This window comes from Macrotis lagotis, chromosome 3, assembly GCF_037893015.1.
Source record: "Macrotis lagotis isolate mMagLag1 chromosome 3, bilby.v1.9.chrom.fasta, whole genome shotgun sequence".
Taxonomy (NCBI): Eukaryota; Metazoa; Chordata; class Mammalia; order Peramelemorphia; family Peramelidae; genus Macrotis; species Macrotis lagotis.
Genome location: NC_133660.1, coordinates 304,417,104 through 304,489,192, shown reverse-complemented (window position 1 = coordinate 304,489,192; position 72,089 = coordinate 304,417,104). Strand labels below are relative to the sequence as shown.

At 33.0% G+C, this 72,089-nt stretch overlaps 2 protein-coding genes across 2 annotated transcripts; both read left to right on the top strand.

The window, feature by feature from the left end:
• Nucleotides 1-11,633: 11,633 nt before the first annotated feature.
• On the top strand, nt 11,634-12,581 carry LOC141519683 (olfactory receptor class A-like protein 1). The gene has a single exon (XM_074231852.1). The coding sequence runs from the start codon at nt 11,634-11,636 to the stop codon at nt 12,579-12,581; it is 948 nt and encodes a 315-aa protein (XP_074087953.1).
• Nucleotides 12,582-44,309: 31,728 nt separating this feature from the next.
• Nucleotides 44,310-45,224, top strand: LOC141519682 (vomeronasal type-1 receptor 1-like). Its single transcript, XM_074231851.1, has one exon. It carries the CDS (start codon nt 44,310-44,312, stop codon nt 45,222-45,224), a length of 915 nt encoding a protein of 304 aa, XP_074087952.1.
• Nucleotides 45,225-72,089: the final 26,865 nt, after the last annotated feature.

The following is a 72,089-nucleotide window of genomic DNA, read 5'->3' as shown; positions in this document are numbered from 1 at the left end:
TCAAATTAAATTACTTACTTACTGCCATACCAATAAAACTACCAAACAACTCTTTTACTGAGCTAGAAAAAAATAGTAACAAAATTCATCTGGAGTAACAACAGGTAAAGAATATCAAGGGACGTGATTGAAAAAAAAATGCAAAGGAAGGTAGCCTAGTCCCATCAGATGTAAAACTACATTATAAAAGTGACTGTCATGAAAAATAGAATAATGGATCAATGGATTAGGGTAGGTTCAAAAAAGAAACAGAAGTAAATGTTAAAGTAATCTATTGTTTGACAAACCCAAAGACATTAAGTTCTTGGATTAGAACTCACTATTTGAAAAAAAAATTGGGAAATCTAGAAAAAAATAGTATGGTAAAAACTAGGCATAGATTCATATCTCACACCCTATTCCAAAATATGGGTACAGGATTTACACATAAAGAGTGATATCATAGAACAATTAACAGATCAAGAAATACTTTATTTGTCATATTTATGGAAAGGGGAGAAATTTCTGACCAAACAAGGAATAGAGTACATTATACATTCCAAAATGGATGAGTTTGATTATATTAAATAAAAGTTTTTCACTAATAAAACCAATGCTGCCAAGATTAGAAAGAAAACAGAATGCTACAAAATAATTTTCACAGCTAGTGGTTCTTCTAACACTCTCATTTCTTTTTGTTTGTTTTTCAAGACAATGTGTTAAGTGACTCACCCAAGGTCACACAGCTAGAAAATTATTAAATGTCTGAGGTCAGCTTTGCACTCAGGTCTTCCTGACTTCAGGGCTAGTACTTTATCCATTGTGCCACCTATCCACCCCTCTCATTTCTAAAATATATAAAGAATTGAATCAAATTTATAGTTATTTTCATTCCCCACTTGTTAAAGGGTGCAAGTATATGAACAGGTAGTTTTCAAATGAAGAATTAAAAGCTATATAAAATAATATAAAAATTCTCCAAACAATCACTGATTAGAGATTGACTAAGATAATAAAAATGAAAAAATAATATTGGAGAGGTTGATGGAGTATTGGGTCATTAATTTACTTTTGGTGGAGTTGTGAACTAATCCAACCATTCTGGAAAGCAATATGGAATTATGCTCAAAGAGAAAAAAATCATACCCTTTGACCCAGCAATAACAATAGAACTATACCTTGAAGAAAATGAGAAAAGTCCCACATGTTCCAAAATATTTTTCGTGGCTCTTTTTTTGGAGTGGCAAAGGATTGGAAATTGAGGTGATGTCCATCAATTGGTGAATGGTTGAACAAGTTATCGTATATGAATATTATAACATACTATTGCTGCATAAGAAACCATGAATGGTCCCACCAGAGAAGCATGGAAGGAATTTCAAGAACTTAAACTGAGTGAAGGGAGCAGAAGCAAGAGAACATTGTACACATTAACAACAAAATTGTGAGTTGAGCTACTTTGATGATTACAGCTCCTCTTAACTGAAGCTAACTTTCCTTTTTGTTTTTATTATTTTTTTCCCATTACATGTAAACATAGTTGTTCCCTCCCCCCATGGTAGCAAACAATCTGGTAAAAGTTGTACTTGTGCAATTGTGTTTAATTTATTTCCATATTATGTATACTATGAAAGAAGAATTAGAAATAATGAGAAAAAAAGCCATGAGAAAGAAAGAAAATGCATAAATAATTTTTAAAAATGAACATGTATGATTTTTTCTGCATTCAGACTCTATAGTTTTTTTTTCCCCTCTGAATCTGGATGCATTTTTCATAATAGGTCTCTCAGGATTGTCCTTGATCACTAAACAACTGAGAGGAAAGTTGATCATGTAACAATGTTGCTGTTAATGTACAATGTTTTCTTAGTTCTGTTCACTTCACTCAGCATCAGTTCCCACAAGTCTTTCCATACTATTCTATAGTCTGGTCAATTATCATTTCTTATAGAATAATAGTATTCCATCCCAGTCAGATGCAATAGCTTGTTCAGTCATTGTTCAAATGATAGGCATCCCCTCAATTTCCAGTACTTAACTACTAGAAAAAGAGTTGCTGTAAATAGTTTGAACATGAGTCTTTTCTTGATTTTTAAGATCTCTTTGGGATATAGACCTAGTAATGGTACTGCTGAATCAAAGGATATGGATAGTTTTATTGCCCTGTGGGCATAGTTCCAAATTGCTCTCCAGAAGGGTTGGATCAGTTCACAATTCTATCAAGAATGTGCTAGTGTTCCAGTTTTCTCATATTTTCTTTTTCTGCTCTGGTTACTAAAACTGAATTTTTTTTAGGTTTTTTGCAAGGCAGTGGGGTTAAGTGGCTTGCCCAAGGCCACACAGCTAGGTAATTATTAAGTGTCTGAGACCGGATTTGAACCCAGGTACTCCTGACTCCAAGGCCGGTACTCTATCCACTATACCACCTAGCCACCCCCTAAAACTGAAATTTTTAAGAGTGTTGAATAACAGTGGTAATAATGGTCATCCTTGTTTATTTAGAATTATGCATATGTGGCTATATACACAATCAGATACATATACCCTCACACACATAAATACATATATACATGCATATCATTATTAGGGCAATTAGAAGCACTCTACATAGCAAGTAGAGGTATGAGTTGAATGTAATGACATAATTATATAAAAAATTGAAATATCACAAAGAATGTATTAGGAGAAGGGGAAAGGGACATCTTAGAAAGGGATGAATTATCTGACATTAAAGAGACTTAAAAGATGTTACAGTGGATGGGAAAATGAGTGAAGTTGGGAGGAGAGTACATGAATATTACTCTCAGCCAAATTGACTCTAGAGGAAAGAAAAGTTCTTCATCAAAGAGGGAATGGTATGCACACTCATTTGGGTACAGAAATCTTTTTTACTATAAAATAAATTAGGAAGGGAATGGGACTAGATAAGGTGTGGGGGTAGTACTATTAGAAAAGAATACAGTGTGGGGGAATGGACAGAAAGGAGAGAAAGAGTAAGATAAAAAGGGGGAAATAGGATGGAATAATACATAGTTGGTAATCATATAATGAATACAAAAACATGTTCCAATGAGTTTCTCTGATAAAGACTTCATTTCTCAAACATATAGAAAACAGAGTCAAATTTATATAAATAAGACTTATTAAAAAGTGATCAATGGTGAAAGAATATGGAAAGGCAGTTTTCAAATAAAATGATCAATGCTATTAAAGCAGGAGAATTCTGGGCACAAAAATCTTGTGTCCCTTTTGTATCTGAAACATAGCTTGTGTGTTTTTTTTTTTATACTGTTGAAATGTTCTTGATTCTGTATTGACTTTTGTGGATCCCATTTAGCAGTAAACTTTATTTCTTTAATCCTAAACCACTTTGGATTTAACAATAGAAGGCCAGGTGTGTGGTCTGAGTCATACCCTGGGGGCAGATGCAGGAAAAAAACACTATTCATACTCAGTATTCAGTAGATGCCACACATTTACTTTAAATACTACCTTACACCAGGTGTGAACTGAATCCCGCCCTTGGAAAACACAAAATACAGGTTTTTAGCTACTCCTTAGAAGCTGCCCCCATTCTTCCAATACAGAAGTATATTTAAAGAAGATCCAGCCCTCTAGTCCTCTTCCAACTTGACTCTACCAGGCAGCTGCAAAGCCCCTCCTCCTACCCACATTCCTTTCCCCCTTTCTTTTGCTACAGTGGATCCATGTGACCCCAGTTCCATGCTGCTGGACCCAAGTGATACCAGTTGCATGAGATTGGATCCTATCTTCTTATGAACTCACTGACTTTAACCTAACTTGTACCTCACTACCTTCTGAGATACTCACCTTCTTTCCCAGTTTGAAAGTATTTCTCTTTTGCTTAACTTTATTGCCTTCTTAGAAACTCATCTTCTTTACTTTTTTAAAGAACCGAAACAATATTCCCAAGTGACTATTCTCCCTCATTAGGGATCAATAGCTTCCTGTCTTCACTTTAGCCTTTCTTTCCCTCAGCTTTTGCCAATCAACCTGCTCTTTAATTCTCTCTTTTCCTTTAGCTCAAAGCAATACTGAAACTCATTATCTTGTTGTTTCTTCAAAGAACCTAGTGTGAACTTTTTTTAGTAGCTTGTGACATTTTTGTAATGACTTTTAAACTTTCTGTGTTACCTGTGAATTAAAGTCTAAGTCTTTCTTATCTCCCTGAGTCAGGCCTCTTGAATTTCCCCACCCCAGTTGCTACCAAAATCCTATATAAAGTGTTAAAGTTTAATATTTTTAATTCTATATTTCTAACCAAAAATTGTTTTATCACTCTCTAATCAAGGTTTGTAAATCTGAATGTTAGCCTCTGTCCTCCACAAGATCTGTATCTCTCTAGTTATAAATCTGAAGGCAGGCTCTTTTAGTGTGAAGTAGTGTTTCCTGTATAATTGCACCTGCAAGGTTGGTTTTCACATTTGTGTGAACAATCAGAATAAAGACCATTCTGGGAAGGCAGGAAACTACTATGATTATTTAGATAAGAGACTGAATAAACTCTTATAATTATGACTTTGTGGAAAGGGAGAAATCCCAGTGCTTTAGATGTCTATATTATGTCTGACAACAAAATAAAATATCAAGTCAGAGAGGAGTCAGTCATCCTATTGTTAATTCGATCTTTGTCAGTTCTGACATAAAACAGATGAATTAGAGAATCATAAAGTAATCAATGACATCTTTATGCACAAATGTGTATCTGATTGGTTGGCTGTCAAAATTTTATGATCCTTCATTAAATTTCTACGAAAATTGTTTATTCATTAAGCTCTGGGTTGGTATCTGGAATGATGCCATCCACTCATGGGTTCTGGTAAGATCCCAGAGAATAAAACTTCACTTTTTTTAGGCTTTTTTGCAAGGCAAATGTGGTTAAATGGCTTGCCCAAGGCCTCACAGCTAGCTAATTATTAAGTGTCTGAGACCAGATTTGAACTTAGGTACTCCTGACTCCAGGGCTGGTGCTTCATCCACTATGCCACCTAGCCACCCCAAAACTTCACTTTAAAAGCTATCTTTTGTTATTTCATTTTTAGCCAAAGAAAGTTAAGATTAACAAGTCAAATAAAAATGTTTTGAATTACTATCAATGATGGCTGCTAAGTGGCGCAGTGGATAGAGCCCCAACCCTAGAGTCAGGAATACCTGAGTTCATATCTGACTCAGATAGTTAATATTTATCTGACTGTGTGACCTGTGTGACTTAAGTCACTTAACCCCACTACCTTGCCACAAATAATTACTATCAGTGAGAGAAATGCAAATTAAAATGATTCTGACATCTATCAGATTGGCTAGTATGACAGAAAAGAAAAATGACAAATGTTGGAAGGGAAGTGAGAAAATTAAAACACTAATGTACATTGGTGAAATTTTATACAGATTCAATCATTCTGTAGAACTAGTTGGAATTAGGCCTAAAGAGCTTTAAAACCATGCCTACCCTTTGACCAAGCAATACCACTACTAAATCTATATCCCAAAGATACAATTCTAGAATGCAATGGAAAATTAATTATAATTTTTCTTAGTAAGAACAGAATCAACTATATATTTTTTGTAGAAAAACAATCATAAGAATATCTAGATTTCATGAACTGGGGCTGACACATATCAGTGCTTAGAGATCACTATCTCCTTTGCTCCCTGTAACCTTGAAAGATCTTTATTCTCTCCTTTCATATTATCAGGCAGAGGAAAAATAAATTTCTGTCATATATGTAAAGAGTTGCTCCTTTAGAGATTCTAATTAACCACTTTTAATAGCTGCTGGGGATTTTTACCTGAGACAAAGTGCTGTTTCCTCTTCAGATACATCCCAGATTCATTCTGCTGACTCTTATTTTCTAGGTGACATGATAATTACAGCTCTTTGGGGATATGAGCTGAATAAAGACCTTGCCTATAACTCCAGCTCTGACCATCCCCTTCAAACACAGACATACACACACACACACACACACACACACACACACACACACTAACACACTGACAGACCCAAATCCAACTCCAGGTCACTGCTCAGGCAGCACAGATCAGACTGGTAAGTTTATGTCTTTGCTGCAGAGATAGAGATTTTTAGAAATCTCAATTAGGAGAGAGAAATTGCTTCTCTTTTTGTATGGAATACAAAAGAGACTCTGTAAATGAAGACTCACGAGCTATTTATCTGTCTTTTTATTACAGCAAGGACATGCTAAATTTTCCTAGGTACTTTTCTGGTATCTACATTTTTGTCCCTTCCTAAATGTGGTCCCCAAGCAAGTAGGGGGTTTATGTATAGGTTTAGTTCTTAGAAATTCTGACTCAGATGCCAGGTCCTGTAACAGTCCTGGAAGAAAACTGGGTCCTATTCATTTCATTTTTGATTAGGTCAGGGGAAGGAGCTACAACGTTTGAATCTGAACTCAACCTAAGAAGCAATAGAAGACTCTGATCTCTGATTCAGGTTTAATATGTTAGAAAAGTCACTGTGAGCTATGTAATTACTTCAGAATATGGACTGTCTTGTGCCATTGGCAGAGCACTATGGGGATTACACCCCTGGCTGTTACTCTCAGTGCCTCCAGATTCTTCAAAATGAACTTCTGCCCTCCTCTCCCACACAAACTGGAGGGCATTGAAATTAGGAGGATGACAGTGTTTCTGTGGGGATTGTTGAAGCAACAGTCCAGTGTCTATCCCTGTGCCAGTCATATAGACTCAGAGATTCAGAATAGAAAAGAAGTAAAGCCTTTATTTTGCAGGTGAGGAAAGTGAGGGCTAGAGAAACTCAGTGAATCTTTCAAAGTCACAGCAAGCTATGGTTTATTGGGGGTATATTTCAATGTTTCTGGTTGATGACTGGTTTACTGTAGCTTATACTTTATTCTTGTTCTGGGATGGCATTCTCTGCCTTTCGATATCTCTATATAGAATTTGCCCTTCAATTGTTCTCCTACATCATTTGCTCTGCCTTTTTCAATATTCTTTTCTAATCAACCAACTTCTACCATTCTCATAGTCATGGTTAATTTAAGATTTAGTGATTTCCTGCATTGTAAAATTTACTTTTTACTAATTGAGAAAAGTGACTCAATTGCCCTGAGTACCTCTGAATCATGGTGAAATGGGAAAGACATTCAAATTAGAGACACAAAATTTGGGTTCAGATTCTAACTGCTGCTTAGGGAGATCATTTCATTTTGCTTACAGAATTTAACAATAATAACAATAAAAATATTGATAAAGAGGTCATAGAACTAGCTGTAGCCTAATGATACTTTCAGCACTAGTTTCTATATTAGTTTCTATATTGAAGTGACTGCAAGGAATCTTTCCCCTAATTTAATCACCAGCTTCATTGAAGAATCAGGTTGATACTAAAGTATTCATGTCTACCAAGAATTCTCATATAGGTAAAGTAGTACTGGGGGGGGGGGGGCTGTAATAAAATTATGAAAAAAAAGACATTAATTAGAACATAAATTGGACACCCTTTGGGAGGCTGCTTTCTATTAAACTAAATTGCAAAAGAACGGAGGGACTTCTTGTGAGTGAGCACTGTGCCAGGCTCAATACCCTGCCACTGTCTATGCCACTGGATTTTAAACACAAGTTCAACAGTTAGAACTCTGCCCCTGATAATTCCTTGGGGTTTGTAACAGGGAGAGAGAAAAAAGAGAGAGAGTAAGAAGGAGAACAAGAGTGAGAACTAGAGTGAGAGTGAGAGTGAGGGAGAGTACGAGCCAGTGAGATAGAGTGAGAGCGAGAGCCAGAGTGAGAGTGAGAGCCAGAGTGAGAGCGAGAGTGAGAACAAGAGAGAGAGAGAGAGAGAGAGAGAGAGAGAGAGAGAGAGAGAGAGAGAGAGAGAGAGAGAGAGAGAAGAGGAGAACAAGGGGGGGAGAGAGAGAAAGAGAGAGAGATGGGGCTGAGAGTAGAGAGAGGGAGGGGAGAGGAGAGGAGGGAAGGGGAGAGAAGGGGAGGGGAGGGGAGAGAGGAGATTCATTTGATAGTAATTCATTAGATAGAAGTAAGGAAATTACTCTATATGGTAAATAAGTCCTATATGGATTAATTTTTTTCTTACTGTAATTATAAAACCTTTCTAATGAATTAATTGACCATGAGCTCATATTAAATATCATTCATTTTATATGAAAGATAAACCATTTAAGTAAGTATTATTTATCATTTTATATAATACAAATGTTAATATTAAGTTAAAAGAGCAAAATTAACAATGACACCAGCATTTATTTAAAGAGAGATAAACCTCTCTTTTGCTAAATTTTTCCTTCAGATTTCTCATCCTCTCCTCCACTTTCTCTTTTCCTTCCTTCCTCAATATACTACAGTATATACAGCTGTAGATAGCACTTTATCTGGATTCAGGAAACTTGAATTCTTAGTTTTAGACATTTAGTATCTATGTGACCCTGGACTAGTCCCTGAACCTCATCTCTCTCAGTTTCCTCATTTGTATGTTCTTTGCTTTTCATCAAGAGCATCATCACATCAGGGAACTAATGCCATGATATGCAAGTGAATTATATTTAAGTGAGGGAGGTCAAGCCAAAGGTGACCAGCCTCACTTACTCTTCCAGTCATCTGGGTTCAGTGGACATATATGGATCAGGACAATTGGAGACAACCCCTAGAGAAATCTTGATCTTGTTAAGCTTGAAATCATATGCCCATATAGTAATCTATGATAGATAAGAAAGAAATGAAGCAGAAAATGTACTCTTTTTACCTAGTCAAAGAAAAACAGTCAGTCAGGGAAGGGGAGACCTTCAGGGTTTCTGGTCAAAATAGAAACTTTACAATCACTCTGAGCTAATCAGGACCAAAAAATTATCAAGTATATGTTGGTCTTGAATTTACTGTTGGCCATCCAAGGAGATCCAGGATGGTGTATCTAGTCAGAGATTTTTTTTACTTATCTAATTGCCCCACACATAGTAGTTGGTTTCTAAATCTTGCCTTTCATTCCCTTGTTTCCTTCATCTCAATTTTTTCTCTTCTTTTCTTCTCTTTGTTATACATGGGTGTAAATTTGCATGAATATATATATATGTATGTTTCACAAAAATACATAGATTATATATGTATATATATATGTTATTACTATTGCTTGTAAATAGACTGCTTAAATTGATTGTATATAGATTACTATTGCTTGTATATAGACTACCTAAATGTCTAAAGTTTATGATTCTTCTCTTTATACTTTTTGTAAAATCTGCAGATTATATTGTAGGTAACAATGATACTGCTTCTGGGATTGATCCTCTTCAGTCTAAAACAAAGTCATTGTGTTCCTATTTGCAATATTAGTTATTCTCAAAGCAATTCAAGATTCTTGGATTCCCATTTTATTGAAACAGTTTCTCTTGAACTTTTAAAAAATTCTTTATATGCAATTAATGGCTAGATTCTGCTTTTCGTTTTATCATCAATATGAATTATTAATGCTTGCAATTACTCTATTTTACAATCTAATTGCTTCAGTTTAGAGACTGAAACTTTAATATCTTCTACCTACTTATTTTTTCTTTCAGTTTCATCATCTTATTTAAAACTTTATATCAAATCCATTTAGCATACACATGGTTATTTCTGTATAACTGTTCCTTGAATCTCAGATGTTCTCTGAACCACAAATTAGTGCTCCTGTCAAATATACTTGATGGATTTATCTTCCTTTATTCAACATTTACAATATATAAATAAATTTCTTCACAGTTTACCTTGATACTGGAATAATTGAATTCATATAGGCTGTGATTTCAATGAAGAAGAGATCATTCTTATTGCTAGCAGGGATGCAAGATTTATTACCCAATTTGTTTCAGTCAAAAAAAATATGCTTCTTTTGACAATCTTTATGTCACTGGTACTAGTTGCCTCTTTACTCAAATGTTTTCACAAAATTCAATCAGTAGCATTTTCCTCTTAATACTCTATTATAGTCTTAAGAAAAGATTCATGCACTTGTAGCATTGTTCTATTGACTAATTCCCCTCAAGAGGTTTTAAACTAGTTTACTATATGGATCAATGTTTGCTGTTCTTCAAGATGTTCCCATGTAATAAAAGCTTATGCACTGTGGAATTTCACTAAACATCTCATCCTTCCTTACTCACCCATCACTGAATTTCATGTATAACGAATTCAGTGATTGCTTTACTTTGTTGACACAAACTTCCTCTCTCAGCATATTTTTTTTGTTCTCTGGATGGTCTCAAAAAACAGCACATGTGTGTATATGATTTCAGTTCAAAATACACAATCTATTTCAATTTTTTCAGGTAATGATAGCAAATATATTAATAATGCCTATAATGCTAAATGTATAAACATACAGCATAATGAATAACTGTGAAGAGGTACAACATATATAATTGCAAAATTGGCAGTTGAGTGAGAGAAAGAAAATATTTAACTAAATAAGAATACTGAAAGTAAATCAGGTGAATGTCATCATTTATTAAGTAGGGAATATTGTGACTAGTACTTTGTGTCTTGATATAGAGAGATAATTTCAAATATAATTGCAATTTAATTATATGCTTAACCATGTGACAAATCTTAAACTTCTGTCTGCCTCAGTTTTCTCAAGTGTCAACGTATTCTAAGCAACACTCAAAATTAAGAGATTTGTCCTCGGTCAGAAGGATAATAATATTTCCTTTGGGGGGAAAGCCAGATCTTAGGCTCTAATGTTAGTGACTACAATGATTTTCGTAGTGAAACATTGTGTAATTATTTTTTATCTTCTCTTTCCAATGAATGCAGTGATAAGGTTAATTAATGTACAAAAGAGTCAAAAAGTCTAGTCCAAAATGAACACGTGTACACCATGGTGATTTTCATTAAGATCTTCAAAACAAAATTAGTTCTGTTTACCCTTTGGTTTTAAGCCATAACTTTCAGCTCTGATTTGAGTTGCAGGTCCATTCATACCTTGTTCATCGATTGTTGTATGAGAAAATTAAGTCCCTAGTGAATGTTAAATTTTCCTATCTTCAACATAACATTCATTTGCCTTAAGTTGACCAACCTCTTTTACAAATCGCAATTCCTTTTTTGGGTATGACTAAGAACTCCCAGGAAGTAAATTATGTTTTTCAGAGTCATTTTATGAATTTTGGGGTATCTTTGAAAATTTGTTGTGGAATTGTTTCAGTTGCATCCAATTCCTTGTGACCCAATTGGGGTTTTCTTTTGCAGAGATACCAGAAGGGTTTGCCATTTTCTTTTGCAGATTATTTTTCAGATGAGTAACTGAGTAACTGAGACAAGCAGGGGCAAGTTATTGCCCAGGGACACACAACTAGTAAGTGTCTGAACCTGGGTTTGAAATCAGGTCCTTCTGTCCAGGGCTGGTTTTCTATCTATTACATTACATAGCTGATTCACTCCTTGCATCATTGCTTAGGTCATAGTCAATGCCCCCAAAATGAGAATGTTTACATCAAGAAATTAAAAAAAACCGGTGTGAGTAGAATATTTTCTAAAACTATCTTTAGTAAGAAATGAATGGAATTTCACTTTGAATTCCATATTATAGAATCTTCTCTCTTCTTTCATCCAACAGGTCACATTGGATCTGAATTCAATCTTTTTGTCTAAGAGAAAAAGGAATGCAATCTTATAATGAGATCCTGTGCATTTTCTACTTGCTTCAGATTATAATTGGAGTCTTTGGCAATGGTTTACTCCTTTTCCTGTATGGATTTAATTTGATCACTAGTCAAAGGACAAGACACATTGATGTGATTTTCATTAATTTGGCCCTTTCCCATATTGTGATGATCCTCTTCAGGGGAGTTCCATTGTCAATCCAAGTTTGCATCCAGAAAATTTTCCTGAGTGACATTGAATGTAAAATCATAATTTATCTACAAAGGATGTCCCGGGGTCTTACCATTTGTAATAACTGCCTCCTGAGTGTCTTCCAGGCCATCACCATCAGTTCCAGCAGCCCCAAAGGGGCAGAACTCAAAGCCAAAGCCGCAAAGTACATTTTTCCATCCTGTGTCTTGCTTTGGGTACTCAATTTCTTGATAGATGTGGATGTGCCTCTGCATGTGACTGGCACTAGGAACAATACAATCGGTAAATTTAAAAGGAACCTAGGATTTTGCTTTATAGACTTGCATGCATTATCTACTTCTGTTATCTGGAAGACATTTTATGATGCAGTGTTTGTGGGTCTCATGGCCATTACCAGTGGCTACATGGCATTTATTTTCTTCAGACACCATTCACAAGTCCAACATCTTCATAACACTAGCCTCAATCCCACTGGCTCCCCAGAGATCAGAGCCACCAAAGTCATCTTGTTGCTCATGATTATCTTTGTAAGTTTTTATTCAGTTGCTTCCATCTTTGTTATTGTAATGGAAACTTCTAAAGATTCACCCCAGTGGGTGACACATATTTCTGTTTTTTTTACTGCATCTTACTCAACAATCAGTCCTTTTGTCTTAATCATTAATGACTCACAGATTCTCAATTGTTCCAGAATTTTCAAAAGGATGCAAAATTTTTATCTCCACTCAGGAAGAAGAAGGACATTTAAATCATAAAGTCAGGGAATATGAAAAAAACCTGTTATTCCAAATTTCTCATTCTTAAGACACTAGGCAAGGGTCACATTTCTCTTTATTAGAAAATGATGATTTTTCTTTCTCAAGTCTTTTATTGCTTTATAAATGGGTCATTCTGTCTCCAGCAACAACAAATTTGGATCCAAAAGAAAAGAGAGCAAAGTTCACTAAAGGGTGACAAAAATTCCAAATAGTGGTTCCCACCCTCATGTTGGACACCTTAATTGTCATTAAAAATCCCAATTCTGCAGTCATTTGTTAAGGAAATTGATGAGATGGGAATATAGGTAGAGAGACAAAATGATAGCAAGATGTTAAGAGAGAAGCAGATACAGTGAGAGAGAGATAGAGAGAAAGTCCATTTAGCAAAATCAATCAACATTTTGAAAAAAAAGTTGACAGTATATACAGTGTGACTGTTCATGTGTCATGCTGAAATCAGAAAAATTAGTTTTAAATTGGAGATTCAAGGTTCAAATTCTTGTTGAATTATCTACTTTCTTGTGATCACTGGCAGGTTATATTTTATTTTAGACTTTGATCTGAAAACAAAACTAAATCTTGAATGGGACCAATCAAAATGCAACATTCCATTCAGGTCTAAATAATTATCTCTACCCACTCGGTTTTCCATATCTTGAAATTGGGAATAGCTGTCATAAACTGAGTTGTAAAAGAGGATGGCTACCATCTGGAAAACCATAAGTGTCTTTGGCATTTGATGGTGCTATCATTATATTTAGTTAAAATTTATTAAAATTTATTTATTGAAATTCTAACATTATTAACAAAATGACTCATTACCCCAAAATTATTTCACCTTCTTAAATGCCATAGAAATGAAACTGTTACAAACATCAAATAATTTTTAAATGAAATAGTAACAAAATTCTATGTATGTATTTATACACACACACACACACACACACACACACACACACACACACACACATATATATATATATAAATATACATAAAACAAACACATAAATGTACATTTTTGTATATGGGTATGGATACATTTGTGTGTCTATCTGTGTGTATGCATGTACGAATGTGTTAGTCAATGAATAAATTTCCAAGTTTGGGTTTAGAAATATCAAAATTCATATCCTTTCAGATTCTGCCTGTATGACATTGAAAAGGTCTGTGGATAATAATAACAAACACCTACCTTATAGATAGTTGTGAGCTTAAGCAATGTTTTTAAAAATCACTTAGGGTGGCTAGGTGGCACAGTGGAAAGAGCACTGGCCCTAGAGTCTGGAGTACCTGAGTTCAAATCTGGTCTCAGACATTGCTACTTAGCTGCGTGGCCTTGCACAAGCCACTTAACCCCAGTGCCTTGCAAAAAAAAAATCACTTAGTAAAGATTTTGAGCACATAGCATATAAATAAACTGGAACATAGTACAAAAATGCTTATTCTCTTTATCCATCCCTTTTCTATAAGCATACATGTATATGTCTATATTGATATACATGTATTATTTAGACAAATATATGACTATAAAACCTATGGATATATATATTGTTCAGGTAAGAGTAACAAGCATATTTAAGAAGGAGCTTTTTGAATTCAGTCTTTTCACTTCCAAGGTCTTTTGCATAATCTGACCCTGCTACTTTTTAATGCTTAGTTATAGAAACATTCAATAAAAATTTGAAAAAACATTCTGCAGATCTTGAAAAGAAAAAAATGCTCCTAAAAATACTACTCATGTTTGCTTTAGAAAGGAAAACAAGTGACAGAACACATGGCAGTACTCTAAAAGAGGGGAATTGGTTTCTGTGACCCATGAAATGCAGTCTTGATTTGATTTCATTAAGTTATTACATACTATTATATAATGCATGTTAAAGGAGGTAGCTTTTTAAAAAGCCTGCAGTTCTGTAGGAATTCATGCAAAGTAAAATTAGTAGAAAGCAAAAAAAATGGACACCTTCATTATAATAATGACTATCCATCCTTACTCATTATTTTAAAAGGTGCAATAAAGTAGAATATATTTTACCTCTTGAAAAACAGGTTACAGCATAAATATAACAAATGAAACATATAATTAAGATAATAGTAACTTCAGAAATTTATTTGGTTTAATTATGGTTATTTCTTGTAAAAACCACAATTTTACCATAGAGGATGGGGCATTGGGGGAGAGAAAAAAAGGATACTGTGTAAAGAAGACATAATGTAAGATGTTATCCAATCCTTTTTTCCACAGGGCTATTTTGTATAGGACCTCTGTCAGGTTCCCATTTGATCCTCTACACAATCTATAAAGAATATGATACTACTCAGTTTAAGAGAACTATGTTAAATAAAAAGTTTTGTACAACAGTAATGGGAGAAAAACTGAGGAATCAGACAAATCAGAGAAGAGACAATAATTGTCATTAAGAAATATTTAAAGTAAAACTACTCAGGGCATAATTTGAAGTCTTGATATAAGAGTCATAAAATCAGAAAAGGAAATGAGAAAAAGAAAGCTTGAATTCATATCAAAATTTGGAATAAAGTGGGTCAATAAAGGACAATAAAATTGGAATTTTGACATTATGTAGCTATGATGCATAATAGTTGGAAATACAGATGGTTTGAATGAGAAACACCACCCATTACAAAAAAACGATAGGAAGAGGATTATTTCAATAATCAACTTTCAAAGAAATAGTAACTGAAGCAAATAAGAGAACTGAATACTGTCAATACATATTGATGAATTTCTCCGAAGAAGTAGAGGATTATATAGAATGAATGAATGAAAAAAAAATCACAGTATGCAATCCTATAACATTGCTGATAACATCAATGATTATACCTCATGTCAGACTCAGAATAATAACAGCTAACAATTCCATAAGGTATTAAATATCAAGTTCCAATAAGCAATACTTAAGGTGAATTCAACTTTCAAAAATCAGATATCCTAGAGAACACTATTAACTATAAACTCACATATTTATTCTTCTAGAAACATAGTTTTCAGCAATCATTTTTGGTTTTTTAAAATTTTGAGTTGTACATGCTTCTGCCTTTTTCCTCCCTGTTCCCCAAGACACTGAGTAAGCTAAGAGTGGTTATATATGTACACTCATGTTTAATATATTTTCATCTTAGTCATGTTGTAGAAAAAGAATCAGAACAAACGGGAAAAAACACAAGATAAAACATAAAGCAAATATAAAAAGTGAACATAGTTTGCTTTGATCTGCAGCCAGATTCTAAAGTTTTTTCCTCTGACTATGCACAGCATTTTCCATCACAAATTGTCTTTGCTCATTGAACTGCTGATGGGAACTAAATCTATCGTAGCTCATCTTAATGGATATAATGTTCTCCTGGTACTTCTTATTTCATTCATTATCAGTTCATATAAATCTCTCCAACTTTTTGAAAGCCATCTGTACTTGATTTCTTACAGAATAATATGTCATCATATTGATATATCACAATTTGTTTAGTCATTTTCCCATTGATGGACATCCCCTCAATTTCCAATCCTTTGCCACCATAAAAAGAGTTGCTTTTTTATGATTTCTTCTCCAACAACGTCCTAGTTTTCTCACATCCTTGCCTACCCTAATCATTTTCCTTTTTTGTCATTTTAGTCAGTCTGATAAGTGTGAAATAATATCCCAGATTTATCTTAATTTACATTTCTCTAATCAATTATAATTTGGGGCATTTTTTCATTTGAGTATAGATAGCTTTAATTTCTTCAAATGAAAACTGCTTTATGTTCTTTGACCATTTATCAAATGAATTACTTGTGTTCTTCTAAATTTGACTCAGTTCTCTACATATTTGATAAATTAGTCTTTTATCAGAAACAATAGCCATAAAATTTTTCTTTAACTTGTAGTTTTATTTAAACAAACGCATTATAATTTAATGTTTTAATCAATACTATCAATTTTACCTTTTATAACTTTCTCTCTCTTCTTTGGTTTTAATCTCCTCTCTCTCTGATCTGACTGATAAACTATTCCTTGGTTTCCTACTTGTCTTATGGAATCATCATTTTGTCAAAATGTACCAATCATAGAGAATATAATCAATGAGATTCTTTTAGAAGTAACAATTGTACTAGAATTCTCTACTATTTTCTATAGACTGATTTAGTCTTATGTTTTCCTCTCATTCTCTACGTGATTTGAAGGAAAAATATTGTTCCATTCTGAATTTGGAAACCAAAAATACTCACATATAACATATAAGGAATTGCCACTTTTCGAAGATTTTTCCAAAGGCCTGTTTACTTGCTACCTAGTTTAAGATTATTTTCTATAACTTGATTACCTCATGGAAATTTTAACCTTTCAAATAAAATTTAGAATGCCATTAAAATTCTCTATTTTCTCATATTTGACGTATAACTTACTTGAAGTCTTATTTTCCCAAGGCTAAACATTTCAATTTTCCTGTTATATGTATCCTGCATTTTCCCCTATAACACCTTCATCATATTAATCTTCAGTCACTAGAAAATACAGGAAATATCAATGTCTATCTTAAAGTGAATCATATATACATATATATATATGATATATACATATATCATATATAGGAAAGCAATAAATAAATGCAAAAATATATTTGTTTGAGTGCATTTTTCATTAATTCTCTTGATATTCTTGGTCTTTTATTTATTTAAGTTAATATTGTTATTTTTTCTAGCACTATAAAATAAAATTTTGGTAGTTTGGTAAGGCATTGAATAAGTATTTAATTTAAGTAGATTTATATTTTTTATTATATTAGCTTGGTCTACCACTGAACAATTGGAAGTTTTCTAATTGTTTAGATCTGACTCTGTGGGAAAAGTATTTTCTAATTGTGTTCATATAGTTTCTGGGTTTGTTTTGGCAAGTAGACTCTCAAGTATTTTATGTTGTCTCCAGTTTCTTTAAGAGGAAATTTCTATTTTGATCTGTTGCTAATTGAGATTTACTAGTAATATGTAGAAAATGTTAATAATTTACATGGATTTATTTTTTAGCCTCCAACTTTGCTAAAATTGATAATTGTTTCCTCTTCCCTTTTCCCCTTTCCCTTGACTTTCCCAGTAGGGTGAAATAAATTTCAAAATCCAATTGGGGTATCCTTTACCCAGGTTTTCATGGAAAATTGGCCTAATATATGTTTATCTTCTATTTCTAGGGTATTAGGATAGTTTTCCATGATAATTTCCTTATTTATATGATCTAAGATCTTTTTCTAATGATGACTTTCAGGTAGACTACTAACTTGAATATTATCTCTCCTGGATCTATTTTCCAAGGAGGTCATTCTTTTCCCCTAAGAGAATCTTTATATATTACTCTATTTTTTTAACCTTTTGAGTTTTATTTGATGGAATCTTGGTGTCTCATAGAATCATTCATTTTGATTTTTTCAATTCTAGATTTTAAGGCTTTATTTTCTTCAGTTATGTTTTGAACTTCCTTTCCTGGTTAGTTATTTTTATTTTCCAGTTGGCCAATTTTTTCTTATAAATTATTATTTATGTTTGTTAATATTTCATAATTCTCCTGCATGACTCCCATTTTCCCCATTTTTCTTCTTCTTCTCTTCTTTGTTTTTTATAATTCTTTTAATATTCCTTAACCAATTTAATAATAATGGATGTTCTATTTGGTCAAATTTTTTCAGCATCCATTGAGATAATTTAATTACTGTTAGTTTTATTATTGAAATGGTCAATGATACTGATGTTTTCCTAATATGATGCCATCCCTGCATTCCCAGAATAAATTCTACCTTATCATAGTTTATTGATCTAGGGATAATTTGTACAATCTCTTTCAAAATATTTTATTTAAAACTTCTGTAACAGTTGTTATTATGGAACTTGCTCTATAATTTTTCACCTATATTTTGACTCTTTGTGGTTTAGATATCAGCACTATAATGGTGCAATAAAAAGAATTTGGCAGAACACCTATTTTTTTCAAATAGTTTATATAAAATTGGAATTGATTATTCTTCAATAGTTGGTAAAATTCACTTCTGAATCCATGTCATCCTGGAATTTTTTTCTTAGGGAATTTATTTATGGTTTCTCAAAATTTATTTTTTTCTAAAATGGGGTTATTAAGTACTTCATTTTGAATTCAACTAATTTAGGTAATTTGTATTTTTGTGAATATTCCTCCATTTCACTGAGATTTCAGATTTATTGGCATATAGTTTAGCAAAATAGATCTGACTTACTATTTCTATGTCTTCTTCATTGGTGGTCAATTCAATAATTTCATTTTTGATATTGGTAATTGGTTTTCTTGTACCTTTTATTAATTCAAAATGAGCAAAGTTTTATGTATATTATTGCTTTTTCATAAAGCCAAGTCTTAGTGTTATTTATTAGTTCAACAGCTTTCTTAAATTCAATTTTATTAATTTCTCATCATTTTATATTCAGAATTTCTAATTTGGTATTAAGGGATTTTTAATTTAATCTTTTACCAACTAATTTAGTTGCAATCACAATTCATTGATGTCTTCTTTATTTATATAATCATTTAGTGATAAAAAATTTCCCCTAATAATTGCTTTGGTTGCACCCCACAATTTTGATATTTTGTCTCATTATTGTCAAGATCTTTGATGTAATTATCACATATTTAACTTTTTGTTTGATACACTCCTTCTTTAAAATTAGGTTATTTAGTTTCCAATTAATTTTAACTTATCTTTCCATGACCATTACCTGTAATCATTATCTGAAAAGGATGTATTCAAAATTTATGCTTTTGTGCATTTGACTATGAGGTTTATGTGCCCTAAAATGTCAATTTTTATGTAGATACCATGCATCACTGAGAAAAAAATATACATTCCTAACTATTTGTATTCATTTTTCTTGAAAACATATATCTGACTTTTATAAAAATCTTATCACCTATTTTCATATTAATTGTGCAATTAGGTTTATTTAATTCTGAGAAAGGGAAGTTTAGATCCTCTACTACTATATTTTTGCTTTCTATGTCTTCTTGCTATTCATTTAACTTATCCTCTAAGTATTTGGATGCTATACCACTTGTTGCATATATGTGTATTATTGATATTATTTCAATGACTAAACTATCTATGAGGAAGGTGTAGTTTCTTTATCCCTTTTAATTATATATAAATATATCTATCTCTCTCTCTATATCTATGTATCTCTCTCTCTATATATATACATATATATATATATATATATATATATATATATATATATATATATATATATAGGCTTTTGCTTTTCTTTTGATCCTACTCCTGTTTTTTCCTACCTCAACTAAAGCTTAATATATCATTTCTAGTCTTGTCCCTTTACTCTGTGTATCTTTCTGTTTCAAATGTGTATCTTATAAACAACAGATTGTAAGATTTCACTCCATTTTATTAGAGTCCATCTCATTCATATTTATGATTAATAACTCTATATTAGCTTCCCCTCATTGTACTTTTCTCTCTCTTTGCAGTGTTTGACTTCTGACCACCACATTCCTCAATTTGTCCTCCCTTCAATCAGTTCTCTTCCTTTTTCTTTCCCCTTTCTCCTATTTCTAACTTTGTTCTCCTTTCCATCAGCTTTTCCTTCCCTTTTCTTTCCTCTTTTCTCCTAATTCCTTTAATAATAAGATAAATTTACAAACTCAACTGAATATATATGCTATTTCCTCTGTGAACTAAATCTGGTAACAGTAAGATTGGAATAATTTTCATCCTCTCCCTTCATTCCTCTTCAAAGAGGTCCTTTGAACCTCTTTGTGTATTGTAATTTACTCTATGTTGCCTCTCCCTCTCCTCTTTTACCAGTACAATCCTAGTTTTATCATTCCTTATTTGATTTTTTATTTCATGACAAAAAATCAACATACCTACACTCTCTGAATTAAGTATATTTCTTCTTATAGAGTTGTAATTCTCAAAATTTAAAATCATTATTATCCCATGTAGTGAGGTAAAAAAAAAAAAACTATTCTTACTGAATGAGAATTTTTTTTCCTTTCTAGTGTTTCTTTTTTGGCATGTCTTGACTCTTATATTTGAAGATCAGATTTTCTGTTTAGCTCTTATTTTTTTTATTAGGAAAGTTTGAAAGTCTCTTGTTTCATTGAGTATCTTATCTTTTTCCCTGAATGAATTTGTTCAGTTTTAGTGAGTAGCTAATTCTTGATCAAGCTTCTTTGCCCTCCAAAACATCCTATTAAATCTCATCTGCTTCTTTAATGTCCTAGATTCCAAATCTTGTCTAATCCTCAGTGTATCTTGTTGTTTGAATTATTTCTTTCTCACTGACTGGATTATTTTCTCCTTGATCTGATAATTCTAGAATTTGGCTACAATAATCCTTGGCATTTTTCATTTTGAGATTTCCTTAACCAGGTGATCATTCTGGGACATTCAGTCAGTTTTCCTTGATGTCTTCCTGAAATATATTATCAAGCCACTTTTTTTGATCATTGCTTTCACACAGTCCAATAATTCTTAAATTATATCCCCTGGATCTCATTTCCAGGGAGTAGTTATTCCAAAAAAGTATTGAGAATTTTCTTCTATTCTATCATTTCTTTAATTTTGCTTGACTGATTCTTGATGTCTTATAAAACCATCAGCTTCTACTTTCCCAATTCTTGTTTTTTGATGAATTCTTTTCACCAGTTAACTCTTGAGTCTCCTTCTCTACTTGACCAATTCTATTTTATAGACTTTTTCCATTTGGAAAAATATATTTTTGAAGAGTTGTTTTCTTTGTCATTTTTCCGAGTTGTCTTTTTGAAGAAGTTATTTTCTTCAGTCATTTTTTGTGCTTTCTTTTCTAAGCTATTGACTTTCCTCTGATTGCATTTTGCCTTCTTTACTGGGCCATGGAGGTCTCTTGTTTGGTCTGCTGGGTGACTGACTTGCTGAATCACGACATAAGGACTTCTGTTGCATGCCTGTGGCTGAGAATGAGAGCTTTCCAATTACTTCTCCCTCAGCTACCTGCTTTGGGTCAGGCTCCTCCTACAACTGAGTAAGACACACCATTCTTGAATTACTTACATGATATCTTGAGCTGTAAAACTGTCTTCCTATGGGTACTGTTGCTCTGAATTCATGTACAGAGTTGGTTATTGTTGTTTCTGAGTCAGGCTGGGGATATCTTAGAGAAGTTCTGGTCTTATGTCTGTCACATTGGCTCTGGTCCCCCCTACCCCCATCCCCATTCCCCATCTTGTTGTTTCAATATGAATCTGTTATGATACCAATTGCTAAGATGAAATTTCCTTCATAAAGTATCTCATTTTTTTTCAGAATAATAGAAATAATTAGACAGAGGGAATAAATCTATTAAGTTATAAGGTTAAAGGGTTTTGCGGGAGCATTTTTAAAATTTTATTTATTTAAGGGTTAAGTGACTTGCCAAAGGTCACACATCTAGGCAATTATTAATTGTCTGAGGCCACATTTGAACTCAGATCCTCCTGACTCCAGGGCCAGTAGCTCTATCCATTGTGCCACCTAGCTGCCCCAAGGTTAAAGCTTAACTTTAAGAGGTTATATTGTTTTTGTTCCAAGAAATAAAGTTTCAGTTCAGTTATGTTATGTTAGTGAAAAGTAATAATTTATGAACTATCTTGTCTCACCTGTCTCAAAATCTGATTTTTTTATGTTTAGTTGTTTAATCTCAAATTAGAACATGTGTAGAAATGTATATAAAATGCCTGAGTCCCCTAAAGATGTTCTCATTTTTTAAAGAGATTCATAGAACACTAATCTATGTTTATATCTTGATTATGATTTATAATTAAATGCTTTTTACCATAGACAATATTTCATTAAATAACTATGTGCTAATTTTAATTATTGTATTTATATATCCCAAGTCTGTTGCTTGTTACTAACTATCTCAAAGCAAAAGTAGTTGTGCAATATTGACAAGATAAATGGCAATTTTTCTGTGCTATTTGAGAACTTCTGGGACTTTTAATTCATAACATTCTGAGTTTGATTTTAGATATGTTCATCAAGAATCTGTTGAAATAATGATCTATGATGCCCACAACCCTATAGCGATTTATAGGTGTTTGAGTTTTCTTGGGAAAGACTGGGAGAATGATATGAACTAAGAAAGACTTGTTCTGACTCAGTTTCCTTAACATGTCATTTACAATGTCCCATCTCACTGACTGGCTCATTGCAATTGGACATCTACATACCCTTTGCTTGGCATTAATAATGTTTGTCCTTTGTCATTTTTTAAGAAGACCACAACATCAGAGAGGTGATGCCTTGACAAACACATAAACTGGATTTGAGTGAGTGGGGCTGTATTAAGTCACAAGCCTCACTTTCCCCTTCAGAGCCACCTGGAACCAGTGACAAGATATAAATAAGGACAACTGGAGATGGCCCTGGCTGCGAGCAGTCTGCATTGAGTGACTTGCCCAAGGTCACACAGCTAGTAAGAGCATGGAATTAATATCAAAATAAGGTAATACCTTCCCTTTTGTCCCTGATCTTCATGGCAAATTTCTAGAATCATGTCCGATGACCAGTATAAAAACGATATTAAATATTTATCTTATAAGCTAATTCTGAAATCTTTCTCAGTTACAAAAGTAAGATGTATAAGATTTGAGTCATTTGGCCTAAAATTCTTTATGTTCCAACAAACTAGCTTATTATATGTTTAACTTTGATGTCTGTTACCAGATACATATTCTAATGTTAGTTAACATCCTTTAAATTCTCATAATGCTATGTAAATGACTAAGATTTGTAAGTTATGATTCTATAATTTAGTGCACATTATGCCTTTTTCAGTTCTATTTTAAAGAAAGATCTGTAAGCAAAATTACTTTTATCAGAGGAAGGATGGTCAATGATCTAGCTTGAAAACGTCTTAAAGATACATCCAGGAGTTATTCATTTAAGCATGGTAAATGTTTATTATAAAATGTTTTATTATAAACATCTCAATTAATATACACTGTGATGAAATTGGTTATGAAATATATTTATATGTTGTTACCAAAGTTATCTAAAGTTAATCTGGAAGCTTTTAAAATACATTTATTCATTTTTTTCAGCTACATGCAACAATCTAGTAACTTCTAAATGAATTTGATTTTGTATTGGAATTCATACTCTATAATTATTTAGTTATTGATTTTTTATTAGAATCTTACTCTCCAAATTGGGGGAAAGTACAGCACCAAGTACAAAATCTAGATTTTTAATTGTCTGTTTTCTATGTATATTAACATTGCAAATTTCCAAACTGAAATTATAAATTCCCAGATCTAAAAAGGTTCCAAATTTCAGTTTCTAATAATAGAAGCACAAGATTTATCTTGGTTATTAGCAAAGTAAAATTTGTGTTAAGATGTGATTTTTAGCAGAGAAGAAATTCTCTCCAAGAAATCTAAGTAGATCTGCTCTGATACCACTCTGGAATCACAAGGCTGCATCAAATGGCTCCAGAGGAATGGATCACGAATTCTGCTACACTGCCCTTCTCTTTTGTCCCTCTTTTCTGTAAGGTTCACTTATCAAAGGAGATTGCCCACTTTTGATTTTGTTAAAGTGCTATACATGCATCTTTTTTTTTAAACCTCTCACAAAGTCTTAAGCTATGGACCGTAAACTGCCTGCAACATATAATTTGGAAATGCTAGGTTCAAAAGGCACCATTTTCTTTCATTACAGCTTTGACCAAAAAGAAGGACGTTTTGAGGCCTAAAAACAAATTGCTCCAACGTTCACCGGGTATGCTGACATCCAGGAGGAAGAACAGACTTTTTTTTGTATTTTTTTGTATTTATTTTTATTAAAGATATTATTTGAATTTTACAATTTCCCCCCCAATCTTACTTCCCTCCCCCCCACTGAAAGCAATCTGTCAGTCTTTACTTTGTTTCCATGTTGTACATTGATCCGAATTGAGTGTGATGAGAAAGAAATCATATCCTTAAGGAAGAGACAAATAGTCTAAGAGATAATTTTGTACAAGTCTTCATGTGTGCCTGAATAATCAGTAAGCACAGAGAAATATTAACAAACATGCATTTTAATCTAATTCTGTTTTGTTTTGTTTTTTCTTGAGACCAGATGCAGCTGATTAACAATTATGGCAAACCTCATTATGACAAATGCTGAAGGTTAATACATTTTAAAATTATTATTTTTAAGGTCAAACTCATGGAGGTCCTCAACTTAAAAGAGTTCCTTTTACACACACACACACACACACACACACACACACACACACACACACATACTCACATGCACAAAAACACACAACTTAAATTATATGCAACCCCAAAAACTTGAGAGCAAGGAATATAGTTTGAAAGTTCTCTCACAGAATAATGTCACAGATTTCATTTTGTAAAATCCCATTTCCACAAATAAATCATTATATATTACTAGTACTTTGTGAATTTTACCAGCAATTGTAATCTAATGTTGAAATCCTAAATATCCCAAATTTCCTAAGTGGTCCTTTAATTGTTACAGATTTCCCTCTTCTTGGCAAATAAATTACTTCAGGGGGATCTTTTTTTCCCAAGTAAAAGCATTTATCTTATAATATGCCTCCCTGTGGGAATGAAAATTAGAAAATTGGAGCTCAAACATTAAAAAAAAACAGATTTATAAATACATGTATTTTAATCCAGAGATAATTGAAGTTAGAATAAGAATTTCTAGGATAAGAAAAAGTCAAAATCTTATCTTACAGTTTCTCAGGAAAGGTGTTCTTTCTGGGTGAAGAAATTCTTCCATGAGGGCTTGAAGAAGAGTGCATTTCTTAAGCCAGTTTTTTTTTTCTTTCTGGTGGCCATAACTGTTAAAATTAAAAAGCTACAAGAAATATTATTTCCAGGTAATTTAATCAATTTATTAATAATCATATTATTGTCATTATCTTGCATGAAATAATTTATTCTATACTTTGTTGCTTGATCCACTAATTATTTAAAATTAGGTTATTTAGTTTCCAATTAGTTCTGTGTCTATATGTCCCTGGCCCAGTACTGCACAGGATTTTTATTGCATTATGGTCTGAGAGAGATGTATGCACTATTTTGCCTTTCTGCAGTTGATCATTACGTTTTTATGTCTTAGTATATGGTCAGTTTTTGTGTAAGTGCCATGTACTGCAGAGAAAAAGGTATATTCCTTTCTATCCCCATTCAGTTTGCTCCATAGGTCTATCATAGCTAGCTTTTCTAACAATTCATCTACCTCCTTAACATCCTTCTTGTTTATTTTATGATTCTATTTATCTAAATCTGAGAGCAGGAGGTTAACATCTCCCACTAGTAGAGTTTTGCTGTGTGTGTCTTTCTGTAGCTCTTTCAACTTCTCCTCTAAGAATTTGGATGCTGTGCCATTGGGTGCATACTTATTTAGTATTGAAATTACTTTATTGTCTATGGTACTTTTGAGGAGGATATAGTTTCCTTCCTTATCTCTTTTAATGCTATCTATTTTTGTACCTGCTTTGTCTGAGATAAGGATTGCTACTCCTGCTTTTTTCACTTCAGCTGAAGCAAAATATATTTTTCTCCAACCTTTTACCTTTACTCTCTATATATCTCTCTGGTGCAAATGCGTTTCTTGTAAGTAGCACATTGTAGGATTCTGGTTTTTAATCCACTCTGCTATTTGCTTACATTTCAAGGGTGAGTTCATCCCATTCACATTCAAAGTTATAATTACTAAATATTTCTTGCACTCCATGTTATTTTCCTTCTGTTTGTATTTTTCCCCCTTTTCCCCTTTATCTATATTTCCCATTGTTTTGTTTCTGAATACCACCACCTTCAGTATTTTTGCCCTCTTATTTCAACCCCCTCCCCTTTTTTCCTTTCCCTTTCCCCCTTCTTCCCAGCCTTCTGTTAGTTCCCCTTTTTCTCCCCCTCCCCATCCCTACTCCCCCTTTCCCCTTTTAATGATTGAAAGGTAAGATAAGTTTCTTAATTTGATAAAGTATGTCTAAGTTAACATTAAGCCAAGTCTGATGAGATGAAGATTCAGGTGGTTCTCACCTCCTCCCTTCTTCCTCTCAATAACAATGGGTCTTTTGTAACTCTTGATGTTGTGAGATTTACCCCATTCAGTCTCCATCCAACTGCCCCCCCCCTTTTAAAAGAGGTATTTTTATTAAATCATTCTATCTGAGTCACAGAAAAGTTATAAGTGTCCATCACTTCTGGCTATGAATATTCTCTCTAATAGAGTGACAATTCTCAAGAGTTATGATACTCTTTCTTCCAAGTGGGTATATAGCCAGTTTCATTTTATTGGATAGCAGTTTTTTTTTTTACCTTTGTATGTGTCCCTTGAGATTCCTGTTTCATGTCCAAATTTTCTATTTAGTTCTGTTCTTTTCATCTTGAAATCTTGGAAGTCTCCTATTTCATTAAATGTCCATCTTTTCCCTCATAAGGCTCAGCTTTGCACGATAGTGGATTCTTGACTGCATTCCGAGCACCCTTGCTCTTTGGGATATCTCCTTCCAGGCCCTTGATCCCTTAATGTTGCTGTGGCCAAGTCCTGTGTAATCCTTACTGTGGCTACTTGGTATTTAATATTTTTTCTTTCTGGCTGCTTGTAGGATTTTTTTTCCTTTTATCTGATAGTCCTATAATTTTGCCACAACATTCCTTGGTGTTTTCATTTTAGGATCTCTTTCCAGAGGGAATTGATGTATTCTTTCAATAACTATTTTGCCCTCTGGTTCCATGGTATCAGGGCAATTTTCCATCACCAAATCTTGTAATTTTAAGTCCAGACTTTTCTCTTTAATATTCTAAGAAAGGCCAATAATTTTCAGATTCTTCCTTCTTGATCAGTTCTTGAAGTCAGTGGTTTTGCTGATGAGGTATTTTAAATTTTTTGTCTATTTTTTCAATCTTTTGGTTTCATTTAATACAATCTTGTTGTCTCATGAAGTCATTAGTTTCTGCTGATTCCATTCTGTTTTTTAGAGGAGAAAATTTTTCTTCATATATCTTTTGCAACTCCTTTACCAGTTGGTCCAATCTATTTTTGAAGGACTTTTCTATTTGCCCTAAAGTAGTTTTGAGAGAATCATTTCCTTTTCGCATTTGCCCAATTGATGATTTGAGAGGATCATTTTCTTTCTGTATTTCCCAGTTGAGGATTTGAAAGTATCATTTTCTTTTTGTATTTGCCCAGGTGAAGATCTGAGAGAGAGTTATTCTCATTTTGTATTTGTCCAATTGTTTTTCCCAAGGATTTGTTTTCTTGTTGCAAAATGTTAATTTTCTCTTGCAACATGTTAATTTTCTCTTGAGTTTCTTTTCCCAATTTTTCCAAATGATTTTTAAATTCCTTCCTGATTTCTTCAAGGAAGTTTTTCTGGGCTGGAGACCAATTCATATTCTTCTCAGCAGTGCTAAATATCTCTCTGGGTTAGAATCTGTCTGTTATAAGTATTTCTCCATGGACCCCCTTTTTCTCTGGCCTTTTTTTCATGTTGTGTTGGGGGGTGGGGGGAGCTGGCTCTCAGAAGTTTGCTTTTGAGGATCCTAGAGGCTTTGTTCACTTGGTTTAGTAATTCCAAGGGCCAGTCAGTAGGGAGTGCTGGTTGCTTTCTCTAGAGTGAGGTCCTCAGCAGCAGTGTCTGAGTTGACTTTGAACACTGGGCTGGGCCCTGGGGGAGGGAGTTAATTTCTATCTGTTGAGTGAACTCTGCTGCTCTGGGGGGGGGGGGTGTGTTTATTGTTTGTTCTGGGCAAAGTATGGAGCTCAGGCCCCTGGCCCAGCTGGTAGTTCTCCAGGAGTGCTCTGAGACTCTGTGCTGGAACTTACCCTCCCGAAGCTCTTCTCCCCCTGGCCAAATACTCTGCATCCAAAGCTGGATCTCGCACCAGCCACTCACTGAAGTTCCCACGCCTGATACTGACCCTCTAGCCTCCCCCAGTTTCAGTCCCCAGTGCTGATCCTCTGCTCTCCTCTCCTGGGTCACCCAAGGTCCCTTGAGACAGACCTTTTTGGTTGATGGGCTTCTCCTAGGTTCTCTTTCTGGGTTTTGTTGATTGAATTTTTTATAGGTTTTTACAAGACAAATGGCATTAAGCGGCTTGCCCAAGGCCACACAGCTAGGTAATTATTAAGTGTCTGAGGAAGGACTTGAACTCAGGTGTTCCTGACTTCAGGGCTGGTGCTCTATCCACTGTTCCACCTAGCTGCCCCAATTGAATTTCTATTAAGAGGTTTTTCTCATGTTATTTCTGAGGGGAAAAGAGAGAGCACCTATCACAGTCTCTGTTTTCTCTCCACCATTGTGGCCAAAATTGCTATCTGTCATTTTTATTTAACCCTATATATGTAAAGTTTTCAAATTTTTTTCCATGACTCAGATATGCATGGGGATTTGAGAAGGCACATGTTCTCCTTCTTTACTTAAGCATGCTCCTTAGAAGAAAAGAGTGCTGTAACTATTCAAATCTCTGCTCTTTTTGGAGTGTGTGATTAGATAATTTTGACTTGAAAGGGGATAGACTCCCTTTTAACAGGGCTGCATAATAGGACTCCAGAAAAATGTGGCTCAGATTTTTAGCCTAGTCAAAACCAGACTTGAAATAAGGTGAGTCTATTACATATATTTTAACTCAATTCCTCTAGTTTTTAATATTTGTTTTGGTTGAAGTTGAACTATTGTCAGAAATTGAGCTCTGAGTTTTTAATTTTAATTTTTTTGATTCCTATTTTATTTTCTTATCCAATTACATTTTCTGAAAGTTTTTCAACATTGATCCACTAGCATATTCATATTACACAATTTTCTTCCACCTTGCCTTCCCATTCCATTCTCTGCAGCAGCAAACAGTTTAGTGTATGTTGTACATGTACATTATGTTTATCACAATTACTTAATAGTCATGTTGGGTAAGAAGAATTAGGACTAAGGGAAAAGAAAGAAAACCATGCAATAGGAAGGAAAAACTGATAAATTTTAGAAAAGTGAATATAGCATTCATTCAGATTGTGTAGGAATTTTTTTTGTTCTTTTTTCTTGATTTGGATGGCTTTGTCCATAACAGTTCTCCAGGGCTTGTCCTAGATCTCTGAAGTGCTGAGAAGCATTGCAGCCATCATGATTGATCAACTCACAATTTTGTTGTTAATATGTACAATGTTCCGTTCCTTTCACTCATCATTATGTATGTAATTTTTTCCATGCTTCTCTAGAGTCCAACCATTCATGGTTTAATAGAGTATACTCAATGATATTCATATACCTTAAGTTGATTAGTCATTTCCCGATTGATGGGTATCCCCTCAATTTCCAATTCTTTGCTACTACAAAAAGAACTGCTATAAATGTGTGGAAATTTTAATGATCCCTTCTTGGTATAGAGATATTAATTGCTGGATGGAAAGTATGATCAGCTTTATCTAACTTTAGGCATAGTTCCATTTTCCTCTCCACAATGATTAGAATAATTGACAACCCCTTCAAATAATGCATTAATGTCCTAACCTCTCCATCATTGATTGTTTTTCCTTATTGTCATCTTAGTTAATGTGATAATTGTGAGGTGGTACCTCATAATAGTTTTAATTTGAATTTCTCTAATTTGAATTTCTTTTAATTTGAATTTCCCTAATATTTGGAGTATTTTTTCATATTATTATATATATTTTTAATTTCTATGTTGGAAAACTGCCTGTTCATATCTATTGATCATTTTTCAATTGGGGAAGAACTTATAACCTTATACATTTTATTCAGTTCTCCATATATTTAAGAAATGAGTCATTTATAAGAAACCCTAGCTGTGAAAGTGGTTTCCTAGGTTTTTCTATTTTCCTTCAAATCTTGGTTGCATTGGTTTTATCAGTGAAAAACCTTTTTTGATTTTATATAGTCAAAATGATGCACATTTCTTGTTTAGTTATAAATTTCTTCCCATTTGACAGATAATTTTTGATTTGTTCATCGGTCTTTGGTATCACCTTTTATGTCTAATGCCTGTAACCATTTTGACGTTATTTTGATATAGTTTATGTGATGTGGGTCTATGCTTAATTTTTACCATACTGTCTTCCAATTTTCCAAGAAATTTTTGTCAAATAATGAGTTCTTATCCTATTCATAGCTATTGTCAAACAATACTTTGCTATTGTCATTTATTACTGTTTCTTTTTTACCTATTCTAACCCACTGGTTCAGTAATCTTCTTTCTTATGCAGTACCAAGCAGTTGTGATGACTACTGATTTACAGAATAGTTTTAGATCTGTGACAACTAGACCACTTTTCATCAGATCCCTTGATATTCTTGACTTTTTGTTGTTCCAGATAAATTTTGTTATTATGTTTTCTACTGGGAAATAGTTATTTGGTAGTTTTATTGCTATGATAGAGTTTTTAATATTATTAAATAGGAATTTTTAAAACAATTAGTTGTAAATCCTTAGTAACAATATTCTGAGTTAGATTTTTGTACAAAGTTGCTGTATATTTCATAAGTTTGTCTTTGCCAACATATATGTTTGCTAAAAATAGTTTTATATGAATTTGGTTTTCATATGTTTAAAATTTTGAAAACTTATGTTTACTTTAAGGCTAAATAATAACTAAGGTTTTTCCCTACCACTTTAAACTGTTTTTCATGATATTTTAATTTTCCACCTATAAGGTAATTCTGTACAATAATCTGATATTAAAAATGACTTTCTCCAAATTGTTCAATTGATATATTCTGGGGAACCTGTATATTTGTAGTTTCCCCATTATTAGATTTTGCTACTTTGATACTGATTTTCATTCGGGACATGATTTAGAGAGCAAATTGATAAATCCTACTTCCAAGTTAGAAGTGATTTTTTAACATAACTGGTGAACACACTAGGTCAGTAGAGAAGAGGCCTTTACTGTTAATAAGTATTCTTCTGTTTTAAGTGAATGTAGCTTTGAACAGGAATTCCATTTTGATTCTAACTACTGTAATTGAGTAATAATTTGAATGTTACTGTGATGTTTTCTTAGGGCAAGATCCACCTGATTAACTATGACCTGGCTTATAGTTCTCAGAGAGAAGTTTGTATTTTTCAAGATGGCAAAAATAGAAATTTACTTTTGTGTGAAACATTTTGTAGTTAGATAAAAACATCTCAGTTATTGCCAGTAGAAATGATTTTCCTCTTTATGATCTAAATTTTTTGCCTTGTTTCAATGGCATAGGTAAGAAAGATTTGTGTTGAATTTTTCACAGGTATCTAATTCAAATTCCTAAAGTATCACTGTTTTTCTATTTTTGTGAATGGCATGAGGATATTTGAGGGGAAGTAAATCAACATAAAACAAAATATATGAAATCCATTATGTCTATAAGTTGAAAGTTGAGAAAACCTTTCTGTCATTTCTGCTATTGTTCTAAGAAGTCAGATTTTGGTATGAAAAATTGTTTACAGAAATATAATAATTCATATGTCACCTTACTTGGAAATCTTAAGATTTGTTATTAGGAACACCTGTTGAAATGATTTTAAAATCACCTATGATATTCTTATTATTTAAAAGGAATCTAAAAGTAATAGGTCATGTTTGTCTATTTTGAACATTGTTAATCACTGAATACATATTTCTATGGATTTTATGCAATTTGGGATTTTTTTGATTTTTTCCAATACAAGTGTCTTCCTATTATATTTAGTTTTTAAAATCACAGCATTTATTTGCAACAATTTTTTGATCTTCTAAGTGAGTCTTGAGTCCAGTTTTAAAGGAAATTTATATTGCATTATTGTACCATGAAGTTGGTGATCAGAAAATGTTGGATATACTGCAGGTGACATGGTCATTGGAAGATGGGAGGGAAACAGTTTTTTTAATGATCTTACCTGGAAACTGACATCTAAAAAAGATCTTTTGTTCTTAATCCTTGTGGAAAATTTCAGTAATTATGTCAGGCGATCACTATTCAAAATAATACAAATTTATGCCATGTTTTTGCTTGCAACTATCAATTTCAATGGCCTATTCTGCTAGGTTAGTGTATAGTCTTGCCATATGCTATCAGCTTCATATTATTGTGAGAATAAAGATTCTTTAACTTTTCAAGGACTAAGGGAATATTTAAGAAACATGATAAAATGATATCAGGATGTAATTCTTTATTATAGCTATGTCAATTACTTTTTAAAGAAAAGGAATTTTAGTCAACTCAGTGTATCCAAAGAAGGATGATTTATTGTATATTTAACTTTTTTCCACTTTCTTTTCTTTCTTTTTTTCCATGTTTTTGCTATTTCTTTTAGAGAAATCTATTTTCAGTTGATTGATTCTTTTAAAGTATGACAATAAGTTAAAACATTCTTATAAATCATTTGTTAGATAAACACTATACTAAAATGATTATCAAATGTGTATGCTATAAACTCAAGTAGATTAGGAGAAAAATTGTAGTAAAATCCTTATTATTATGGAGCTCATATTTGCTAATGGAACAACATCTTCCCAATGATGGAAATAAATAAATAATCCCAAAGTATAAAACTGAGTTTTTGAAACTGGCTTATATGAAACTGCTTTAGTTCTCAAATTTTCTTTGTAACAAAATTTTCTGTGTGATAATTGACAAATGAAATTTAATGCCCATGAACCAGGAGTTTACAACATTATAAGGTGACTTGATGAAACTTGTTCAGATATTTCTTTTACCAGAGAGGAAGATACCGGCAAGTAACCTTTATGAATATGGAAAACCTAGTCATTTATAGAACCTGAAGATATAAGAGCACTTCAGGTATCTCCAGATGAAGAAGTGGACCATAATTTTGTGTTATTGTTTACTATCTCCTTTTTGAGCTTCTTAAATGTACAGGTTATTTATCACACGGATTGCTCCATTTACATCTCTGTAATTTGCCATTTGTTTCTGTAGATGCATTGTTTGCCTTTATGACAGCCCCCCCAATCATAAACAGAATATTTGTTTGTTGTTTACCAATTCTTCTGGCAATCCAAGGTCTCCAAAACATTCTGTTTCTCTCTGCAAGATGCCCCTCATTTTTCTTTTCCTTAGTTGAACTATAGTTAATGTAACAGTGTTATCTTTGATCAAAATGGGGGAATGACAAAGTTTAATAAGTTTTTCAAACTATATTGCTGGTAAAATGGTTAAATTCTTTTTAGACAGAACTGAACCTTCACATCTCTGTACCTTTTTTCTCTGAGTAAGATATCAGAGTCAGTGGCTATCTCTCAATACAATAATTACAAAGTCATTTTGTATTTTAGTAAGAAAAAGTCAATTATATATTTGTTTAAAAACATCACAAGGATATTTAGGCTTCAGGAACTGGTATTTTCACTTATCAGTACTAAGAGATCACCATCTCCTTTCTACCTGTGACCTTAAAAGTTTTTTGTTCTCTCTTTTCATATTATTAGACATGAAAAAAAGTTTCTCTCGTATATGTAAGGAGGTGTTCCTTTAGAGATTCTAATTAATCATGTTTAATAGCTGCTGGGGATTTTTACATGAGATAAAGATTTGTTTCTCCTTTACACACTTCCTGCTGACTTATTTTCCAGGAGACATGGTAATTACAGTTCTTAGGGGAGATGAAATGAGTAAAGACAGTGTATATAACTCCAGTCCTGACCATCAACAGCAAACTAGCAAATATATACATGCACTCACACCCCTACATACTCAGATAGACACACACACTCTCACCTACATACAAACTCACATACAAACCCACACTCACACACACACACACACACAAACACTCCCAGAATCATACCCATCCCTTGTCACTGCTTTGGCAGCATAGATCAGACTGGTGAGTAACTTATATATTTGTCACAGTAATACAGATATTTGAAATTTCAACTAGGGGAAATAAATTACTTCTCTCTGTGTTTGGGATACAGAAAAGACCTTTCAGATAAAGGATTAGTTGAAATAGGGATGATTCTGTCTTTAAAGTGCATCAAGGATATGCCATCTTTGCCTTGGTACTTGTATGGTGTCTTTGATTTTGGGCTCTACCAATTATGGTCCCTATTCAGTCTAAGGGGAGAATGTTTAGGTCCAGGATTCAGAAATTATGGGATACCAGGAAATTCTGCATTGTAACAGTTCTGGCAGAAAACTGGGTCCTGCTCATTCCGTTTTTAACTAAATCTGAGAAGGTAGCAGTTTGAATTTGAACTCAACTCAAGGAAAAGCAATTGTTTCTGGTTCAATGTGTTAGAAAAGTCAATATGAACTATTTGATAACCTCACTAGCAAGCCCAGAGTCCTCAATGACAAGTGCAGAGCATTGTGGACCTCAGATCCTAGTGGCTTCTGGCCCTTCAGCTTGACCCTCTCCCCTTTTCCTCCACACAGACTGCAGGGCTTTGATAGAGAGTGGGTGACAGAATGTGAATTCCTATGTTGGCTATTAAAGCAGTAAATAGCTAAGGCACTTCACTTGTGCCAGAGTCATACAGATTAAGTTTCAGATCAGAAGAGAAGGTAGAGTCATTGATTTAAAGCCCTCATTTTACAGGTGAGGGAAGTGACGCCAGAGAAACTGTGCATCTTTCCAAGGCACAGCAAGTTATGGTTTATTGGGGCTGTATTTCAATGCACAAGCTCACTACTTTCTATTGCAGTCCTTATGCATATTCTGGTTCTGGAATAGCATTCTACAAATTGGGAAAAGGCAGTCTTCTCCCTTTGGGCCTCCTCATCGATGTCCATGAATTATGGCAAAATGGGAAAGAAACTCAAGTTAGGAACCAAGGCCTAGGGTTTAGATCCTACCTACTGCTTCTTGCCTGTGCTATCTTAAGGTGATCATTTCAATTTCAAGTTTCAATTTCAAGTTCAGCAGAGTTTGGGACTTTTCCCTAACATTTGTTAAAGTCTGAATCACAGGAAATTGTGTTATCAGATGAAGAGAGAGAGAGAGAGAGAGAGAGAGAGAGAGAGAGAGAGAGAGAGAGAGATGCTTTCTCATTTCTCTTTGTAGATAACTATTTCCTATATTTTTTGTGGAGTAACCACACTCTTTAAAGGGATGATAAAGAGTGTGATAATTGGGAATCCAGAACCCAAAGGCAGTCCAGAACTCCAACTGACCTTACTGTTATGACAAAGAAGTCCTCTATAGTTTCATATTTTCTTATTCTCATTCCAATTATTGCATTTTTCAAATTAATTAATTGGTCATTAGACCATATTAAATACTATTAATTTGCTACGAATGATGATCATTTCTTCTATTAATTATTTCCTATAATTCAATTTAAATGCTATTAGTAAAAATACATTAACAACCTTAACAATAATTTTGAAATCATATACATCTCGTTTCCCCTAATTATTTCTTCATGTCTCTCCCCCTTCCATCTATTTCTTTTTTCCCCCCTCCCTTAATGTGCTCAGCTATTAAAGAAAATACTATACCTACACTCAGGAAACATGACTTCTTATCAAGTCTTAGACACTCAATAGCTGTGTGACCCTAGACTAGTAATTGAACCTCATCTCCATCAGTTTCTCCAGTTCTATAATAGACACAAGACAGCTAGGTGACATAGTTGATAGAGCACTGGTTTTGGAGTCAGGAAGACAGGAGTTCAAATTCAACCCCAGGCACTTGACTCTTACTAATTGTGTGATCTTGGGCAAGTAACTTTACCATGTTTGCCTCACATCCTGGGCCATCTCCAGTCATCCTGTTTCATATCTGACCACTGAATTCAGCTGTCTCTGGAGAAGAAGGTGATACTGGAGACAGTACACACCCCTTTACTCAAATTCAGTTCTTGTGCTGGTCACGGCTTCACCTCCCTGATGTTGTGATCTTCTTTGAAAATGATAGACAAACATTTTAAGAGGAATAACAATGCATTTTTTTAAACTTATTTTCTTGTTTTTTACTTATCTAATTGCCTCACACCTTGTAAATATTTTCTAAATTCTTCCTTCCTTTCTCATTTTTATGTTTCTTTCACTTCATCTTTCATTGCAACCTTTCTTTCTCCTCTACTTGGGTGTAAATTATATATAAACATAAAAAATATATCTGACCATGTATGCTACACACGTATGCTTGAATTTCATATCTATATGTTATTCATATTGTTTGTGTATGGCTTGCTAATCACTTTCTCTAAAGTTTGTAGTTTTTCGCTTTTCTCCTGTAGACTCTACAGCTTATGTAGTTGAAAGTTACGACACTGCCCTCTTTAGTCTGAAGCAGTCAGTAAGTTCCTATTTGCATTATCTGTTATTCTCAAAGCAGTTTTTTGTTCTGACTGGGAAGGTAGGTGGGTTTTATGATTCTTGAATTACTGTTTTAATGAATCAGTTTTCTTTGGAAAAATCACTTTTTTAAAAATAGTTTTTTTCATGTGTAATTAATGAATAGTTTCAGTCTTATTCATTTTATCCATAATATGAATAGATTAATAAGTATATGCAATTTATGTATTTTACAATGTAATTAGTTTAACTGAGAGGCTTTAAGTTTAATCTTGTCTTTTTACTTATTTTTCCAACTCAGTCTTCTTGTTGGGAGTCTTTATAACAATCTCCTCAAACATTCGAGATTATTTCTCATATTTTTTCTTTGAACTTCAGGTGTCTCTGAAACAAAAATTAATTCTCTTGATGGATTCATTTTCAACTCTGCCATAATTTTAGAATATATCAAAAAAATTCTTTTCACAATTTTCCTTGATTTTGGAATAAATGAATTGTATCAGCTGCAATTTTGATCGAGATTATTCTTAATATTTTCAGGAATTCTGGATTCATTACCCAATTTGTTTTAGTCTAAGGTAACAGCTCTCATGTCCTCATTAGTAGAGTTCTCTTTAGACAAGTGTTTTCACAAAATACAAAATCAATAAAATTTTCCTTTTTGTACTGAACTATAGTTTTGGGTTTTTTTTATATTTTTCAAGGCAATGGGGTTAAGTGGCTTCCCCAAGGCCACACAGCTAGGTAATTATTGTGTCTGAGGCTGGATTTGAACTCAGGTAGTCCTGACTCCAAGGCCAGTGCTCTATCCACTGCACCACCTAGCCACCCCTGAACTATAGTTTTAAGAAAGTATTCATGTACTTGCAACATAATCCTACTGAAGATTCCAATCCAGAGTTTTTAAATTAGTTTTACTATATGGATCAGTGATTGTGGCTTTTCAAGATGTGTTCATAAAATAAAAATGTATATACTGTGGAATTCCATTAAATGTCTCATCTTTCCTTGCTCATACAACATTGAATGTCATTTATAACAAATTAAGTGATAATTCCACTTTGTTGACACAAACTTCCATTTTTTTTCATTGTATTCTGAATAGACTTTCTTTAAAAAAATTATTCATTTAAGTCAATGGGTTAAGAGTCACTTGCCCAAGGTCACAAAACTAGACAATTATTAAGTGATTGAGGCCAGATTTGAACTCAGTTTATCAAGACTCCAGGACCATTGCTCTAACCATTGTACAACCTAGCTGTCCTATGAATAGGCTTTTATAAACACCACATATGTGTATCTGATTTCAGTTCCAAATTTGTACTATGTTTCTATTTTAAGTAGTAATAACAAATGTATTAACAATGTATATAATGCTATATTTTGAATTAATATACAACACATTGAATAATTATGAATAGATATGACATGTAACATAAATACATTTCCAAAGCAGGAATTTGAAAGAGAGAGAAAATATTTTAATAAATAAAAATATTGGCATCAAACCCAGAGAATTTGACCTTCTATAGCTAGGGAATATTGTATGCAGTGCTTTTTTCTCTGGAGTTAGGAAGACATGATTTCCAACTTAATACCAGAGATTTTATTATCTGCATAACCATTGGCAAGATCTTTAAGTTCTATCTACCTCAGTTTCTTCCTGTCAAGTGTAGATAATTATAGTACTAGATTCTTAGGATTTTTCCTAGTTTGAAAACTGTTCAATATTTGTGAAGTGATTGTCACAGTGCTGACATATAATAGCATCTAAAACATTTACTTGATACTTTGTATTCCATAAAAAATGTTTTGTGAAAAATAAATCTAATATGTTTGTGCATTTATTCAAATAAAAATGCAAATATTAATGCTCAAATAAATGTCTTATGAGAATTCTAGGGACAGCTGTGTGGTGCAGTGGATAGAGTACCAGTCCTAGAGTCAGGAGGTCCTGAATTCAAATGTGACCTCTAACACAATAATTATCTAGCTGTGTGATCCTAGGCAAGTTACTTAACTTTATTGCCTTGCAAAACAAACAAGCAAACAAAAATTCAAATAAAAGTATCCTAAGCAACATTCTAAGGTAAGTGATTTATCCTCGATCAGATGGATAATAATATTTTGGTTTTTTTGGGGGGGAAAGTCAGCTCATAGACTTTATTTTTTTAACTTTAGAAAGGTTTTATTTATTTTTGAGTTTTACAATCTTCCTTCCAGCCTTGCTTCCCTCTCCCCACTCCCTATGCAAGCTAGTTTGTTAGTTTTTACATCATTCCCATAATATGCATTGATCTAAGTTGAATGTGATGAGAGAGAAATCATATACTTAGGAAGAAACATATAGTATGTAATATAGCAGAATTACATATAACATAGCATTTTTTAAAATTATAGGTATTAGTCTTTGGTATTTGTTCAAACTCCACAATTTTTTCTCAGGATACAGATGGCATTCTCCATTGCAGACATCCTAAAATTATTCCCCTGTTGGTATGCTCAAGTCAATTAAAGGTTGATCGTCACTCCCATTTTGCTTTTTCAGTGTCCAAAGTTTTTCTGGGTTTGCTTATCTTTCTCAGCATCAGTTCATAGAAATTTTTCCAGGCTTCCCTAAATTCCCATCCCTTCTGGTTTCTATTGCTGGGTGTCTGTGATATATATATATATATATATATATATATATATATATATATATATATATATATATACATACATATATATGTATCACAGTTTGATAAGCCATTCCCCAATTGATGGACATTCCCTCAGGTTCCATTTCTTTGCCACCACAAACAGAGCTACTATGAACATTTTTGTACAGGTGATGTTTTTACCCTTTTTCATAATCTCTTCAGATTATAGACACAGTAGTGGTGTGGCTGGATCAAAGGGTGTGCACATTTTCATTGCCTTTTGGGCATAATTCCAAATTGCTCTCCAGAAAGTTTGGATGAGTTAAAAGCTCCACCAGCAATGTATTAGTGTCTCAGATTTCCCACACCCCTTCCAACATTGATCATTGTCCTTTCTTGTCATAATGTCCAGTCTGAGAGGTGTAAGGTGGTTCCTCAGAGATGTTTTAATTTGCACTTCTCTAATAATTAGTGATTTGGAACAATTTTTAATAAGACTATGGATTGCTTTGATTTCCTCATCTGTAAATAACCTTTGCATATCCTTTGACCTTTTGTCAATTGGGTAATGGCTGGTCTTTTTTTTTTTAAATTGACTCATTTCTCTGTATATTTTAGAGATGCAGCTCATAGACTTTATTGAGAGTGACTCCTATGACTTTATAAACACATATTCTATAATCAATTCTATTATTCTCTGGTGTGATAAGATTAATGATTGTTCAGGATAGTCAAAATCTTTAGTCTAAAATGTTCACATATATATTACAATAATTTTATTAGTCTTCTCAGTTTCTTTCCTAAATTAGTTCTGTTTCTTCTTTGTAACCAAGGCATATCTTTCATCTGTGGCATGAGTTGTGTGAACCCTTCACCTGAGACTTTGTCCTTAATGTCTCAGATGAGAACGATGTATCTCTAGTATGCACAAAGGTTCTTACCTTGGACACAATACCATATACATTATTTTGGCCACCATATTTTACAATCTCCAGTAGTATCTTTTGGGGGATAACTAAGAATTTCTAGGAAGTCAATTATATTTTCCTGAACCATTCTATGAAATTCTTGAATTGTTGATATGGAAAAGTTTCAGTTCTGTCCATCTCTTTGTGACCCTATTTGGATTGTTCTTGTCAAACATACTAGCGTAGTTGGTCATTTACTTCTGAAGCTCATCTTACAGATGAGTAAATGAGTGATTTACCCAGCAACACCCAGCAATTACATTGTCTGTCAATGGATTGGAACTCAGAACAACCTGACTTTAGGACTGGTACTTTAGCCAGTGCACCCACTGAAGTCACCTAGGTCAGTCAGTTCTTTACTACTCAGTTCCCTTATTTCTTGTGAAATGTCTTTCTTCTTTGGAAAGAAGACATGGAGACAAAGATTCTTCATCTATATTGCTAAAATTGACCTTGTATCTCAGATACAGGTGTATTTTGCCTAGAAATCATGCATATAAGAGCAAATTATTCTAAAGATGAGTCACAGACTCTCTTTATGTTTTTTTTCAATTCTCACAGAAAAAAATGCTAGTTATAATATAGAAATTTATTAATCATGATTAAGCACATATAACCTTTATCAGATTACTGCTATCCTGGGGAAGGAAAAGGGAAGCGAATGAGGTAGAAAAATGTGAAACTCAAAGTCTTCCAAAAAGTGAATGTTGAAAATCAAATTATCTTTATATATAATTGAAAAATATTTAAAAAATGAAAAATGAAAAATTTTAGATATGACTTTTAGGAAAACCATTGATTGCACTTTATTTCCAGACAAAAAGAATATGTCCATCGATCACCAAATGTTTAAGAATGATTAAAGTTACTATGCTCTGATTTTCTTTATCATGATGTCACATTTTGTTTTAAATTTTTTGTTTTCAGAAATTTTTTGCACAAATGCGAACATTTATTGGGTAAGTCCCTTGTATAAACATTTAAGGTTAGATAAATAAGCCAAAGGTGTTATTATACAAGGCCATGTTTGGAAAGGCAATGGGAAAGCATGGAGATGTTCTATACTTTTTACGAGCACATCTTGATAAATATTAATCTCTTATAATCTGGATAAAGCATATATTTGAGTACGAATACATGTCAGGAAGATGTATATTAGTTAAAATAGGAGTTTAAAAAGGCATAGATGAAATCACAGAAGATACTGGGACATCTCAGAAATTGATCATCAAGAATAGAGAAGCAATGAGTTGCCAGGGACTATTGTTATCAAGCAATGGTCAAAGATAGTGAATCAACACCGGATCATATTGAAAAGAATGTTCTGAATGATAACCTCAAACAAAATTTACTAAGTTCTCATACATATTTTTAAAAATAATTTGCATGTGTCCATATAGAAATAAGTGAAAATTGGGTAGTTCATCAAGAATTTTGAAGTTCTTTTATTATGATATAACATGATCTTTATTAGCAACTCAATAACCCTATAAACTAACCATCATCCACATTTTACTGATGATGAAGACATAAGAAATAAGGTGATATGGTAGTGGTTATGCTGTGAATGAGCAGCTAAAAATGTTTTCAACACATTTGTCTTTTGCAACCCTAATTCAAAACTGTCTGAACTATGCCTATTGATAGGTATTTCATACTTAAAAGTTTGAAAAAATCAATACCCATGTCTCTCTCTCTCTCTCTCTCTCTCTCTCTCTCTCTCTCTCTCTCCACACACACACACACACACACACACACACACACACACACACACACACACACATATATATATATGTATAAGATGTATATACAATATATTTATGAGTTGGCCTCTATTTATAGATGTAGGTTCATAAGACAAATTATATTATTCCTTCACACCTCCTACTAAAATTTTCAAAAGAAACTTATTTTCTGCCAAATTAAGGAGGTTTATCCGTGTATTACTTTCCCATCTTAATCAGAAAGGCAGAAATTTGATTTCTTGTCCAGAATCTAGTCATAAGGAACACAGAACTGAGGAGGTACATGCATTTCTCACCCTTTGATGATGATTTCGTCTAAGATTTAAGAAGGAATTGTCCAAGCTTCCTTTCTGTACAGGCCAAGTACTTTTCTGTATTTGTTAATCAGGAGAATAAGACGAGACTCTAAGGAGATCAATAGCTTTATTGAGGAAGTTGTTTCCTTAACATCTTCTTTTAGGTCAGTGTGCATATTCCTCTGCACTGGAAGACTCTTCAACTCTGAGAGCATGCCCTCAGGATTATATCCTGGGATAATTCTTACTAACTACTCCATGTCAGCAATAGCTGCTTTTGGAACAATCATTTCCCTCTTGAATGGTTCTTCATGGTCCTGATGTCTCTCTACTAGAGGGATCAGAATTCTTTAAGTGAAAGGATGCAGGAGTCTTACAATAACAATAACATACAACCAAAATGAGCTGTCATTTTTGTGTCATCACAAGAGACTTTGGAAAGCCCATAGGTATTTTAGTAAGTAAATACTGAAACTAAGGAGGGTACCTATTCTTCTCTGATTTCTACCCAAACTGCAGGCATATCTACATGCCTGTCCCAAATGACGTTGATGCTGCCTATTAAATCCAATCCCAGCTTCATCCAAAATTGAAGGAGAAATTGTAGGGAACTGGATGTAAAAAACTACTGTCAGATGATCTTTATGTTAAATAAAGTGATTGATTTTATCAATTGATCTAGTGATATTTTTTGCAAGATTTCATAATGAATAGAAGGAAAATACAAGCCTTCAGAACATAGTAGAGAACTCTAGTGTAATCCTTACTTGCAAAGGAATCTACCTGATGCTATATTCAATAAGAAGTAATTCAAGATTTAAAAGATGATCTTCCTTATAGGATAACTCACTTCCCCTGAGGGCAATATTATTTAAAAGCTCTAAAATATTTTGTCAGTTTGTCAAGCTTAAATATTTCTTCTTTTAATCCAAATAATTTTCATTTTCTGAATTTAAAGACAAATAATTCACACAACATATATGGAACTAAGACTTTCCTAAGATTCTCCAAACAGGTTGTTTATTTGGTATGCAACTTACTATCTATTATTCACAATATGATTGCCTTATTAAAATTTTATACTTTCAAATTAAATATAGAGTATTTAGAGTAGAAAACCTTTCTCAAGATTGTCATATAGCTTCTCTGAAGTGTTATTCTCCCTGGACTAAATATGTAAATTTATTGATATATGTAATTTTTATTTTTTCCCTATAAGAACTTCATCATATCATTTTTCAGTCACTGGAAAATCTATAGAATATCAATCCCATTCTTAATATGAGTCATATATATATATATATATATATATATATATATATATATATACACTTTATGTGCACAGAATTGAATATATGAACAGAGACACCATTACATAAAAAAGAATAAAACATGCTGTTTATAAATACAACTATTTCTTTTCTTATTTTAAATTTAATTTATTTAAGGCAATGGGGTTAAGTGACTTGCCCAAGGTCACACAGTTTGGCAATTATTAAATTTCTGAGGCTGGTTTTGAACGTAGGTCTTCCTGACTCCAGGGTCAGTGCTTTATTCACTATGCCACCTGGCTGCCCAAGTGCAACTTTTTCACAGTGCCCCCAAATGAAGATTTTGTATCAATAAAATTTAAAAAATTACCTAGTATGAGTATAAAAATTCTAAAGCTGTGTATCTGCAAAACCAACCTGGATTACTGATGCTTACCTAACTAGTCAGAAATACATGAAATTTCAATTTAATTCCTTGTTTAATAATAGAATATTGTCTTTTTTCCCCAGGTCTCTTTGGATCCAATACCTTTTTTTCTGTCCAAGAGGATAAGGAATGCAAACTTATGACAATATTCTGTGCATTTTCTACATGCTTCAAAGTATAATCGGAGTCTTTGGTAATTGTTTACTCCTTTTTCTGTATGGTTTTAATTTAATTGCTCGTCAAAGGATAAGATCTATTGATGTGATTTTTGTTAATTTGGCACTTTCCCACATTATGCTGATTCTCTTCAGGGGAGTTCCATTGACAATCCAAGTTTGCAATCAGAAAATTTTCCTGAGTGACATTTCATGTAAAATCATAATTTATCTACAAAGAGTGGCCCGGGGTCTTTCCCTTTGTACTACCTGTCTTCTTAGTGTCTTCCAAGCTACCATCATCAGTTCCAGCATCCCCCAATGGTCTAAAACTCCAAAGTACATTGTTTTATGCTGTGTCTTCATATGGGTACTCAATTTGTTGATAGATGCGGATGTGCCTCTGTATGTGACTGGCACTAGGAACAACACATTCATCAATGATAAAGGGAATCTAGGATTTTGCTTTATAGATTGGCATGCCTTATCTATTTCAAAACATATTATCGGTAAAATGTTTTATGATGCAGTGTTTATAGGGTTCATGGCTATTACCAGTGCCTACATGGTTCTTTTTTTGTTCAGACACCACTGGCAAGTCCAACACCTTCATAACACTACCCTCAATCCCATTTCTTCCCCAGAGACCAGAGCTACAAAAGTTATCTTGTTGCTCATGATCATCTTTGTATGTTTTTATTCATTGGCTTCCATTTTTATTATTGTCATGCAAAATTCTAAACATAGTATCCAATGGACCATGTATATTTCTATTTTGTTGGCTTCAGCTTATGCAATTATTAGTCCCTTTGTTCTAATCAGTAGTGACTCAAATGTATTCAACTATAATATATTCAAACATTTTTATCTCAACACATTAACGTCTTAGAATATATATATATTAAAACTGTACAGTCACTGATTTTTTTTTAACTTTTGTAAGCCAAATGGAGTTAAGTGGCTTGCCTAAAGCCACACAGCTAGGTAATTACTAAGTGTCTGAGGCTGGATTTGAACTCAGGTACTCATGACTCTAGGGCTGGTGCTCTATCCACTGCACCACCTAGCTGTACCCAGTCACTGAATTTTAAAGAAAAAATAAACTCTAGAGTCACAGTTAGTATAAATCTCTTATTCTTAAAACAAGACACTGGAGCAAAGTAAAAGCTTCTGTAAATCAGAAAATCATGATTTAACTTTCTCAAAATTATTCCTCTATATACACATCATTTTGCCTACGACAATAACAAATTTTTGGATCCCCCCCAAAAGGATATGTTTCTGGAACATTGGTACAAATTCCAAATTTTTGTTCCCTCCATCATAAGTGAATTATGCTTTGTCACCCTATTCAGCATTCTTAATTTATGAACCAATTATCAAAGGAGTTAATTTTCATAGGTCTACATGAAGAATGAGAATCAAAGATATTTTGTTAAATTTAATTCTCCTTATATAAAATTCAGAAACCTACAAACTATGTTATACTAGCTCCTCTTCTCTAGATATAGCTAAAAACTATTCATTTTTCATTTTTTTTGCCTTAAAATAATGTACATCATAAAATCCAAACCAAATGTGCACTCCTTATTAAGAGAAATGATGAGAGATGGGCATTATAAGGGGAGAGAGAAATTGAGGGAAAGAGAGAGAGAGAGAGAGAGAGAGAGAGAGAGAGAGAGAGAGAGAGAGACAGAGACAGAGAGACAAAGATAAAGACAGAGACAAAAAGACAGAGTCAGAGTGACAGAGAGAGATAGATAGACACAGAGATACAGAGAGACAGAGACCAAGTGAGACAGAGATGGACATAGAGAGACAGAGACAGAAACAGAGACAGAGACAGAGAGAGAGATATATAGATGACAATCAGAGACGCAGAATTATTTCAGCAAATTTAATCAATATTTTGAAAAGATCTCACCCTATGTGGAATGTGGTTATTCATGTGACATGCTGAATTTAGAATAATCATTATTAAATCAAAGTTTCAAAGTCTAATTTCTGGTTATACCACTTACATTTTTGGATGACCACTTGTATGACCTTTACACTTTCCTCAATTTGAACTTTGGTTGGAAAACAAAACTAAGTATAGGCTATGACTGATCAAAATCCAATGTTCCCATTAAATTGTTATCTCTTCTTACCCAATTTTCTCTATTTTTAATTTAGGAATAATCATCATAAAAAGAGTTGACAGAAATGATCGTTATTCTCTGGGACACCTGTTTTCTAGAACAAATAAACCTTGAGCCAGTCATTTAGAGGGTCTTTAACATTCAAGATTGCTATTGACAATTTCTGTTAAAATTTATTAAATTTAGTCAAAGTGATTTATGTATAATTTAAATCCTACTACTATTAATAAAGATGACAAATTGCCCAGAAATTTTCTCAAAAACATTTTGAAGACAAGAGCAATAAATAACACTAGGTGAAGAGACACAACTATTTATAATCTTAAAGGGAAAAAAGGGAGAGTGTGAATGCTGAGTAAATTTTATTCAATAGATTTGACCCAGAGAGGAAATAAGATATATTTCAGTTGGATTTAAAAATTTATCCTAATCTACAGTGAAGGGGGGGCAGGGAAAGGGAAAGATAAGAGAAGAAGGGACTCATAAATGTATAGGCAAAGGTATGAGTGAAATCAAGCTGAAACTTAAATTTTAAAAGAAAAGTTAAAGGGGAATGGGAGTAAATCTTTGATGGGTAGGAGTAAGATGAAAGGAAAGAGAAAACTATAAATGAGGAAAGACAGCATGGAAAGAAGTACAGAATTAGTATTCTTAGTTGTAAATGTGAATGGGATGAACTCTCCCATAAAATGGAAGCAGATAGCAGAGTAGTTTAAGAACCAGAATACACCAATATGTTGTTTACAAGAAACATATTTGAAGCAGACATATACACAGAAGGAAAAAGCTTGGAGCAAAATGTATTATGCCTTAGGTGAAGTAAAAAAAAAAGGGGATATTGATACTGATCTCAGATAAAATTTAAGTTAAATTCATTCTCATTAAAAGGGATAAAGGGGGGGCGGCTAGGTGGTGTGGTGGATAGAGCACCAGCCCTGGAATCAGGAGTAAATGAGTCCAAATCTGGTCTCAGACACTTAATAATTACCTAGCTGTGTGGCCTTGGGCACATAACTTAACCCTATTGCTTTGCAAAAACTAAAAAAAACCCGGGATAACGGAAACTATATCTTCTTAAAAGCTCCATTGGTAATAAAGCTATATCATTCCTAAACATATATGCACCTAATGACATGGGATCCAGATTTCTAGAGGAAATGTTGAGTAATTACACGGAGACACAGGGAGCAAAATTTTAATAATAGGGTACCTCACTCTCCTCTCAAAACACAAAATAAACAAGAAGGATGTTGAAAAGATGAATGAAATCTTAGAAAATTTACATATGATAGCTCTCTGGAGAAAACCCAATGGGAATAAAAAAACATATAACTTTTTCTTGGCAGTAAATAGAACTTATACACTAAAATTGACCATATACTAGGACACAGAAATCTTATAATGATATACAGAAAGAGAGAAATAATAACTTTCTCCTTCTCAGACCGCGATGAAACAAAAAGTACATGTAATAAAAGATCAGGGAAAGACAAACCAAAAACTAAATGGAAATTAAATAATTTAATCTTAATAAAAGGTAGATCAAGCAATAAATCAATAATCATATCCAAGAAATGATACTAATAAGATATCATACCAAATTTATGGGATGTAGCCAAGGAAGTTTTGAGGGGAAACTTTATATCTCTAAATGCCTGGAAGAGTAAAATGGAGAAAGCCTAGATCAATAAATTGGGTATGCACCTAAAACATCTAGAAAAAGAGATAATTAAAGAGCCCAAATTAAACACCAAATTAGATATTCTGAAAATCAAGAAAGAGATGAATAAAATTGAAAGCAAGAAGACCATTGATTTCATGAATAAAACTAAGGATTTTTTTTTGAAAAATCAATAAAATAGACAAATTTTTGGTTAATCTGATTTAAAAACAGAAAGAAAATAACCAAATTACCATCATCAAAAATGAAAAAGGTGAACTAATCTCCAATGAGGAGGAAATTAAAGAGAAAATTTGGAGCTACTTTGCCAAGCCATATGCTAATATGTTAGATAACCCAAGTGAAATGGATGAATATTTTAAAAAATATAAACTTCCCAGATGAACCAAAAAAAATAAATTACATAAATAACCATATTTCAGTAAAAGAAATTGAAGAAACAATAAACTCCCTAAGAAAGGAGTTTATTTATTATTTTATTAAAATCCAGATCCAGATAGATTTGCATGTAAATTCTAACAAACATTTAAGGAACAATTAATTCATATTCTATATAAACTATTTTAAAAAGCAGGAGAAGAAGGATTTCTGCCAAACTCCTTTTAGGATACCAGCATGGTGCTGATTCCTAAATCAGGAAGAACCAAAATAGAAAAAGAAAATTATACACCAATCTTCCTAATGAATAGTGATACAAAAAATCTTAAATGAAATTTCAGCAATTAGATAAAATCAAGTAGTTACTAGGATAATGCACTATGATCAGGTAGGATTTAGGTAGTTAGGGTTGGTTCAAAATTAAGAAAACACTCAACATAATTGAACATGTCAATAGCAAATCTAAGAGAATACAACATCCATTCATCTTAAAAACACCCCAAGATTTAGGAATAAATGGAGTTTGTGTTAAAAATAATAACTAGTATCTATGTAAAACCATCAAAAATATAAATGTAATGGGAATAAACTTGGAGCACTTCCAGTAAAATTAAGGGTGAAACACTGATCCCCATTATCATCATTACTATTCAATATAGAATTAGAAATGCTAGCTGTAGAAATAAGAGAAGAAAAAGAAATTGAAGGAATCAGAATTGGCAATGAAGAAGCAAAGCTTTGACTCTTTGCAGATGTTATGATGGCATACTTCGAGAACCTGAGAAAACAACTTCAGTAAAGTAGCAGGATATAATAGAAACTCACATACATTATTAGCATTTTTATATCTGTACAACTTATCCCAAGAGTAAGAGATAGAAAGAAAAATTCCCTTTAAAGTAACAATAGAAAACATTAAATACTTGGCAATCTACCTCCCAAGGCAAGCCCCCAAACTTGTAAACACAATTATAAATCAGCTCTCACTCAAATAAGGTCAGATCTAAATAATTGGGAATATGTCAATTACTTATGGTTAGGTAGAGCTAATATAATGAAAGTGACAATTCTACCCAAATTAAATTACTTATTCAGTGCCATACCAATCAAACTAGCAAATAACTTTTTTGCCTCTACAGAAAAAAAAAAAAGAGTAACAAAATTCATCTGGAGCAACAAATGGGCAAGAATAGCAAGGGACCTGATGAAAAAAAAATATAAAGGAAGGTGGCCTAGCTCTACCAGATCTAAAACTGTACTATAAAGGGGCAAATTTCAAAACTGCTTTTTTAACACATAAGAAATAGAGTAGTGGATCAGTAGATAAGGATAGGTTCAAAAGAAACCACAGTAAATGTTGGGAGCCAGGGTCTCTAAGCTGCTTGACACAGTTGCAGCAAGAAGACACAAGGTGGTCACACCACCTGATGGAACAAGATTTCCTTCTTCAATATATATATATCTATATATCTATATATCTATGTATCTCTATCTTTATATATATATATATATATATATATATATATATACACATAGATATATGGATTCCATGAATAACAATATTTATAGGTCTATTATTGATTGCAATACTTACTTATCCTAAAAGTGGAATGATTATAAAGGAAGGATTCCAGAGAAATTTCCTGAATTAAACAGATTGTAAATTCTGTCCAAATTTAACAGGATTGCCTTTCCCCAAGACATACAAAAGGCTTCAACATTATGAAATCTCTGGAAAACCCAACACTGGGAATTCCAAGGAGATGTCAGAATATATATATATATATATATATATATATATATATATATATATATATATATATATATGTAGATATAGATATATATATATAGAGATAGATATAGAGATAGATATAGATATAGATATAGATATACATACATATACAGGGAAAACAGATACAAGATGGGTCAGATAGAATTCCAGGGAAATTAACAGTTTTGCCCCCCTTATCATACACAGGAATATATGATAAAATTGGTGAGAGAATAGTTAGTATAGGTGACCGATATGTGAACTCTAACAGCCTTACTTTATTAGGAAAGAATAAAAAGTCACAGAAACCATGGTTTCTACCAAGAAGGACTGAAAGGAAAATTGGTTATTATATGATTTAATGGATGGGTGGATAAGCATAACGACCCTCACTATAGATTGTTAAGGGAGTGTATCGAAGAACATTACTTACACAGAAAATATAAAAAAACTTTCCATTAAATGAATTGCTTAATAAATAACTTTAAATGAATTACTAATTTTACATTGAAGCAACAAACTAGGTAGCAGCCATGTTGAGGTCATCATGGCCTGCCTGGGCAGGGATAAAAATTAACTACATGATCAAACTTGTAACCACTACATGATGAAACTTGTAACCATATGAACTATATGATTGATAATGAAAATTGTACACTTTTGTAACCAAGGAAATGATCTTAGCTTGGTTGCTTAATACATACATGATTCTGAGACTATAAAAATAAATCTAAGCATCTGACAGTCAGCCTGCTCCTGCCTTTAACCCGTGTCTTGACTCAAATCATTTTGCCGACTCTATCCATCCTGTCAGGTTCCAAGGACCCCGCGGAGGCTGGACCCCTGCAAGTAAATGACTCTAGTGTTCTGCTTTTTGACAAACCCAAAGACATCAGTTTCTGGGATAATTTGACAAAAGTTGTTGTGAAAACTGGAAAACAGCATGAGAAAAGGCACAGAGTCATATCTTACACCCTACACCAAAATAAGGTTACAATGAGTACAGGATTTAGACATAATGGGCAATACCATAGATAAATTAATAGACCAAGAAATCCTCTATCAGATCTATAGAAAGGATATTAATTCCTTACCAAAAAAGAATTAGAGCACATTGTAAACTTCAAAATGAATGATTTTGACTATATTAAATTTAAAAGCTTTTGCACTAATAAAATCAATATTATCAAAATTACAAAGAAAGCAGAAAGCTGGGAAACAATCTTCAAAATGAGGAGTTCTGATAAAGATCCCAATAATAGAGAATTGCATCAAATTTATAAAGTTACAAGTCATTCCCCAATGGACAAATGACAAAAGAATATGAATAGAAGGTTTTCAAATGAAGAATTTAAAACTATATAATCAAATGAAAAATGCTCCAAATTATTTTTAATTAGAGAAATACAAAAGAGGTATCACCTCACACCTATCAGATTGACCAAGATGAGAAAAAAGGAAAATGATCAATGTTGACGAAATTGTGGAAGGATTTGGGCATTGATGCATTGCTGGTGGAGTTGTGAATGGATCCAAACATTTTAGAGAGCAATATGGAATTATGCCCAGAACAATAAAAAATGTTCATTCCCTTTGATCCAGCAATTACAAGTTTAGGTCAATGTCCAGTAGAAAAAAAAAATGTAAAATGTGCCACATTCCAAAATATTCATAGCAGCTCTTTTTACTGGCAAAGAATTGGAAATTGAGGGAATGCTCATCAAATGACCAAACCAGCTATGGTACATTAATGCTATGAAATACTATTATACTATAAGAAACTGAGAATGGTCAGAATCTAGAGAACCTTGTAATGAGTTTCAGGATCTGATGCTGAGCAAAGGGAACAGAATCAAGAGCACATTAATGACAACATAGTGAATTGATCAACCTTGATGGAAGCAGCTCCTCTCAGCAATTCAGAGACCAAGGACAACCATATTGGATGGGCTATGGACAAAGTTATCCCCATCCAGAGATAGAAAAACAAACAAAAAAAATAACTGTCCTTCAGAATCTGATGAACACTTTATAAAAAATATATGTTATGTATCTCTTTCCCTTAATCCTAATTCCTCATACCAAAAACGACTAATTTGTAAGTATGATTGTCAGCAATATGAATGTACAATATTAACCTGACTGTCCGCCATTGAGTGGAAGCGGGGGAAGGGAGGGTGGAAGTAAATTTTGTAATTTAAAATATACAAATGCATATGGATGAATGTTAAAAAAATAAAATAGATGAAGTGAAAAAAATTTACAAAGGAAAAAGAGGTGAATAGCAGTCACAACTATTTTTCAAATCAAAAAAGCAGTTTCCTGTCTATGAATGTCAAAAAACTTGAAGAACAAAAAAAGTTTCTACCTGGATACTTATGAAACAACTCCGCGAGATAAAAAGAAACTAATTTCTTTCTGGTAGTTAAGAAGAAAAGATTACTCCCTTGTTTAATAACAAATAAAGAGAATAAACATAAAGAGAACTTCTTATAATACCCATTTTTAAATAATGGCAACTATTTATCTTGCTAAAACTTCATGGCTATGTTCCACTTCTTCCTTGTTCCTCAAAGGTAATATTTCTTCATCCCATATTCTAAACTTTCAGTGAAAATGAGTTCAACATTTAATATGAAAATGATCATTTTTCTATCATTTTTTTTACAAATTTTCTGTTTTGTTAAGAACTAGTTTTATAACAATTCTATGACACTGACATCAACAAATTCACCTCCACAAATTTCAGCTTCATAAATCCGTGTGGATTGGTTCATTTAAAAGATTGTGGAGAGTGAGAGACACAAATTTCTTTGCCTAATATGTGGTATTCCTTGCAAGCCAAGTTATCTTTTCCTCATAGCCTATAATGGTCTCAGACAAATGTTAAAGAGACTGGAGATAAAAATGAAAATTTCTCTGTTTATTTTACAGAATGCTGGAGCTTCACTATCCTTAGTCCCTGGTTTACTCCCAATTCACCTGTTGTTCTCTATTTGGCAAATCAAGCAAATTCCCCTGTTCTAGTGGACAGCAGGTGATAAAGTTTACTTCCTCAGGCTAGTACTTCTCACACAATGATGGCTTAGTGTTTAAAACAATGCTCCAGGAAGAGCCAAAAAATAAGCAACAGAAAAGAAAATCCAGAGAGTTGATCCAGAAAATTAGGCCAAGGGTAAACCTGGGCAAGAGGCCCTCTAGGTCATTCCCAGTCTTGCAATGACCTCTTTGTGACCCTCAACTGTCTCTTACAAATTCCCCTTTTCTGTTTTTAGGTGAATTTCCTGTAAACCATCCACAAGAGGGTGGATTATTCTCAGACAATACCATAGGAGAAGTACTATGATCATAATCATTACCATCACTGATACACTATGCATGGGAAGATTCCAAAATCAATGTAGGACTTGAAAGTTTATTCTATGCAGCATGATCAGGAATTTTGAAGAATTATCAATTTAACTTGCTATTTTTTCCCCAAGTCAATTAAATTCAAACCCCAAACCAAATGGAGTAAAATTTAATGAAACAATGTCATTTGGTATTTTCTCCAGCACTGTGTAATTACAAGTTATGTAATTTATTCATTGCAGCAATAGCTTTCCATCCCACCTCATAACAACATATTATAACTGTCATTATGTCATGTCAGACTCACAAAAATCATCAATGATAATACAACAAGTTCTTACATTAGGATAATAATCTAAAAATGGTAGATAAACATGTTCTTTTCCAATGTCCCATTTAACAGGATATTGACAAGGTTTTTGCACACTGCTCTGAACACTTCTCATTGTCTCTTTACTTACAGACCCCAGTATCCCTGACATTGGCATGGTGAAAGTTCGTCTTTTGTATCTGAAGGCCCAGGAGGATTACTTCCAAGAGTCTGTTCCTTTGTCTCCTTCTCTTGCATTTCAATGACCTACACTTCCTCCTAATGTTGGTTCTGTATTTCAGTGATAATATGGACATTCATTTCAAGGACCTGGATTTTTCCATTTCCTGTGGAAATATAAACATATCTTAGCTATATAGGACTTAGAAGGGACCCATCTACTTTCCTTCCCTATCTTTTCACAATACTTTTTCTTGAAATTACATAATTCAATCTATTGGTGGGTATATCATATATTCCCCCTCTTTTGTTTTAGAAGGAGAGTTTTAATATTCCTATTTTTTCCTTAATTCAATTACCTATAGACATTTTCAATGGCTTCTAGTACCCGAGAAATGAATCTAAAACTTTCTGAACCATTTTGTATAATTATAACAAGCAAAAACCAGAGACACTTTAACAGAATTTCTTTGAAGTTATAAAACAATATCACATAACTCACAAATACATATACATATATATTCCCTTCCATAAATATATGATAAATGATGAAACAAAGATTACAAACTTTTTTCCTCTGAGACTCAAAAAACTATGGATAACATATATATGTAAAACTCAAGCATACATGTGTAGCACACATGTATAGATGTATTATATATGATGTAAACCCAAGTAGAGGAGAGAGAAAGGTCACAATGAAAGCTGAAGTGAAAGAATGGAAGCGTTTAAAAAATACCTACAAGGTGTGAGGTAATTAGATAAGCAAAATTACTCTGAGAAGGACATGCAGTGTTCTGCCTCTTAAAACATTTGTCTATCATTTTTAAAGAAGACTAGAACATCAGAGAGGTGAAGCCATGACCAGCACAAGAATTGTATTTGAGTAAGGGGGAGTGTACTAAGTCTCCAGTATCACCTTCTTCTCCAGAGGCAGCTGAATCCAGGGGTCAGATATGAATCAGGATGACTGCAGATGGCCCAGGATCTGTCAGGATGGGTCAATTATATATTGGGTTAAAAAATATTACAAGGATATTTGGGTTTCAGCAACTGGTATCTTCACTTATCAGTACTAAGAGATCACCATCTACTTTGTTCCTGTGACCTTAAACGGTTTTCATTCTCTCTTTTCAAATTATTAGACATGGAAAAAGTTTCACTCATATATGTGAGGAGGTGTTCCTTTAGAGATTCTAATTAATCATGCTTAATAGCTGCTGGGGATTTTTACATGAGACAAAGGGTTGTTTCTCTTTCAGACACTTCCTGCTGACTTATTTTCCAGGTGACATGGTAATTACAGTCCTTAGGGGAGATGAGCTGAGTAAAGACTGTGTACATAACTCCAGTCCTGACCATCAACAGCAAACTAGCAAACATATACATGCACTCACACCCCTACATACTGAGACAGACACACACACTCTCACCTACATACAAACTCACATACACACACACACACACTCACACATACACACACAAACACTCCGCAACCATACCCATCCCTTGCCACTGCTTTGGCAACATAGATCAGACTGGTGAGTAACTTTATATATTTTTCATATTGATACAAATTCCTTAAAATTTCAACTAGGAAAAGTAAATTACTTCCCACTGTGTTTGAGATGGAGAAAAGACCTTGCAGATGAAGGATTAGATGAAATAGGCATTATTCTGTCTTTAAAATCCATCCAGGATATGCTATCCTTGCCTTGGTACTTGTATGGTATCTTTGCTTTTGTGCTCTCCCAACTATGGTCCCCATTCAGCCTAAGGTGAGAATGTGTAGGCCCAGTATTCAGAAAGTTGGGACAGATACGAGGAGATTCTGCACTATAACAATCCTGACAGAAAACTGGGTCCTGATCATTCCCTTTTTAACTAAATCTGAGAAGGTAGCAGTTTGAATCCGAACACATCTCAAGGAAAAGCAATTGATTCTGGAGCAATGTGTTAGAAAAGTCAATATGAACTATCTGACAACGTCACTAGCAAGCCCAGAGTCCTCAATGACATGTGCAGAGAATTGTGGTCCTCAGATCCTAGTGGCTTCTGGCTCTTCAGCTTGAACCTCTCCCGTTTTCCTCCACACAGACTCCAGGGCTTTGATAGAGAGTAGATGACTGACTGAGAATTCCTATGGGGGCTGTTAAAGCAATAAATAGCCCAGTCACTTCACCTGTGCCAGAGTCATATAGATTCAGTTTCAGATCAAAAAAGAAGGTAGAGTCATTGATTTAAAGCCTCCATTTTACAGGTGAGGAAATGAGGCCCAGAGAAACTCTGTGCATCTTTCCAAGGCACAGCAAGTTATGAAGTATTGGGGCTCTATTTCAATGCACAATCTCACTAATTTCTATCGCAGTCCTTATGCTTCTTCTGGTTCTGGGATGGCATTCTACAAATTGGGAAAAGTCAGTCTTTTCCCTTTTGGCCTCCTCATAGATGTCCATGAATCATGGTGAAATGTGAAAGAGACTCACATTAGAGACCTAGCCCTAGGGTTTAGATTCTACCTACTGTGTCTTGTCTGTGCTATCTTAAGGTGATCATTTCAATTTGTTTCTAGTGTTTAACAATATTGAATGTAAGATAATGATAAAGAATCATTGACCTAGTTACAATCTGATGATCTTTCCATCACTAGCTTTTATTTTAAAGTGTCTCCTGGTCAGAGGAAACACTCCATCCTCCTTCAATAATCAGGTTCCTTTTGAAATACACAGGCTGATAAGAATGAATTCATATCTTCCAAGAATTCTCTTAGGCAAAGTTCTGCAGAGGTGAATAGAAAGGGGCAGGACTGGCATAAAATTATGGATGTGAAGAATTGATTAAAAATGCCAATTGGAGGCCTATTGGGAGGGAGGTTGCTTTCTATCAGACTAGGTTGCAATAGGAAGGCTCCTGGAGAGGTAACTGTGTCAAATTCAATGGTCTGCCATGGTCTCTTCCATGGATTTTAAAGACATGTTCAGCAGAGTTTGGAATTTCCTCAAAGTCTAAATCACAGGAAATTGTGTTATCAGAAGGAGGGAGTGGGGAGGGGGAGAGGGGGGGGACAGAGTGCAGGGATTATTTCTCAGTTCTCTTTGTAGATAACTATTTTATATACTTTATGTGCAGCAAACTGTACTCTTTAAAGGCATGATAAAGAGTGAGATAATTGGCCACATGTTTTTAGGTGATCATAGGGAGTCCAGAACTTCATCTGACCTTACCGGGATCACAACCAAGTTTTCTTTAGTTTGATATTTTCTTATTCTCATTCCCATTATAGAATCTTTCTAATTAAATAATTGCTCATTAGACCATATTAAATACCATTAATTTTCTATGAATGATAAATATTTCTTAAGCAATTACTATTATGTAATATAATTCAATAATAATGTTATTAGTAAAAATATAATAGTAACATTAACAATAATTTTGAAACCGTATAAATCTATTTTCCCCAAAGTATTTCTTCAACCCTCTCCCTGCCCATCATTTCTCTTTATCCCCCCTCTCTTAATGTGCTGAGGCAGTAAAGAAAGTACTATACCTACCCTCAGGAAACATGACTTCTAATCAAGTCTTAGACACTGAATAGCTGTGTGACCCTAGACTAGTAGTTGAACCTCATCTCCATCAGTTTCTCCATTTCTATAACAGACACAGGACAGCTTGGTAGCGTGGTTGATAGAGCACTGGTCTTTGAGTCAAGAAGACAGGAGTTCACATTCAACCCCAGTACTTGGGCGAGTCACTTAACCCTGATTGCCTCACATCCTGGGCCATCTGCAGTCATCCTGATTCATATCTGACCTCTGGATTCAGCTGCCTCTAGAGAAGGAGGTGATACTGGAGACTTAGTACACTCCCCCTTACTCAAATACAATTCCTGTGCTGGTCATGGCTTCACCTCCCTGATGTTGTAGTTTTCTTTAAAAACGATAGACAAATGTTATAAGAGGAAGAACACTGCATGTCCTTCTCAGAGTATTTTTGCTTATCTAATTACCTCACACCTTGTAGGTATTTTCTAAATGCTTCCATCCTTTGTCATGTTTTTTGTTTCTTTCACTTCATCTTTCACTGTAACCTTCTTTCTCTCTCCTTCCTCTACATGGGTGTGTATCATTTATAATACATCTATACAAGTGTGCTACACAGGTATGCTTGAGGTTTACATGTATATTTTATTCATATTATTTGGGTTTGGGTTAATGATCACTGTCTCTAAAGTTGATAGTTTTGTCTTTACTACTGTAGACTCTAAAACTTATGTAATTGAAAACCATAATACTGCCCTCTTTAGTCACTAAGTTCCTATTTACATTATCTGTTATTCTCAAAGCAGTTTTTTCTTCTGACTAGGAAGGAAGGTAGGTTTTTATGATTCTTGAATTACTGTTTTTAATGTCTCAGTTTTCTTTGAGAAAATCACTTTTTTGAAATAATTCTTTTATATTTAATTAATGACTAGTTTCATGCTTATTTATTTTATCCACAATATGAATATATTTATAAGTATATGCATTTTTGTATTTCACAATGTAATTAGTTTAGCTGTAAGACTTCAAGTTTAATTTCTTCTTTTTTCTTATCATTTTCCAACTCAGCCTTCTTGTTGGAAGCCTTTATAACAAGCTCCTCAACATTCCAGAGATTATTTCTCATATTTGTTCTTTGAACTTCAGATGTCTCTAAAACAGAAATTAGGTCTCTTGATGGATTTATCTTCATTTGGGTCATTATTTATGGAGATAATAAAAAAAACTCTTTTCACAATTTTCTTTGATTTTGGAATAAATGAATTGTATCAGCTGTGATTATTCTTATTATTTATAGGATTTCTCCATTCAATACCCAATTTCTTTTAGTCTAAAATAATGTTTCTTTTAACAACCTTCATGTCCTCATTAATAGTTTTCTCTTTGGTCTGATGTTTTCACAGAATACAAAATCAATAAAATATTCTTTTTTGTACTGAATTTGCAACTTAATCCTACTGTTGATTCCACTCCTGAGTTTTTAAATTAGTTTTACTATATGGATCAGTGATTATAGTTTTTCAAGATGTGTTCATAAAATAAAAATATTTATACTGTGGAATTTCATTAAATGCCTTTCTTTGCTCATACAACAGTGAATTTCATTTATAACAAACTCAGTGATTATTTGACTTTGTTGACACAAATTTCCATTTTTTTAATCAGCAGAGTCTGAATAGACTCTTTTTTAAGAAAAATATTCATTTAAGGCAATGAGTTGAGTCACTTGCTCAAGGTCACAAAACTAGACACTTATTAAATTTCTGAGGTCACATTTGAACTGAGGTTCTCCTAACTTCTAGGCTGGTTTTCTAACCACTGTAGCACCTAGCTGTCCTGTGGATAGGCTTTTGTAAACATCAGATATGTGCATCTGATTTTAGATCACAATTTATGCTATCTTTCCCTTTTCTAAGTAGTAATAAAAATATATTAACAATGTATATAATGCCAAATTTAGAATTAATATACAACACATGGAATGATTATGAATAGATATGTCATATGAGATAAATATATATCCTAAATAAGAATTTGAAAGAGAGTTTATTTTAATAATTAAGAATATTGGCATAAAACCCAGAGAATTTGACCTTCTATAGTTAGGAAATATTTTATGCAGTGCTTTGTCTGTGAGGTTAGAGAGTCATGATTTCAAACCTAATACCAGAGATTTTCTTATCTGTATAACAATTGGCCAGATCCTTAACTTTTGTCTACCTCAGTTTATTCCTGTCAAGTGTAGATATTATAGCACTGGATTCTTAGGAATTTTCCTCGTTTGAAAATTGTTAAATATTTGTGAAGTGATTGTCTCAGTGCTGATATTCAATGGCATCTAAAATATTTAATTGATATTCCTCAAAATATGATGGATTATGGAAAATAAATTTAATAAATTTTTCCCTTTGTTCAAATAAAAATGCAAATATTTAACACTCAAATAAAATTCTTATGAGAATTTTAGGGGCAGCTATGTGTTGCAGTGGATAGAGCACAAGCCCTAGAATCAGGAGGACGTGGATTCAAATGGGACCTCGGACACAATAATTATCTAGGTCTGTGATCCTAGTTAAGTCACTTATTCCCTTACCAAAAAAAAAAAAAATTCAAGAAAGTATTCTAAGAAACATCCAAAGGTAAGGAAATTATCTTTGATCAGACAGATAATAATATTTAGGTTTTTGGGAAAAAGTCAGCTCACAGACTTTAATGAGAGTGACTCCTATAAACTATATTAGCAAATATTTTATAATCAATTCTTTATTCTCTTCCCAGTGCATGGTGTGATAAGATTAAAAAACTATTCAAGATAGTCAAATATTTAGTCTAAAATATACAATATATGCCACAATTGTTTTGATTAGTATTCTCATTTTTTCTCCTAAATTAATTCTGTTTCCTCTGGTAACCAAGCCATATCTTTCAGCTCTGGCATGAGTTGTATGTCCATTCCCCTAAAACTCTGTTCTTAGTTTTTTAGATGAGGAAGCTGTATCCCTAGTATACACCAAAGGTTCTTATGCTGGACATGATACCATGTACATTATTTTGGCCACCGTATTTTATAAATCACAGCAGTGTCTTTTGAGGGATGACTAAGAATTTCGAGGAAGTCAATTATATTTTCCTGAATCATTTTATGAAACTCGTTAATTGTTGATATCATGTCCATCTCTTTGTGATCTCATTTGGGTTATTCTTGTCCAACATACAAGTGTGGTTGGTCATTTCCTTTTGATGCTCATTTTACAGATTAGTAAATGAGGTGAACAGGATTGAGTGATTTACTCATGGACACACAGTAATTACAATGTCTATGAATGGATTTGAACTCAGAGTGTCCTGACTTTACGGCAGATCCTTTATCCACTGTACGCACTGAAGTCACCTAGCTCAGTCAGTTCTTTACTACTGACTGAGTCAAGTTGACTCAACCAGTTCATTATTTCTTGTGAAATGTATGTCTTCATTTGAAGGAAGGAAAGGGAGTCATAGATTCTTCATCTATATTGCTAACATTGTCCTTGTGACTTAAATACAGGTGGCTTTTGCCTAGAAACATGTGTATAAGACCAAATTCTTCTAAAGATGAGTCACACAGACTTCATGTTTCATTCCATTCTCACAGAAAAATGCTAGTTATAATATGGAAAAATACATAACCTTCATCAGAATACTGCTGTCCTGAGGAAAGAAGAGGGAATCAAATGAGGTGGAAAAATGTGAACCTCAAAGTCTTATAAAAATGAAAGTTGGAAACTTTCTTTATATTTTATTGAAAATTATAAAAAAATGCAAAATGAAAAATTCTAGACATGACTTTTAAGAAAAACATTACTTTCATTTCATTTCCAGACAAAAAGAAAGATATTCCACCAATCACCAAATATTCAAGAATGATTAAATTACTATGCTCTGATTTTCTTCATCATGATGCTGTATTTTGTTGTAAATATTATTTTCAAAAATTGTTCACACAAATATGATCATTTATTTGGCAAGTCCATGGTATAAACATTTCAGGACAGATAAATGAGCCCTTAAGTGCTATTATTGAAGACCATGTTTGTCAAGGCAATGGGCCACCATAGAAAGGTCCTATACTTTTATGGGAACATATTGATAAACATTAATCAGTTATCCATATAACCTAGATAAAGCAGATATTTGAGTAGGAAAAGAAGTCAGGGAGATATTGGTTAAAAGAGGAGTCTAAAAGAGGCATAGATGAAAGCACAGAAGCTACTAGGACATCTGAGAAATCTATCATCATCAAGAAGAGAGAAACTATGAGTTACCAGGGACTATTGTGATCAAGCAATGGTCAATGTCTAATTATTTGCTGAAAGTCAGGAAGAGCCAATGAATCAACACTGGGTGGTATTGAATAGTTTGTTGTGAATAACAACGTCAAACAAAAGTTACTGAATTTTCATAACTCTTTTTAAAAATAATTGGCATGTGTCCATACAGAAATAAGGGAAAACTGGATCGTGCATCAAGAATACTGAAGTCCCTTTATATATGATATAACATGATCTTTATTAACAACAAATACCCTATTAACTAACCATCATCCACATTTTACTGATGAAGAAGACATAAGAAATAAAGTGATATGGTAGTGGTTATGCTGTTAACGAGCAGCAAAAATGTTTTCAACACATTTGTCTTTTACAAAGCCAATTCAAAACTGTGTAAACTATGCTATATTGATATGTAATTCATACTTAAAACTTTGAAGAAATCAATACCCATTTAGGAAGGGTTGTTGGTCAAAGTCTTTTAAAAGATATATATATGCAGCTCTCTCTCTCTCTCTCTCTCTCTCTCTCTCTCTCTCTCTCTCTCTCTCTCTCTCTCTCTTTCCCTGTCTCTGTATATATAAGCTTTTGTCAAGATATAATTTTACTTATAAACCTACATCTATAAACAGACTGCATATAGATATAGCTTCATAAGTTAAATTATATCTTGCCCAAAACTTATTTTTATTCCTTCACTTCTCCTACCAACTAAAATTTTCAAAAGGAACTTATTTCAAGGAAAATTAAGTTTGTTTATCCCTGTATAACTTTCTCATAATAATCAGAAAGTCAGGAAATTGATTTCTTGTCCAGAATCTAGTCGTAAGGAACACAGAACTGAGGAGGTACACGCATTTCTCACCCTTTGATGATGGTTTCATCTAAGATTAAGAGGAATTGTCCAAGCTTCCTTTCTGTACTGGCCAAGTACTTTTCTGTATTTATTAATCAGGAGAATAAGACAAGACTCTAAGGAGATCAATAGCTTTGTTGAGGAAGTTGTTTCCTTAACATCTTTTTTTGGGTCAGTGTGCATAATTCCTCAGCATTGGAAGACTCTTCAAATCTGAGTGCATGTCCTCAGGATTACATCCTGGGATAATTCTTACTAACCACTCCATGTCAGTGATAGCTGCAATTGGAACAATCAATTCCCTCTTGAATGGTTCTTCATGGTCCTGATGTCTCTCTACTAGAGGGATCAGAATTCTTAAAGTGAAAGGATGGAGGAGTCTTGCAATACCAATAGCCTACAACCAAAATGACTTGTCATTTTTATATCAGTAAAACTGACTTAGGAAAGACCATAGATATTTTATTTAGTAAATACTGAAACTAATAAAGGTACTTATTCTTCATTGATTTCTACCAAAAGTGCAGACATATCAACATGCCTGTCCCAAATGATGTTGATGCTGCCTGTCAAATACATCACAGCTTCATCCAAAATTAAAGGAAAAATTGTAAGGGAGTGGATGTAATAAACCCCTTTCAGATAATCTTTATATTAAGCAAAGTGATTGGTTTTTTTTACTTTATCTAGTGATATTTTTGCAAGATTTCATAAGGAATGGGAGGAAAATATAAGCCTTCAGAAAACAGTGGAGAACTCTAGTGTAATCCTTACTTGTAAAAGAATCTACCTAAGGCCATATTCTATAAGAAGTAATTTAACCTTTAAATGCCGATCTTCCATATAGGATAACTCACTTCCTCTTAGGACAATATTGTTTAAAAGGTCTAAAATATTTTGTCAGTTTGTCAAGATTAAAGATTTTCGCTTTTATTTCAAATAATATTCATTTTTTGAATTTAGAGATGAATAAAAAATTCACACAAGATATATGTAATTAAGACTTTTCTAAGATTCTCCAAAAATTGTTTATTTACTATCCAGTTTTATATCTATAATTTATAATATGATTGCCATTTTAAAATTTTATTTGTCAAATTAAATGTTGAGCATTTAAAGACCTTTTCTCAAGGTTGTCATATAGCTTCTCTTAAGAATTATTTTCCCTGGACTAAATATTTCAATTTTCTTTAAATTTTCTTTGAACTTCATTTTTTCCCTATAAGAACTTCACCATATCATTTTTCAGCCACTGGAAAATCCATAGAGTATCAATACCATTGTTAATATGAATCATGGATATACTATATATATATATATATATGTATATATATATATATATATATATACAGAATTGAATATATAAACCCAGACATCATTACATCAAAAACAATAAAACATGTTATTTATAAATGCAACTATTTCTTTTTATTTAAAATTTTTTATTTAAGGCAATGTGGTTAAGTGTCTTGCCAATGTCATATAGTTTGGTGATTATTAAGCATCTTTGTATGCTTTTTTATTAAGTTTCTAAAGGTGTTTATCTCCAAAACAAATATTGATTATTAATGCTCACCTAACTAGTAAGAAATTATGAAATTTCAATTTGAATTCCCGGTTATATAACAGCATCTTGTCTTTTTTCCCCCAGGTCACTTTGGACCCAATACCATTTTTCTGTCCAAGAGAGTAAGGAATGAAAACTTATCATGATATTCTGTGCATTTTCTACATGCTTCAAAATGTAGTTGGAGTTTTTGGCAATTGTTTACTCCTTTTACTGTATGGATTTAATTTAATTGCTAGTAAAAGGATAAGATCCATTCATGTGATTTTTGTTAATCTGGCACTTTCCCACATTATGCTGATTCTCTTCAGGGGAGTTCCATTGACAATCCAAGTTTGCAATCAGAAAATTTTCCTGAGTGACATTTCATGTAAAATCATAATTTATCTACAAAGAGTGGCCCGGGGTCTTTCCCTTTGTACTACCTGTCTTCTTAGTGTCTTCCAAGCTGCCATAATCAGTTCCAGCATCCCTCAATGGGCCAAAATCCCAAAGAACATTCTTCTATGCTGTGTCTTCATATGGGTACTCAATTTGTTGATAGATGCAGAAATACCTCTGTATGTAACTGGCACTAGGAACAACACGTTCATCAATCTAAAAGGGAATTTTGGTTTTTGCTTTATAGATTGGCATGCCTTATCTATTTCAAAACTTTTTATCTGGAAAATGGTTTATGATGCAGTATTTGTAGGGTTCATGGCTATAACCAGTGCCTACATGGTTCATTTTTTGTTCAGATACCACTGGCAAGTCCAACACCTTCATAACACTACTCTCAGTCCCACTGCTTCCCCAGAGACCAGAGCTACCAGAGTTATCTTGTTGCTCATGATCATCTTTGTATGCTTTTATTCATTGGCTTCCATTTTTATTATTTACATGGAATATTCTAACCATATGATCCAATGGATCTTGTATATCTCTGTTTTGTTGGCTTCAGTTTATGCAATAGTCAGTCCTTTTGTTCTAATCAGTAGTGACTCACATGTATTAAACTATAATATATTCAAAAATGTTTATGTCAACTCATTAAGGTCTCAGAAAATACAATCACTAAATTTCAAAGAAAAAAATATACTCAAGAATCTCAGCTAGTCCAAATCCCTTATTCTTAATAGAAGACATTGAAACAAAGAAAATATTGCTGTAAATCCAAAAATGATGATTTTGCTTTCTCAAAATTATTCCTTCATATACACATCATTTTATATACAATAATAACAAATTTTGGACTCCCCAAAGGGATATGTTCCCTGAAGGTCGGTATAAATTCTAAATTTTTGTCCCCTCCCTCATGAATGAATTATGCCTTCCCACACTATTCAAAAATCTTAATTTTTATAAACCAGTCATCAATGAAGTTAATAATTTTCATAGGTCTTCATAGAGAATGAGTATTTAAGAGAAATTTTACATGTAATTTTCCTTATATAAAATTCACAGGACTGCCAACTATGTTATACTAATTTCTCTTCTCCAGTTGCAACTAAAAACTATTCATTTTTCAATTATTTTGTCATAAAATAATAAACATCATAAAATCCATCCTAAATTTGCAGTAATTATTAAGACAAATGATGAGAGATGGGGATTATTAGGGGAGAGAAAAATTGAGAGCAAGGGGGCGTGAGGGAGGGGGGTAGGGAGGGGGAACGAGGGAGGGAGGGAGAGAGAGAGAGAAAGAGAGAGAGAGACAGAGACAGAGACAGAGACAGAGACACAGAGAAACGGAGACACAGAGAAACGGAGACAAAGTGAGACAGGGATGGAGATAGACACAGAGACAGAGTCAGAGAGATATAGATGACAGTCAGATATACAAAGAAAATTATTTCAGCAAAATTAATCAATATTTGGAAAATATTTGACCCTATATGGAATGTGGTTATTCATGTCAATAATCAATTTTGAATCAAAGTTTCAAAGTCCAATTTCTGATTATAATACTTACTTTTTTGTGTAGTCACTTGCAAAGCTTTTACAACTTCTTGAATTTAGACCTTGGTTTGAAAACAAAACTAAATAAAGACTGTGATTGATTAAAATCCAAGGTTCCCATTAAATTGTTGTCTCTCTTCTCAACCAATTTTTTCTGTCTTGAATTTAGGAATAATCTTCATAAATAGAGTTGACAGAATTGATTGTTATTCTCTGAAACACTCCTTTACTAGAATATATAAACTTTGAGCCAGCCATTTAGAGGGTCTTTAAGATTCAAGATTGCTATTGAAATTTTTCTTAAAATTTATTAAATTTTTTCAAAGTGATTTATCTATTAATTAAATCCTACTACTATTTATAAAAAGGCAATTTGCCCAGAAATGATATTTCAAACATTTTAAAGACCACAGTATATGGATTAACTCTACAAATAAAACTCAATCTATTTTTAATGGTATCAGACAAAACACTATGAACATACTTATATATGTATATATACATATATGTTTGCATATATAGATCTTACCAACTCATACATAAATGAATTGGTACAATAATTTTTAGATGCCTTACTTGGATTCAGCAAGGCCAGAGACATTATCTCTATGACCTTGAAAAGGTCTATCCATCTCTATTTCCTTCAGTCACTTTGAGTGCAAGCTGGTGATAATAAAGATATTATCTACTTGCAGGCTGTTGTGAGGATTCAGATTAATAATATTTTTGAAATTTGCTTAGTAAAGTGTCTGATGCATTGTAATGATTAAGTAAATATTTGTTCTCCACAGCCTCCTCTTTTCCATATAAACATGTACATGCATAATCATGATGTGTATGTATTTGTATATGTATTTGTATATGTATGTATATATATATATATATATATGTATGTGTGTATATATACTGATATATTGTATAGAAACATGCATATGTACTATAAACATAAGTGAATTTTGTACATACATAGGTATATCTATATATCAATATCTGTATCTATCTATTATATATCGATCCATCTATTTATCTATCAATCTAGCATCATGTTTTCAATACCTTTATAAAGGAAATGCAAAAATTAAGAAAATAAAACCCTAAAAATTGGAATTGAACAAATAGAAATTGAGGATTCTATGACAATATCAGAGTATCACAAACAAAAAAAAGGCTGGAAAAAAATGGAGAAAATGTAAATTACCGTTTAGGAAAAACAAATGACATAAAAAATATATCCAGGGGATACAATCTATGAACCATCACACTACCAGAAAGCCTAGATCAAAGAAGAAGTAGAAAACATGATGCAAGAAATTACAAGGGAAAACGGTGCAAATCAGCTAGAACAGGAAAACAATATAACCATTGAAAGATTAGACAGAGAGCCCAGGATAAAAACTCCAAGAGTTGTTTAGTCAAATCCCAGAACTCTCAAATACAAAGGATACAAACGAAACAAAATCAGACTCACAGGAACTATCATCCTCAACATTGAAGGATCAGAAGACCTGAAATACAGTATATCAGAGAGCAAAGAACCTGGGAATACAACCTAGAATGTACTGCCCTTCAAAATTCAGGAAATACTGTCAGGGGAAAAAGATGGATGTTCCAGAAAATTATGAACATCCAGAATTTCCTGACACAAAGACCAGAATTGAACAGAGAATTAACTTGTCAAATACAGGACTCAAGAGTTGCATGAAAAGATAAATGAAGGGAAGCAAAAAGCCAAATAAAACAAAACAAATAGTCAAGATCATCAAATTGTATACAACCCTAAAAGGGAAGATATAACAGTTCTATTTCTTTAGAACTTTACTCTGTAAAGGGGAGAATATGACTGAAGTGATTCAATTTAAAGGATATGAGTATAGTTGAGTCTTGTCTCTCTATTGAAGAGGTCCAAATGACATCATTATGTTCGAGAAAAAAAGCCGTGATGAAAATTGAAAAATGAAATTTAAATCTCTCATTATCCTTTGACTCATTTTAAGTCTATTGTGCTGCCAAAAACTTAGCACTTTGTCTAATGAGGTATCATATACTGTGAGGTCCTGAGTCAGTGTCTCCCTTAAATTCCAATCACTTGTAAAGTTCCCAGGTAAGACCTTAAAAGCCTCCCAGAATTTAGAGATCTTTAAGATTTTTGTAGTTAATTAGATCAGGGTTTGTCTTAACCCCTTAACAAGGGATTAATTAGCCTGGGTGGGGAGTGGGGGATAAAGTTTGAGAGAAAATCAGCCTGGGGAGAGGGTCACAAATAGTTCAAGAAATGATTTGGTTTTAGAAGATAATTTGGCTCATGAGCAGGCCTGTGTGTTCTTGGAGAGTACTTGAAAAGGGAATAAGATAAAAATGATAATAATTATAATTTGATGTAATTTGAGAACAATACTGCAATCAAGCAATCAAGCATTCAAATAATCAAACTTGATTGATGGCACCTAATTTACAATACTAGAGCAATAAATAACATCAGGGGAAGAGGCACAAAGATTTGGGAGCATGTGAATGCTGAGTATGTAAATTCTATTAAATAGATCTGGCCCAGAGAGGACATAAGAGACATTCCAGTTGGATTAAAAAATTTATCCTAATTTACAGTGGGGGGGGCAGGGAAAGGGAAAGATAAGAGAAGAAGCGACTGATAAAAGTGTAGGCAAAGGTATAAGTGAAAACATGTGAATGTTAAATTTTTAAAAGAAAAGTTAAAGGGGAATGGGAATAAACTTTTGATGGGGAGGAGTAAGAGGAAAGGAAAGAGAAAATTATAAATGATGAAAGACAGAATGAAAAGAAATACAGAATTAGTAATCTTAGTTATAAATGTGAATGGGATAAACTGTTCCATAAAATGGAACCAGATAGCAGAGCAGATTAAAGACCAGATTACAACAATATGTTGTTTAGAAGAAACACATTTGACTCAGAGAGATACACATAGGGAAAAGGTTGAAGCAAAATATATCATGCCTTAGCTGAAGTAAAAATATCAGGGGTAGTGATCATGATCTCAAATAAAGTAAAAGCAAAAATTGATCTCATTAAAAGGGATAGGAAAGGCAACTATATTTTCTTAAACGGTTCCATTGGTAATGAACCCATGTCATTACTAAACATGTATGCACCTAGTGATATAGCATCCAAATTCCTAGAGGAAATGTTGAGTGAATTACATGAAGACATAGCAAAATTTTACTAATGGGGGACCTAACTTTCCTTCTCTCAGAACTAGATAAATATAACCACAAAATAAACAAGAAGGAAGTTTAAAAAATGAATGAAATGTTAGACAATTATATATGATAGACTTCTGGAGAAAACTTAATGGGGATAGAAAAGCATATACTTTTTTCTGGGCAGTATATGGCACCTATGCTAAAATTGACCATGTACTAAAGCACAAAAACCTTATAATCAAATACAGAAAGGCAGAAATAATAACTATATCCTTCTCAGACCCCGATGAAATAAAAAGTACATGTAATAAAGGGACAGGGAAAGATAAAACCAAAAACTATATGGAAATTAAATAATTTAATCATAAATAATAGATGGAATAAGCAGTAAATCAATAATTATATTCAAGAAAATGATACTTACTAATAGGACATCATACCAAAATTTATGGGATGAAGCCAAGGCAGTTTTGAGGGGAAAGCTTATATGAATAAAATAGAGAAAGAGGAGATCAATAAATTGGGTTTGTAGCTAAAAAAATATAGAAAAAGAACTTATTAAAGATCCCAATTTAAATACCAAATTAGAAATTCTGAGCATCAAGGGAGAGATTAATAAAATTGAAACCAAAAAAACCCATTGATTTCATGAATAAAACTAAGCATTGGTTTTATGAAAAAGTCAATAAAATAGACAAATCTTTTGTTAATCAATTAAAAAAGAGAAAGAAGATAACCAAATTATCATTATCAGAAATAAAAAAGTTGAACTAACCTCCAATGAGGAGGAAATTGAAGAGATAATATGGAGGTACTTTGCCAAACTGTATGCTAATAAATTAGATAACCCAAGTGAAATAAATGAATGTTTATAAAAACACAAACTGCCCAGATGAATTGAAAAGGAAATAAATTACTTAAATAACCCCATTTCAGGAAAAAAAGTAGATGAAACAATAAATAAAGTCCCTTAGAAAGGAGTTTATTTATTATTTTATTAATAAACTCCAGGTCCAGATGGATTTACATGTGAATTCTACCAAACATTTAAGGAACAATTAATTCTTAGTCAATATAAACTATTTAAAAAACAGGAGAAGAAGGAGTTCTGCCAAACTCCCTTTATGACACCAACATGGTGCTGATTCCTAAACCAGGAAGAACCAAAACAGAAAAAGAAAATTATAGACCAATCTCCCTAATGAATAGTGATGGAAAAATCTTAAGTACAATTTTAGCAATGAGACAACATCAACTTATTACTAGGATAATGCACTATGGTCAGGTAGAATTTGTACTAGGTATTCAGGGTTCGGTCAATATTAGGAAAACATTCAAATTGAACATATCAATAGCAGATCTAAGAAAATACTACATCCATTCCTTTTAAAAACACTAAAAAATTTAGGAATAAATGTAGTTTTTGTTAAAATAATAAACAGTATCTGTCTAAAACCATCAATAAATATGAGATTCAATAGGAAAAACTTGTAACATTTACAGTAAAATCAGGTGTGAAACTGATCCCCATTATCACCATTACTATTCAATATAGTATTAGAAATGCTAGGTGTAGCAATAAGAGAAGAAAAATAAATTGAAGGAAACAGAATTGGCAATGGAGAAGCAAAGCTTTGACTCTTTGCAGATGGTATGATGGCATACTTAAAGAACCTGAAAAAATCATGTTAAAAAACTCCTTGAAACAATTCACAGCTTCAGTAAAATAGCAGGATAAAACATAAACTCACATACATTATCAGCATTTCTGTATATATACAACACAGCCCAAGAGTAAGAGATAGAAAGAGAAATTCCTTTTAAAGTAACAAAAGAAAACATTAACTACTTGGGTAGCTACCTTCAAAGGCACACCCCAAAACTTGTAAACACAATTATAAATCACATCTCACTCAAATAAAGTCAGATCTACATAATTGGGAATATGTCAATTGCTCATGGTTAGGTAGAGCTAATACAATGAAAGTGACAGTTCTACCCAAATTAAATTACTTATTCAGTGCCACACCAATCAAACTACCAAATAACTTTTTTACCTCTCCAGAAAAAAAATAGTTTCAAAATTCATCTGAAGTAACAAAAGGGCAAGAATACAAAGGGGCCTGATGAAAAAAAAATATAAAGGAAGGTGGCCTAGGCCTACTAGATCTCAATCTTCAAAACTGCCTTTTACTACATAAGAAATAGAATAATGGATCAGTAGATTAGGATAGGTTCAAAAGAAACCACGGTAAATGACTACAGCATTCTACTTTTTGACAAACCCGAAGATACCAGTGTCTGGGATAATTTGACAAAAATTGTTGTGAAAACTGGAAAACAGCATGAGAACAGGCACAGAGTCATATCTTACACCCTACAAAATAAGGTTACAATAAGTACAGGATTTAGACATAATGGGCAATACCATAGATAAATTAATAGACTGGGAAATTGTTTATCAGATCTATAGAAAGGTATTAATTTCTGACCAAACAAGAATGAGAGTAATTGTAAACTTCAAAATGAATGATTTTGACTATATTAAAT

What these genes read in the sequence shown, in the direction of transcription:
- LOC141519683 (XM_074231852.1), top strand. Translation starts at nt 11,634, where the DNA reads ATGCAATCTTATAATGAGATCCTGTGCATTTTCTACTTGCTTCAGATT.
- LOC141519682 (XM_074231851.1), top strand. Translation starts at nt 44,310, where the DNA reads ATGCAAACTTATGACAATATTCTGTGCATTTTCTACATGCTTCAAAGT.